Source organism: Corylus avellana, chromosome 9, assembly GCF_965113065.1.
Source record: "Corylus avellana chromosome 9, dhCorAvel1.hap1.2, whole genome shotgun sequence".
In the NCBI taxonomy this organism is placed as follows: Eukaryota; Viridiplantae; Streptophyta; class Magnoliopsida; order Fagales; family Betulaceae; genus Corylus; species Corylus avellana.
The window spans coordinates 10810389-10882477 of NC_142498.1; the positions used below are offsets into that span (position 1 = coordinate 10810389).

Below are 72089 nucleotides of genomic sequence, written 5' to 3' on the forward strand. Positions count from 1 at the left end.
ATCTTTCTAATTGACCAATGTAATAAGTGTTAGGCCAATGACTCCCAAGCCAGGTGGTTTTAGGGCACTAGTGTTAAGTGCTAAAATATTCATATTTTCAGCCCTTAACTTACATGTTTTAATCCTTTGGTTTTAGTTAATTAGGCAATTTTAATTCCTTTTTCAGTTTTCCATTCTTTTGTAGGCTTTTGGAAGAAAATGAAGTAAAATTGGAAGATTTGAGCTCAAAGAGAGAAATTGGGAAAAGTTGGAGCCCCTGACTCTGCGATCGATAGTAGGTTCCCTGCCATCCAGCGCAATACCAAAGAAGACAAAGCATGAAGTGGCCATTTGCGATCAAGCACTACACACACAGGATCAATCGCAGACATGCGATCGAGCGCACACGGGTTGCGATCAAGCGCACCCATGCGCAGGAGACACATCAAAAGCTGCGGCCAGAATGCTAGTATTTCTATATTAGGGTTTTCCAACTCTCAATTGTAATATGTTTAAAACCCTACGAAAATTCCTAGGTTTACTAGTTTGTCAAGGACTTCTAAAGCCTATAAATAGATCCTTAAGCCTTTAGAATAAAGGAGGCTTGAGGAGGAGAAGAATTGGAGCTCTCAAGTTCAACTTTCGGGTTTATTCTTTTTATTTCTTTTATTTTATTTTATGAAGATGTTTAACATCAACTTCATATGTTACTAATTTAATTAGTAGGGCTAGATTGAAGCCCTAGTTATATTTAGTTGATATTCAATATTGGTGCCCTTGTGATGATTGTGTTGTGATATCGAAATTGATTAATCCCTGATTTCATGAATTCCTCATATGTGTGTGCCTGATCAACTTGTGCGTGTGGTGTGGACTAGTTAGTTAAATCAATTTGGATGATGAGTCTAGGGTTTAACATAAGTAACAAAAGAAATTCACACCGGGTTCTTGGGATAATTAACATGAGGAACCGGGAGTAGACACCCATGCCCTAGGCCTCATGTGTTTGTCGATTTCCACAGTTTTATGCTTTCTTAAAGAACACTTAGGAGACACCCATGCTAAATCCTTTAAGAAAGAAAAGAATTAGAGTAGACACCCATGCCTAATTCGTTGCATAGGGAAATCAATAGCTTAAGGAGTATACACCAATGCCCTTAGGTTAACAAACGTTAGATATTCATAACGTGATCAAAACATTGGCATATTGATATATTAGCTAAATATAATTAGCGGTGGATATTAAAGCCCTACCTTTTATCATTATCAACTTAAATCCAATCTCTTGTTTTATTTTGCTTTGGGAATTGATTTTAGACAAGATTTAGCAATCCTTGTAGGAATGACCCCGTATTTGCATACTATACTACTATGTTGACCTCGTGCACTTGCAGGTAAAACATCCAATTTTTTGCCTATTAATTTAGGTGGGTAATTGTGAACAACAAGTTTTTGGCGCCGTTGTCAGGGATTGGGGCGAATTTTGTTTAAAATTATTTTCCTTTAGTTTTGTTATTTTAATTTTCAATTTTCAATTTTATTTTTTATTTTTTTATCAAAAATATTTTCAGTTGATTCTTATTTTTTTTTTTCTCTTTTCTGTTTCTAGTTGCGGATTAGAATTCTGTGATTGCAATCGAACGTCAGCAGAGTGCGATCGAGCGCACCAACTTACGATAGAGCGCAGTTCTAGGGAGCATCCGGACCAGCCGCACTCTCCATCTCTTTGTTAAAATGTGTGAATCTCCCTTCTAAGTTGCCTTGTCTTTTGAGGTGGGAAAAACTTCTTAAGGAATTGAGTGGCTAACTCTTTCCAAGTATGAATGGAATTTGCAGGCAAGGAATTTAACCATAACTTAGCATTATCTTTTAAAGAAAAAGGAAAGAGGATTAACCTGATTCCCTTTGGAGTTACGCCTTGAATGTTCTAAGTATTGCTGAGGTCAAAGAACTCCCTAAGGTGCAAGTGTGGATCATCATTAGGTATGCCTCTAAAGTGAATCAAAGTTTTGAGTATGTGAGGGGTCAAATTGAAGGTGCCCTGTACTTCTGGTTGGTAGGCAATGCACGATGGCTGGTCAAGGTTTTGTGGAATGAAGGCATGCTTCATAGGTCGCCTCACTGGTGGTGGTTGGTTCATAAGATATCCTACCATTGGTTCCTCAACTTAAAGTTCTTCTTCAACCTTGAACTGTTCTTCTGTGTCGGAGTTGTCTCTGGGCCTTTGTCCAATGGTTCGCTCAATTTCTAGATCGATTGGAACGAGGGATGGGTTTTTAGATCAAAGCCCTTGCATGAAAAAGATCAATTTCTGCACTTACAGCAGCTTCAGTGCTGCTGTCTTGATCACTCCTAGAATTGGGCTCAATCGCTACTGGTATGCGCTCGATTGCAAGCTGTCCGCAGAACTGAAACATAACTTAAAACAAAAAGCAAAAGATTTAGATTTTGATAAAAATAGAACGGATTTAAAACTAAAAATTTAAAAATAACAAAACTAAAGGGAAATAATTCTAAACAGAATTTAACGTAATCCCCCGCAACGGCGCCAAAAAATTGTTGTGATAAGTACTACCTAAATTAATAGATAGTATTTGCTACGTTTTAACTCGCAAGTACACCAGATCAAAACAGTAGTATAGGGTGCAAGTACGAAATCATTCTCATGAGGATTGGTAAATTTTGATTAAAATTAATTCCACTATTAAAATAAGAGAAAAGATTGATTTTTGATTCAATAAGGATAAAAGGTAGGGCTTTGATATTCACCACTAATCATACTCAAATAATATAACAATATGCCAATGTTCTAATCATATCGAGATTACTTAATATTTCCCAACCTAAGGGCATGGGTATGTACTCCTTAAGCTATTGATCTCCCTAAGCAACGAATTAGGCATGGGTGTATACTCTAATTCTTTTCTTTCTCAAAGGATTTGGCATGGGTGTATACTAAGTTGTTCTTTAAGAAAGCATAAATTCAATGGAAATCGACAAACACATGAGGCATAGGGCATGGGTGTATACTCCCGGTTGCCTATGTTGATTACCCCAAGAATCCACAAAGATATATTTTGTTACTCTATTAAGCCCAAGACTTGATTATCCAAATTGACTTAAATAACTAATCCCATACCACATGCATTTGTTGGCCACACACATTCATATGAGGAATTCAATAAAGTAGGAAATAATTAAGTTAAGCATCACAATATGATTATCACAAAGGCGCAAATATTGAAATATTAAAGAGACATGATTACGGCTTCAATCTAGCCCTACTAAAGAGTTTAGTTACACATGAGTTTGATGTTAAACATCTTTATAAATAAAATAGAAAGGAAAAGAATAAACCTGGAAAAATACTTCTTGAAGAGTCGCAAATTCTTCTCCTAGAGATTGTATGTCTATTCTAAAGGCTTAATGGTTTATTTATAGGCCTAGAGAAATCCTAGAACCCCTAGTAAACCTAGAAAATTCGTAGGGTTTAGTCCTATTAGAAGTGGGATTTGAAAAATCCTAATATGGAATGAAAGGGAATTCTGGTCGCAGCTGACTTGTGCGTGTGAGTGCCCGCCTTGCGCTCACTCCTTGGCTTTGGGCACTCGATTGCTGGTCTAGTGCGATCGATCGCACTGTCAGAACCTCTAGCTTTTCCCAATTTTGTCTTTTATGCTCAAACTTTCTAGAAGTGCTTCATTTTCTTTCAAAAACCTTTAAAACAAAGAAAATACAAAAAAGTAAATAAAATTGCACAAACTAACAAAACTAAGGAATTAACAAATATAAATTAAGGGGCTAAAATACATATATTTTAGCACTTACCACGAACCCATAGGGAATTGTGTTTTTGAAAGAACAACTTATATCTAAACTAATTTTATCCTAACCTAGTTCTAAAAGAGGATTTGAATTTTTTATTTTGAAAATTAAAAGATAAAATATAAACTAAATAAAATAAAACAAAAGATAAAGACTAAGATTTAGGAATTCACACTCACCGAATCATAACAATATACTCCATGTTCATCAATATTAATCCGAAGTTTTCACAATTAAAATCTTATATATGTTTTAATATGCTTCAACAGTTAATCAAAACCATCCCATGTATCAATTCATTGCACAAATCACAAAAGGAATCCAATATCAATTAAATCATCATATGTATCCGTAAATCACAAAAGATAACCAATTTTAATTGAAACACCTAATGTATTCGTAGAACAAATCACAAGAGATATCCAATTTTTAAACAAACAAAATCAAGCAATCAATTGTATTGAATTATCTCAAATCATCAAGTGTATCCTTGAATCACAAAAGATATCTAAGAATCATTCAATCGAATTGAAAAGAAATAAAACAATTGAAATATGAAACCCAATAAAATCGAATAAATAAAGACTTACATGAAAAGCAATGTTGTTCTTCATCGGTGAGGCTTCCTCCCCAACCTTAGTTGGAAATTTTGCTCCACATAAAAATAAAACCTAGACGTAAACCTAAACCTAAACCTAAAGAAAAACTAAACTAAAGAGAAAAGCAGTGGATTTTTGTTCTCTGGACTTGTCTCTTTTTTCTTGAATGCATAGAGGTCTATTTATAGGCTTAGGAGAGTTCTAGAAGCCATAGTAATCCTAGTCCCAAAATAAGACTGAAAATCCAATTTGGCTTGGGAAATGAGTCTTTACTACATTCTATCTGCTCGAGTGCCCTCGATCGCATGGCCAGTGCGATCGATTGCGCTCGTGCAAGTGTTGCTCTTGCGGTGCAGCGCTTGTGCGCTGGTATTGCTGATGGGCATGGGTGCGCTCAAGCGTAGCCCACCTGGGATCGAGCGCACATGCATTCGAGCGCTAGATGGTAGGCTCGATCCTACCTTCAGATGCTCTTTTTCCAGCTTCCGTCTAAACTTAGCAATTTCCCCTTTAAAGCTACATTTTCTCTTCAACAACCAATAAAACACTAAAAACACAAAACTAAACCAAAGCATTAGATAACGACACAGCTAAAGGATTAACTAACGTAAATTAAGGGGTCCAAATATGCAATATTTGGCACTCATGAGTTGGCATCATCTATCCCATCTTAGACAGCAAATGGGTAAGTCCGGTTTAGGTAGTGCCAAAGAAGAGTGGGATCATAGTGGTGAAGAACGAAGAAGATGAGCTGGTACCTACAAGAGTAACCACTGGTTGGAGGGTATGTATTGACTACCAAAGGATAAAAAAGGTGACTCGAAAAGATCACTTTCCCTTGCCATGCATTGATCAGATGCTAGAAAGGTTAGCCATCCATAGATTCTACTACTTTCTGGATGGGTATAGTCGCTACAATCAAATTGCAATTGCGCCAGAGCATTAAGAAAAGACCACCTTCACATGTCCTTTTGGCACATTTGCTTATAGAAAGATGCCTTTTGGGTTATGCAATGCACCGGCCACCTTTCAAAGATGCATGATGAGCTTTTTCTCGAACATGGTGGAGAAATTCATTGAGGTATTTATGGATGATTTTAGTGTTTTTGGCTCTAACTTTGATGAATGTCTCAATTATCTACAGATTGTCCTCAAGAGGTGTGAAGAATGCAACTTAGTGCTCAATTGGGAAATGTGCCACTTCATGGTACAACAAGACATTGTACTGGGTCTTGTTATTTCCAGCAAGGGTATTGGGGTGGATAAGGCCAAGAATGATATCATCTCCAAAATCCCTCTTCCTATGATGGCCAAGGGTGAAAGAAGTTTTCTTGGACATGCCGTGTTCTATAGAAGGTTTATCAAAGATTTCTCAAAAAGTTTTAGACCTCTCTATGAACTACTGGCCAAGGATGTCAAGTTTGAATGGACTAAAGAATGCATGGATGCTTTCAACATATTGAAAAAACAACTGACATCTACACCAATAATGATGGCACCTGATTAGAGTCTTCTATTAGAGCTCATGTGCGATGCCCGTGACTTTGCCTTTGGAGCTGTTTTAGGTCAAAGAATCAACAAGGTACCTCATGCTATAGACTATGCTTCTAGAACGTTGAATGATGCTCAGCTAAATTATTCTACTACAGAGAAAGAATTGTTAGCTGTCATATTTGCTTTGAAGAAATTTAGGTCGTACAAGGTTCTTTCTAAGGTTATTGTATTCACTAACCATGCAGCTTTGAGGTATTTGTTTGCTAAAAATGATGCAAAGCCTACATTAATAAGATGGGTACTTGATAAGTGCTATAATATATGTATTTTAGCCCCTTAACTTATATTTGTTAATTCCTTAGTTTTGTTAGTTTGTGCTATTATATTTATTTTATGTGTTTTCTGTGTTTTTGTAGGCTTTTGGAAGAAAAGAAAGCATTTCTGAAAGTATGGAGCTTCTAGAGCAAATTTGGGAAAAACTAGAGGTTCTGAGAGTGTGATCAATTGTAGGGGACCTGTGATCGAGCGCACTTCCAAAGAACGTCCAGATGAGCACAGTCTTGCGCTCGTGCACACAAGAGGAGACTCGATCACATTGGTGCATTCGAGTGCACACGGGCCGCGATCGAGCGCACCCATGCGCTGGAGAAAAGAATCAGCGGCGCAAGACTCATTTTCACTTCCATATTAGGGTTTTCCAAACCCACTTGTAATTGGATTAAACCCTACGGATTTTCTAGGTTTACTAGGGTTTCTAGGACTTCTCTATGCCTATAAATAGACCTCTAAGCCTCACAATTCCAGACAGAATTTCAAGGAGAAGAATTTCGAGGCCACTTCAAGGAGTTGCTTTCGGTTCTTTCTTTCCCTTTTCTTTTAGCTTTGTTATAATAATATGTAGCTAATTACTTTATTAGCGCTAGATTGAAGCCCTAATTATGTTTAGTTAATATTTCAATATTGGTGCCTTTGTGATAATTATATTGTGATGCTAAACTTGATTAATTCATGTTTTATTGAATTCCTCATATGTGTGTGATTGGCCATTATTTGCACGTGGCATGGATTAGTTAATTAAGTCAATTTGCATGATCGAGTCATGGGCTTAATAGAGTGACAAAAGAATTTTCTTACGGGTTCTTGGGTTAATCAACATGGAAAACCGGGAGTATACAGCAATGCCCTAGGCTCCATGTGTTTGTCGATTTTCATAGATTTATGCTATCTTAAAGAACAACTTAGTCTACAACCATGCTAAATCCTTTAAGAAAGAAAAGAGTTAGAGTATACACCCATGTCTAATTCGTTGCTTAGAGAAATCTATAGCTTAAGGAGTATACACCCATGCCTTTAGGTTGGCAAACTTTAAGTATTTATAATATGATTGGAAGATTGGCATATTTTTATATTATTGAGCATGATTAGTGGTGGATATCAAAGCCCTACCTTTTCATTTATCTTTATTTATTTTCATAATATCAATTTAGTGACAATCTTGATATTTTAAAAACTATTCTAAACAAAATCAACAATCCTCATGGGAATGATCTCGTACTTGCACCCTATACTATCGTTTTGATCTCGTGCACTTGCTAGTAAAACGTACCAATTATTATCTATTAATTTAGGTAGTATTTGGCACAACAAGTTTTTGGCATCGTTGCCAGAGATTGTTTAATTTTGTTTAAAATGTTTTTCCCTAGTTTGTTTTATTTTGTTTTAATTTTTTTTTTCTTCTGTTTTTCTAGTTTTTCCGCAGTTCCTGTTCTGCTTCCAGAGGTGTGCTCAAGCGCCCATTCCAGGGTGATCGAGCGCACTAGTATGATCAAGCGCACCTTACGGTTCGATTGATCGCACATCCAGACAGCAGCACAGAAACTGTTATAATTATAGATTTGATTTCTTTTTCTTTTTCATGTAGGGTCATTCGAGTTTGCATCTTCGTAAGTCCTTATTTTTAAGTCTGTTTTCTATTTTCCTTTTGATTTTAACTTATTTTTGTTATTTTATTTTTATTTTCACACATGTGGGGAAACATTCCAACACCCCATGGACCATGTTCATATTGTCATAAACCTTATCACCATGTTAGAGATTGTCCGTCAACAAGATAATTTTCTAACTATTCTTATGGGCATATGAGCACATCATTCTCTAGACCGGGGAACGATAGCTATTTTGATTCTGATAACCCAACATGGAGCCAATAGTCTAATTTCTCGCGGCAAGCTCAAGCTCTTAGAAATAATGCTCCACAATTTCATGAACTTCATCGTCAATCATATCCGCAATTCTATGATCATTCTTATTCCTCTCAATTAGCTCCACAACAGAAATATCAGGCTGAACTACCTCCGCCTGAGGTTTCTAAAGAGTTGTAGATATAATGAATGTGTTGACCAATAGTACACGGTAGTTATTTGAGATGACGAAAGCCCACCCCAAACAAGGAGCTGATATCCTCAAAGAAGAAGAAGAAGAGTACCAAAGTCAGGAGGTGACCATTCCTCATGGACACTATATGAAGGAAGAGAGTATTTGCTATCATGAAGAGGAGTCATCTCCCATCAATTGGTCTCAACACTATCATGAAGTGGAACCATGTCCCATCAATTGGTCTCCACAATATCATGAAGAACCACCTTTTCTTGAGATTTCAGAAAAGTTGTTAGAAGCAAGTTCTACCTTAGAAGAAGCAAGTTCTGCTTTAGAAGAAGTACAATTTGCCTATAAAGAGATGATGTCAGCTTTTCATAGCCACAGTAAGGCCCATATTCAACTACTGCAATCCACCATGGCCAAGACAGAGGTTCACTTCAAGCAAATATCAGAGATCCTCAAAGAAGAAGGGCTCCAAGATCAATTGGTGGCAAATTACAATGGACAATACATGAAGGAATAGTGCACCTACTATGATGAGCAAGCTATCACATTGAGGAGGGAAGAAGTGGTTGAATGTAAAGAGGAAGAATGGAAGGAGGAGCAAATTGAGGTTCCATTACAACCACATCGGGAAAAAGAAGAGAGCACTGAGAATTCTTCAACATTAGCTCTTATTCCCGAAGTCCCAAAAGTCCAGGAGAGAAGTCTGTTAGAGCTACCAAATGAGCAAATTGAGGACATCAAGATTGAAAAGCTCCTTGAGTATTCTTCTTATTTTATTCTAGTTCATGATTCCCTTCCGAATGAGAAACTGTTTGAGAAGACTCAGAGTGGTCCACCTCAATCTACAGACATTTGGAATCACCCTGCAATAGGAAAAATTCATTCTCTTTGGTGCAAGAGAAGAAAAGACTAGTGTTTCAAGTTTAAGAGATGGACAACAGTCTGGCTGAAGACATTAAACTTAGCACTCATGGGAGGCACTCCATAGCATATCCTTTTTATTTCTTTGTTTGTTTTTATTTTATTTTTATTTTTAATTTTTTCCATTGTTATTTTAGTGTTTTGTTTTTCAGGGACAAGTGTGCTTGCATTCAAGTTTGGGGGTGTGCTTCCAGCCATGCTATTCCAGCCAGTTTCAGCCATCTTCAAGGTAAGATCTTTCAGTGTTATACACACATTGGGGACAATGTGTAATTTAAGTTTGGGGGTATGGGAGACACATTTACACACACTTGGTCCTAATTTTTGAAAAAATAAAAAATAAAAAATTGAAAGTTCATGTTTGTCTTAAAATTTTGGTTGATCTGAAAGAATAGTGATTTGATTTCATTAGTGAGCTTAAAATTTTGAACACATGATCCGATGACAGAGTTTTTCAGTTTGGTTACTTGCTTTAGGCATTTAAGAATTCACATATTTGATCTGATTTGACACAAGCACATTAGCACATAATTTGTAGGGTATAACATGAAAGTCTGATGTGTGTGTTTCTATGTCTTGGGTAAAAACTTGATGACTTATTAGATGGATACTTTGGCATATATATAATAATAATAATAATAATAATAATAATAATAATAATAATAATAATAACAAATGATCATTGATAAGCTTTTCACTAAGTAACTAGACCTCTTGCCTCAATAAACAGTGAGTGTTCACGTCAAAAGGTGAAGAATTTTGATTTGGTTAATGTCATGTTTAGTTTTGTTTCGTAGCTTTTTTGACTCGAGTTAGTAAGTCCTTATGGGTGTCTTTACACCTAATGCCCTAAAACCACCTAGTTTGGGAGTCATTGACATTACACTCGTTACATGGGTCAACTAGAGAGCTTAAGGGAACCAAACATTGCACAACCTGACCAAGAAAAAAAAAAAAAAGCGGGAGAGAAAGAAAAAGAAAGTGATGCCATAGTTATTCATTCTGATGGAAATTTTAGTGAATTTTGAGATATTAAGGCATTGCACCTTGGAATTACTTGGAAGCTTCATAGTTTTGTGTTAGTTCACTTTACACTATTTCAAATTTGTGATGCCTTAGCCTGCCTTTTGTAAGTAATTAGACTTAAAAATTCCAATTCATTATGAAGATAGAGTTTACCTTTTCAAGCTTGCCAATGAATGAAAACCATGGTTTTGAGTGATACTTAGATTTTTGGATAACATGACTTGTGCATAGTGTTTGTGGGTCACATTCTTGGAAAACCCTCACGAGACTTCACTCGTCCTCTAGGGAATGCCTAGTGGTTTAAAAGGTTTGTTGCATACGTTAAATACAATCGTGCATCCGACAAAAGATGGATTTATCTTTTTGTTTTATGTTTTTCATTTTGTTTTTAGTTTCGTATTGCTAAGGGACTAGCAATATGTAAGTTTTGGGGTGTGATAAGTGCTAAAATATATGTATTTAGCCCCTTAAGTTATATTTGTTAATTCCTTAGTTTTGTTAGTTTGTGCCATTTTATTTCTTTTATGTGTTTTTTGTGTTTTTGTAGGCTTTCGGAAAAAGAGAAAGCATTTCTAAACTACGGGGCTTAAAGAGCAAATTTGGGAAAAGCTAGAGATTTTGACAGTGTGGTCGATCACAGGTGCGATCGAGCGTACTTTCAAAGAACGTCCAGACAAGCACAGTCTTGAGCTTGTGCGCCAAGCTCTACAAGGATAGAACCAAGGCATATCATGATAAGCAGCTGGTCAAGAAGGAGTTTCATGTGGGATAGAACGTGTTGATCTATAATTCGAGGTTAAGACTCTTCCTTGGTAAGCTTAAGTCTAGATGGTTTGGTCCTTGTGCTGTCACCAAAGTGTTCCCTCATGGAGCTTTGGAGGTTCATAGTCCAGAAAAGAATTAGACATTCAAGGTGAATGGACACAAAGTAAAGTCATACCTTGAATTGAAATTGGTGCCAAGAGATGAGGATTTGGCACTCCAGTCTGTTCAATATGCAACACCACCAAGAGCACTCGAGCCACATTCGGTGGAATTCAAGTGCATCTCCCAAAGATAGTAGCACTGAAGCTACTGTCAAAAGCGTTTGAGCAATCCAGGACTCAAGCGCATCTGTTCAGATCAGTGGTACTGAGGCCACTGAGTACGGTAAAAAAAAAAAATCTCTATCCTTTTTAACTTATATTTTCTTTTCAATTATGTCAATTTGAATTTTTAGTTTTTCTTTATTTTGCGTAGTAAGTTTAGTGTTTTATTTTATTTATATTTCGTTGTCTGTTTTTCTTTACTTAGATACAATGTTGTTCAATTTCGAAAAAAACTAAAAAAAAAAAAAAAAAAAAAAAATTTGTTGCATTCTGTTTCTGCGAATGAGCGCATTCTCACCACACACGTATAGTTCAGTTCTGCTAATGCGAACGTGTGCATTTCCACCACACACGCACACCTCTGGGTGACTGCAATCAAGCACACCTTACAGTGCAATCGATCGCACTCGAACAGAGGCACACGTGACCTATTTTTAGGTTATTTCCCCCTTTCCCCTGTTATTTCTCCATAGCGCAACCAACCTCCATCTCTGATCACCTCTGCACCGCACACCGCCGCACACTCCACCAACCTTTCCCTCCATCCCTTTTTCCTTCTATCTCCCCATTACCTCCCTACCCCGTACTTATGTTTTTCTCCCTTCACTCCATTTTTTTTTTCTCTATTTTGACAAGCACAATTTGTAGCTACAGATTGTGCTTCATCTTCTGTGTTGGTTTTATTTATTTTGCAGGGGGTTGAAGCCATTTTTATATTGGTTTTACACCACTTGCTTTTGGGAGTGCACGCTACCTGTTGCGGAGTATAAGCGCCATGGGTTACAGGTATGAACCAATCTGAACAATGCCTAGAGCTCAAGTTTCGTCTTCTCGATCTTCTGAAACTCAAGCCATAGACTCCCGACCCACATTTGAGTAAAGGGAGCTTCTTTTTTAGACAATATTAATAGAAGACGACTTCAAGCACTTTGAAGCTACTCATTGGGCGGTTGAAGAGTTTAAGCACCGTGGGTTGAAGAGATTGTTCAAGCCCGTTACTTCCACCGCCTACAAAAGCCTCATCACACAGTTCTATAAGCACCTCTCTTACAACTGCACCAAGTTGGGTGTCATGTCCACATCAGTACAAGGCAAGGATATGGAGGTCACATCCACCAACATAGCCATTGCTTTAAAGTGCAATGATGATCACCCTCCAGAAGATGCACAGTTTGAAGAGCAACTCCCAAGTTCTACATCGCGGAAATCATTGAGGACATGTGTGGGGGGCAGTTTGCGGACAAGCACAACAATGTTGGCAGCACGGCCAAGATGCCTCCAAGACTCTGGCTCACGGACTCTATTCTGCATCGCAATGCATTCCCCTTGGGACACAAAATTCAGATGCGAGACCTGTTCCTCCAAGCACTTTACGCCTTTCATAAAGGTTTTTAGTGTTCCATTTCTGCGCTCATCTGGAGCCAGATTTATAAATTTTGAGACGAGGTGCATGTATAAGGAGCCAACACTACAAATAAATGGGGGTTACCTTTCCCATTTTTACTCACTCATATTCTTATGCAAAAGGGCATTAAGGGCACCTCAACAGATGGACCTGTCAAAGAACATCCAAAATTTGGCAAAATCCAGTGGAGCCAAAGCCAATCACACATGCCAAGGGTACCTCAAGCACCAGCAACTGAGGTAGAGAGAGTAGTGGAGGCGGAGCGCACCATGGGCATATCACAGTACCAGTACATTTGTGATGAGTTTTCATTCCTCTGGTATGAGCTAGCTGACCATAGAAGGGAAGCTCGGGAGGACAAGTTCTTGGTTGAACAACGTTTAAAGGCACAAGAAGAACTACTGCGGAAGCAAGGAGAACTGTTATAATAGGCATAAGATGGATTGCTACGGTCCATTCTAGATCGACTACCACCACCTTCGAGGGCATCCTCTTTTGGGTAGAAATGAGGGGAGGACCACAGTCTGGCTAAAGACGTTAAACTAAGCATTCATGGGAGGCACCCTACAAATTATCCTTTTATTCTTCTATTTGTTTTTCAGTTTACTTTTGTGTTTATCTTTAGCATCTTTTTGTTTCCCTTTTATTTCTTTGAGTCTATTGGTTTTTAGGGACAAGTGTGTTCGCGTTCAATTTTGGGGGTGTGCTACGAGCCATACCATTCCAAGCAGTTTCACCCATCTCCCGGGTAAGATCTTTTCATGTTATACACACATTAGGAACAATGTGTAATTTAAGTTTGGTGGTCTGGGAGGCACTTACACACACTTTGTCCCATTTAACTTGATTTCAAAAAAAAAAAAAAAAAAAAAAATTTGTATGTTCATGTTTGTCTTAAAAGTTTGATTGATTTAAAAGAATTGTGATTTGATTTCAGTAGCGAGCTTAAAATTTTGAACACATGATCTGATAATCGAATTTTTAAGTGTGGTTACTTGCTTTAGGCATTTGAGAATTCACCTGTTTGATCTGATCTAAAACAAGCACATTAGCACATAATTTATGGGGTTACGTGAGAGTCTGATGTGTATGTTTCAATGTCTTGAGTAAGTTGGGATGCCTGTTGGTAGGACACTTTGGCATAATCTTAAAATAATAATAATAATAATAATAATAATAATAATAATAAAAATAAATAATTATAAATAATAATAATAATAATAATAATAATCATTGATAAGCTTTTCACTTACTAACTGGACATCTTGCCTCATTAAGCAATAAGTGTTCACGTCGAATGGTGAAGAATTTTGATTTCATTAATGTCATGGCTAGTTCGGTTTCGTAGCCTTTTTGACTCGAATTAGTAAATCCTTAGGAGTGTCTTTACACCTAATGCTCTAAAACCACCTGGTTTGAGAGTCATTGACTTAACACTCGTTACATGGGTCAATTAGAAAGCTTAAGGGAATCAAACATTGCATAGCCTGACCAAAAATAAATAAAAAAAAATTAAAAAAAAAGAAGAAAAAGAAAATTATGCCATTGTTGTTCATTCTGATGGGAATTTCAATGAACTCTGAGATATTGAGACATTGTACATTGGAATTAATTGGACGCTTCATTTTTATGTGCTAGTTTATTTTACACTGTTTCGAATTTGTGATGCCTAAGCCTGCCTTTTGTAAGTGATTAAACTGCAAAATTTCATTTCATTGAGAAGATAGAGTTTACCTTTTCAAACTTGCTAATAAATGAAAATCATGGTTTTGAGTGATACTTCAAATTTTTGGATAACATGAACATTGCGTAATGTTTATGGGTAACATTCCTAGAAAACCCTCACGTGACTTCACTCATCCTCTAGAGAATTCCTAGGAGTTTAAAAGGCTTGTTGCATACGCAAAATGCAATCGTACATTCCACGAAAGATGGATTTATCTTTTTGTTCTCTGTTTTTCATTTTCTTTTTAGTTTAATATTGCTAAGGGACTAGCAATATTTAAGTTTGGGGGTGTGATAAGTGCTAAAATATCTATATTTTAGCCCCTAAATTTATATTTGTTAATTCCTTTGTTGTGTTAGTTTGTGTAATTTTACTCATTTTTTGTGTTTTCAGTGTTTTTATAGGTCATGGAAGAAAATGAGGCATTCCTGGATATTTTGGACTTTAAGTGTAATTTGGGAAGTTGGAGCATGCAATCAAGCGAAGGAGACCTAAGCTCGAGCGCACCAACACTACGATCAAGCGCACCCGTGTGCCAGAGAACAGTGTGGCTGCTGGCCTTATTTTTGAAAGAGCCTTTAGGTTAATTTTACAATTTCTAGGGTTTCTAGGTGTTTCTAGGTTTCCCCTAACGACTATAAATAGGCCTATAAACATAGGAAAAGATACACAATTTTTGAGAGAAAGCTCTAAGAGAAGGATTGACAGCTCTTAAAGGAAGCATTTTTCGGATTTATTTTTTTCCTTTTATTTTATTATGAAGATGGTTAGCATCAAAGTCATGTGTAACTAAATACTTTAGTAGGGCTAGATTGAAGCCCTAATCATGTCTCTTTGATATTTCAATATTGGCGCCTTTGTGATAATCATATTGTGATGCTTAACATGATTATTTCCTGCTTAATTGAATTCCTCATATGAATGTGCTTGGCCAACATATGCATATGGTTTTGATTAGTTATTTAAGTCAATTTGGATGATCAAGTCCTGGCTTAATCGAGTGACAAAAGATATCTTTGCGGGTTCTTGGGGTAAGCCACATGGGGAACCGGGAGTATACACTCATGCCCTACGCTCCATGTGTTTGTCGATTTCCATAAATTTATGCTTTCTTAAAGAAAAACTTAGTATACACCCATGCTAAATCCTTTAAGAAATAAAAGAGTTAGAGTATACACCAATGCCTAATTCGTGTCTTAGGAAAATCCATAGCTTAAGGAGTATACACTCATGCCTTTAGGTTGGCAAACATTAAGTAATCTCGATATGATTGAAACATTGGCATATTGTTATATTATTTTAGTATGATTAGTGGTGGATATCAAGGCCCTACCTTTTATATTTATTGAATCAAAAATCAATCTTTCATCTTGTTTTATTAGCGGAATTAATTTTAAGCATAATTTACACAATCCTCGTGGTAATAATTTCGTGCTTGCACCCTATACTATTGTTTTGATCTTTTGCACTTGCGAGTTAAAACGTACCGAATATTTGCCTATTAATTTAGGTGGGTACTCGGCACAACAATACTCCTAGTTTTCCATTATGATTAATCCAAGAACCCGTGGGGAGATCCTTTTGTCACTCTATTAAGCTCCGGACTTGGTCATCCAAATTGACATAAATAACAAATCCATACCACATGCATATGTTGGCCAAGCACATTCATACGAGAAATTCAATAAAGGAGGGAATAATGAAATTAAGCATCAGAATATGATTGTAGCAAAGGAGTCAATATTGAAATATTAAAGAGACATGATTAGGGCATGAATCTAGCCCTACTAAAGTATTTAGTTACACATAATTTTGGATGCTAATCATCCTCTTAATAAGATAACAAGGAAAAGAATAAACCCGAAAAACACTTCCTTGAAGTGCCGCCAATTCTTCTCGCCAAAGCTTCTCCCCTTTTCTTCTATGTTTAGAGGCCTATTTATAGGGATTAGGGGAACCCTAGAAGCCTCTAAAAACCCAAGAAATCATACATTTTAACCTAAAGGTCTTTCCAAAATAAGGTCAGTCGCCACACTATTCTCCAGCGCACCAGTGTGCTTGATCGCAATGTTGGTGTGCTCGATCACAGTTGTGCGATCGATCTTCTTGTGTTGGGCACTCGAGTGTTGATGCGCTTGAGCCAGCTTCTTGTGCACGAAAGTGCAACTGTGCTCGCTCTAGGAAATTTTGGATCAAGCATAAGCATCCAGGCGCTCGAGCCAAGGTGTAGTGTGCACGATCACATTGCGCCTGGATGCTTATGCTTGATCTAAAATTTCCTGCTTTTTTCCGATTTTGTCTTTTATGCTTGAACTTGCCAGAGATGCTCTCTTTTCTACAAAAACCAATAAAAATACAGAAAACACACAAAGGACGTAAAACAGCACATAATAGCAAGACTAAAAAATTAACAAATATAAATTAAGGTGCTAAAATATGTATATTTTAGACTAAAATATGTATATTTTAGCACTTATCACACCCTAAAACATGGAAAAACAAAAAGATAAATCCTTCTTTCGTGGGATGTACGATTGCATTTAGCGTATGTCGCAAGCCTTTTAAACCCCTAGGCATCCTTAGTAAGACGAGTGAAGTCTCGTGAGGGTTTAACGGCAATGTTACCCACGAACATTATGCACAGTTCATGTCATCAAAAATGGAAGTATCCCTCTAAACCATGATTTTCATTCATTAGAAAGCTTAAAAAAATAAAATTCATCTTCACAATGAATTGGAATCTTAAAGTCTAATCACTTTCAAAAGATAGGCTAAGGAGTCACTAGTTAGAAATAGTGTAAAGTGAACTAGCACATAAATATGAAGCTTCCAATTATTTTCGATGTGCAATGTCTCAATATCTCAAAGTTCACAAGGATTCCGATCAGAATGAATAACTGTGGTTTACGAAACTAAACTAGCCATGAATTTAACCAAATCAAAATTCTCACATTTTGACGTGAACACTCATTGCTTAATGAGGCAAGAAGTCCAGTTAATTAGTGAAAATCTTACAATGATCATTTTTTTTTTTTAATATTATATGCCAAATTATCCATCCAACAAGTCTCCCAACTTCAACCAAGACATTGAAACATACACATGAGACTCTCATGTCATATCCCACAAATTATATGCTAATGTGCTTGTGTCAAATCAGACAAAATAGGTGAATTCTCAAATGCCTAAAGTAAGTAACCAAACTTAAGAACTCTATCATCAGATCATGTGTTCAAAATTTTAAGATCACCAATGAAAATCAAATCACAAATTTTTTTTTTTTTTTTAGATCACCCAAAATTTTAAGACAAACATGAACATGCATTTTTTTCAAAAAAAAAAGGGACAAATTGTGTGTAAATATCTCCCATACCACCAAACTTAAATTATACATTGTCCCCAGTGTGTGAATAACATGAAAAGATCTTACCCGAGAGATGGAAAAACTGGCTGGCATAGGTATGGCTCGTAGCATACCCCCAAAGTTGAATGCAACAACACTTGTCCGTAAAAAATAAAAGTGGCCTCAGTACCACCTATCTAAGCAGATGCACTTGAGCTCTTGGACTACTCGAGCACTTTTGGCAGTAGCTTCAGTGCTAATGTTATGGGGGGATGCACTTGAATTCACTAAATGTGGCTCAAACGCTCTTGGTAATGCTGCATATTGGACAGATTGGAGTACCAAATCTTCATCTCTTGGTACAAAGGTCATTTCAATGTATGGCTTCGCTCTATGTCCATTCACCTTGAATGTCTGATTCTTTTCTAGGCTATAAACCTCTGAAGCTGCATGTGGGAACACGTTGGTGACAACATAAGGACCAAACCGTCTAGACTTGAGCTTACCAGGGAAGAGTCTTAATTTCGAAGTATAGATCAACACCTTCTATCCCACATGGAACTCCTTCCTGACAAGCTGCTTATAATGATATGCCTTGGTTCTTTCCTTGTATAGCTTGGCATTCTCATATGCATCACACCTCAACTCCTCAAGTTCATTCAGCTGTGGCTTTCTCTTGTCACCTGCTTGTTTCATATCAAAGTTGAATTTCTTGGTGGCCCAGTAGGCTCTATGCTCCAACTCCACTGGTTGGTGACACCCTTTCCCAAAGACCAACCGATTTGGGGACATGCCAATAGGGGTTTTGTATGCAGTCCTATATGCTCACAATGCATCATTCAAGCGTAGAGACCAATCTTTCCTGCTAGTATTCACTATCCTTTCTAGGATGCTTTTGATCTCTCTGTTTCTTATCTCTACTTGACCACTGGTTTGAGGATGATATGGAGTGCCAATCTGATGAGTGATCCCATATTTTGTTATCAAAGAAGCAAAAGGCTGGTTATTGAATTGGCTACCTCCATCACTAATTATTGCCCTTGGAGTCCCAAACCTAGTAAAAATGTTATCTTGCAAGAACTTCACAACAACTTTGTGATCATTAGTTTTTTAGGGAACAACCTCAACCCATTTAGATACATAATCCACACCCACAAGAATATATAAATAATCAAATGAGTTAGGAAATGGACCCATGAAGTCAATACCACACACATCAAAGAGCTCTACCACTTGAATTTTTCCAATGGCATCTGATTTCTGGATGAGATGTTGCCTATCCTCTGGCATCTATCACAAGAACTACAAAACCAAAAAGCATCTTTAAACACATTAGGTCAATAGAAACTAGATTGTAATACCTAAAGTGCTGTTCTCTTGGCTCCAAAATGCCCTCCATAGGCAAGATGACGAGAATGTTTTAAGATGCTCGTGTGCTCCTCCTTTGGAACGCACCTTCGAATGATTTGGTCAGGGCAGAATTTGAAAAGATACGGTTCATCCCAATGGTAATGTCTAGACATAGACATCAACCGCTTCCTTTCCTAACTAGACATACTTGGAGGAAATACCTTAGCAGTTATATAATTAACAATATCTGCATACCATGGAAGTTGGACATCTATTGTAAATAACTGCTCATCTGTAAAGTTTTCACTCAAGGGAAGCTCGTTTCCTTCTTCATCCTGAAGTAACCTGGATAGATGATTCGCAGTCACATTCTCATAGCTTTCTTTGTCCCTAATCTCAAGATCAAATTCTTGTAATAGTAGTACCCATCTGATCAATCTTGGCTTTGTATCTTTTTTGGCAAACAAATATCTCGAAGCAGCATGGTCAATGAATACAATAACTTTAGAACCAATCAAGTATGACCTAAACTTCTCCGAAGCAAATATGACAGCTAACAATTCTTTCTCACTAGTAGAATAAGTTAGTTGAGCATCGTTTAAAGTTTTAGAAGCATAATATATAGCATAAGGTACCTTATTGATTCTTTGGCCAAAAACATCTCCCAAGGCAAAGTCACTGGCGTCACACTTGAGTTCGAATGGAAGGCTCCAATCAGGTGCCATCATTGTTGGTGTAGATGTGAGCAACTTTTTCAATACGTTAAAAGTATCCTTGCATTTGTTAGTCCATACAAACTTGACATCTTTGGCCCGTAGTCAATAGAGGGATCTAGAGATCTTGGAGAAATCCTTGATGAATCTTTTATAGAACCCGGCATGCCTCAAAAAACTTCTTGTACCATAAAGTGCCATTTTTCCCAATTAAGCACTAAGTTGCATTCTTCACACCGCTTGAGGACAATCTGCAGATGATTGAGGCATTCATCAAAGTTAGAGCCAAAAACACTAAAATCATCCATAAATACCTCAATAAATTTCTCCCCCATGTTCGAGAAAATGCTCATCATGCATCTTTGAAATGTGGCTGGTGCATTGCATAATCCAAACGACATCCTTCTGTAAGCAAATGTGCCAAAAGGACATGTGAAGGTGGTCTTTTCTTGATCCTCTGGTGCTATTGCAATTTGGTTGTAGCCACTGCAACAATTCGGGAAGTAGTAATATCTATGGCCAGCAAACCTTTCTAGCATATGATCAATGAAGGGTAGAGGAAAATGATCTTTTTGGGTCACCTAGTTTAGCCTTCGGTAGTCAATACATACCCTCCACCCGGTGGTTATTATTGTAGGTAACAGATCATCTTCTTCATTTTTCACTACTGTGATCTCATTCTTTTTCAGCACTACTTGAACCAGACTTACCCATTTGCTATTTGAGATGGGATAGATAATGACAACATGTAACAATTTTAAAACCTCAGCCTTGACTACATCATTTATGTGTGGGTTGAGTCTTCTTTGTGCATCCCCGGTTGGCTTTGCTTCATCCTCAAGGAAAATTTGATGCATGCATTTGGCCAGACATATGCCTTTGATGTCGGCAATAGTCCATCCTAATGCAGTTTTATGCTCTCTAAGAACTCTCAATAGCTTCTCCTCTTCCCCCAACCTTAAGTTTGTGGCAACTATCTGTTGTGCCAAATATCACCTCAATTAATAGATAATATTTAGTACGTTTTACTGGCAAGTACACAAGATCAAACGATAGTATAGTGCAACAAGTTTGAGATCGATCCCACGAGGATTGTTGATTTTATTTAGAATTGATTAAAAATATCAGTTGTCACTAAATTGATATTATGAAAAAGAAATAAAAATATATAAAGATAAAGTAAAGGTAGGGCTTTGATGTCCACGACTAATCATACTTAGATAATATAACAATATGCCAATGATCTAATCATATTATGAATACTCAATGTTTGCCAACCTAAGGGCATTGGTGTATACTGCTTAAGCTATAGATTTCCCTAAGCAATGAGTTAGGCATGGGTGTATACTCTAACTCTTTTCTATCTTAAAGGATTTAGCATGGGTGTATACTAAGTTGTTTTTTAAGAAAACATAAATCTATGAAAATCGACAAACACATGAGGCCAAGGACATGGGTGTCTGCTCCCGATTCCCCATGTTGATTAACCCAAGAATCCAGTGTGGATTTTTTTTGTTACTCTTATTAAAGCCAGGACTCGGTCATCTAAATTGATTTAACTAACTAGTCCATACCACATGCATATAATGGCCAATCACATACATATGAGGAATTCAAGAAAACAGGAATTAATCAAGTTAAGCAACACAATATGATTATCACAAAGGCGCTAATATTGAAATATTAAATAAACATAATTAGTTCTTCAATCTAGCCCTCCTTAAGAGTTAGTTATACATAATTAAAATAAAACTAAAAAGAAAAGGGAAAGAAAGAACTAAAAATGACTCCTTGAAGTAGCCTCCAATTCCTCTCCCCAAAGTTGTCTCCTTCAAATTGTGTATTGAATTATGAGGCTTAGAGGTCTACTAATAGGGCTTAGGAGAGTCCTAGAAGCCCTATTAATCCCAGAAAATTCGGAGATTTAAGTCCTAGTCCAATTAGGATAAAGAAAACCTAAGTCCAAATCGGAATAGGATTCGTTCAGAATTTCATTCCTATCTTGCAGGGTATTTTGGCATAGCATCATTCTGAATTAGGAAAATGCTATTTCACAATGATTTGTAGCATTTTGAGTTAGCTTTCCAATGCCGCTTGAATTACCTCAACCAAAAATTTTAGCTGAAGGTTATGATCAAAATACCCAGACGTGCGCAGAATCCAAATTTGAATCCAATCCGATTTTGACTCCAATTTGAGAAATTCTGATTTAATCATTTCATTTATTTGATTAAACTTAACCACATTATATAAGTCCTCTATTATAATTGGTTATGCTTAACCATATCTTTTAGGTCTTCCCAATTTGCCCTTTAAGCTTGGAACTTTTCTGAAAACGCTTTCTTTTCTTCCATTACCTACAAAAACACAGAAAACACAGAAAGGAAATAAAATAGCACGGCATAATATGACTAAGAAGTTAACAAATGCAAATTAAGGGCTAAAATGTGAATATTTTGGCACTTATCACACCCCCAAACTTACATATTGCTAGTCCCTTAGCAATACGAAACTAAAAACAAAATGGAAAAACATAAAACAAAAGGATAAATCCATCTTTTGTGAGATGTACGATTGCATTTAGCATATGCAACAAGCCTTTTAAACCCCTAGAAATTCCCTAGAGGACGATTGAAGTCTCGTGAGAGTTTTTTAGGAATGTTACCCACAAACATTATGCACAAATTCATGCTATCCAAAACTCAAGTGTCACTCAAAACTATGATTGTCATTCATATGCGAGCTTAAAAAGATAAACTCCATTAATGAATTGGAATTTTAGAGTCTAATTACTTACAAAAGACAGGCTAAGGCATCACAAATTCGAAACAGTGTAAAGTGAACTAGCACATAAATATGAAACTTCTAATTATTTCCAATGTGCAATGTTTCAATATCTCAAAGTTCACTGAAATTCCCATCAGAATGAACAACAATGGCATATTTTTTTTTTTCCTTTTCTTATTTGTCAGGTTGTGCAATGTTTGGTTCCTTTAAGCTTTCTAATTGACCCATGTAACGAGTGTTGAGTCAATGACTCTTAAACCAGGTGGTTTTAGGGAATTAGGTGTAAAACACCCCTAAGGACTTACTAACTCGAATAAAAAAGGCTACGAAACTAAACTAAGCATAATATTAACCAAATCAAAATTCTTCACCTTTTGACATGAACACTTAATGCTTAATGAGGCAAGAGGTCCAGTTACTTTGTGAAAAGCTTATCAATGATCATTTTTTTTTAATCACACACACACACACACACACACACACATATATATATATATATATGCCAAAGTATCCATCAAATAAATCATCCAGTTTCACCCAAGACATAGAAACAGACACATCAGACTTTCATGTGATACCCCACAAATTATGTGCTAATGTACTTATGTAAGATCAAATTAAACATGTGAATTCTCAACTGTGTCAAGCAAGTAACCAAACTAAAAAATTCCATCATCAGATCATGTGTTCAAAATTTTAAGCTCACAAATGAAATCAAATTACAATTTTTTCACACCAACCAAAATTTTCAGACAAACATGAACATGCATATATTTATATTTTTTTCTTTTTCAAAAATGGGACAAAGTGCGTGTAAAGTGTCTCCTATACCCCCAAACTTAAATTACAAATTGTCCCCAATGTGTATATAACATGGAAACATCTTACTCGGGGGATGGATGACATGTCTGGAATGTCGTGGCTCATAGCACACCCCCAAACTTGAATTGAAGCACACTTGTCCCTGCAAAGCAAAACACTATAGTAACAAAGGAATAAAAAAACAAAATAAAAAATAAAGATAAAGATAAAATAAAAATGAAATAAAAACAAACAAACAAAGAAATAAAAATGATATGCTATGGGGTGCCTCCCATGAGCGCGAAGTTTAACGTCCTTAGCCAGACTGTTGTCCCCTTTTAAACTTGAAGCACCAGTCTTTTCTTCTCTTACACCAAAGGGAATGAATTTTTCCTATTTCAGGGTGATTCCAACTGTCTATAGGTCGAGGTAGACCATTCTGAGTCTTCTCAAATAGTTTCTCATCCAGAAGGGAGTCATGAATTGGAATAAAATAAGAAAAAAACTCAGGGAGCTTTTCTATCTTGATGTCCTCAATTTGCTCATCACATAACCCCAGCAGACGTCTCTTTTGGACTCTTGGTAATTCGAGAATAAGAGCTAATGTTGAAGAAGTCTCAGTGCTCTCTTCCTTTTCCCGATGTGGTTCCTCTAAAACCTTAGTTTGCTTCTCATTCCTCTCTTCCACCTTGTTGTTCTCAGGAGTGGAGGCCAGTAAGGCCTCAGCTTGCTCACGTATCATGTCAAGGTCCAGATCAAATTCAAATTGAGCAAAGAATTCTACCAATGGATTCTCCAGACTTGACTCACTACACATCTTAGCTTGCTTGAGGAATTTGTCAAGGTCCATGTCACATCCAATTTGATCAAAATGCTCTCCCACCAGATCATCAAGGTTGACTCGTTAGAAGTTTCTGCATACTCAAGTAGCTTGTCCAGGTCTAGGTTACCTCCAAATTCATCAAAGTGCTCTCCTAAAAAGCCCTCAAGACTTGGCTCATTAGAAGTTTCAGCATACTCAAGTAGCTTGTCCAAGTCTAGGTCACCTCCAAATTCATCAAAGCGCTCTCCTAGAGGGTCCCAAAGACTTGGCTTACAAAAAATTTCCACAATAGTTTCTTTATTCCCAGGTGTGGTGGTTGTTTGCTCATGATAATAAGTGCACTCTTCCTTCATGTATTGTCCATGAGGAGTGGTCACCGATTGACTTTGGCACTCTTCTTCTTCTTGGTATTATTGAGGCCAATCAATTGGAGATGGCTCCTCTTCATGATAATGTTGAGACCAATTGATGAGAGATGTCTTCTAATTTGCAATTGAAAATATGGGACAAGTCTTAGTGGTGTGGTCAATATGGGAACATATGGCACATACCTCGACTTGTGTAACTTATTGAACAGGAGTACTGCTATGATTAGTCATAGCTTTCACGAGCATGTCCAGTTTTTTCTCCATGGCAGCCATTTGAGCCTGACTTCCATCATTGGTGCTCTCTTCGTGTATGCCTTTTCCTTTGAATCCTTGTCTCCCATTAGATGGGAATTGTTGGGAGTGCTCACTCAATGTCTCTAAGAGCTCATTGGCTTCTTCACTGCTTTTCTCCATCAACATGCTACCACAAGCTAAATTTACAAGACTCTTGTTAGGATCATTTAAACCCACATAGAATGTCCGTACTTGATTGTCTTGAGATATATGGTGATGTGGGCATTTGAGAAGTAGTTCTTTAAAGTGTTCCCATGCCTCGAAGAAAGGGTATCTGTCTTTTTGTTGGGAAGTCAGAATCTCCCTTCTCAATTGCCCTGTCTTGTGGGCTGGGAAAAAATTCTTTAAGAACTTTGTGGCCATCTCATCCCAAGTATGAAGAGAACCTACGGCCAAAGAATTGTACCATCTCTTAGCATTATCTTTTAAAGAAAAAGGGAAGAGGATTTACCTGATTTCTTCTGGCTTGAACATTCTGAATCCTGCAGAGATCACAGAATTCTCGAGTATGCCAATATGGGTTCTTTGTAGGTGTGCCCTTATACTGTGCACTCATATTAAGCAGCAGAGATAGATTGTAACTGCTCTGCACATTGGGCTGAAAATTAATGCATGATGGCTGGTTAAGGATCTGGGGACTGAATGAATTTTTCATAGGTCTTCACACCGGAGGTGTATTGTTTCTCAACATGATTAAAACAAAAATAAAATTAAATAACAAAAGAAAAATAAAAGAAACAAATCAGAACTGTAATTAAAATAGTTTATGTGCTACTGTCCGGACGTGCGATCGAGCGCACCACACTGGTGCGCTCGATCACCCTGGTATGGGCGCTCGAGCACACCTCCGAAGGTAGAACAACAACTGCAGAAAACTATAAAAACAGAAAAAAAAAATAAAAAAAAAATAAACTAAGGAAAAAAATTTCAAACAAAATCAAACAATCCCCGGCAACGGCGCCAAAAACCTGTTGTGCCAAATACTACCTAAATTAATAGATAATATTTAGTATGTTTTACTCACAAGTACACAAGGTCAAACGATAGTATAGTGCAACATGTACGAGATCGATCCCACGAGGATTTTTGACTTTATTTAGAATTGATTAAAAATATCAAGTTGTCACTAAATTGATACTATGAAAAACAAATAAAAATATATAAAGATAAAGTAAAGGTAGGGCTTTGATTTCCACCACTAATCATACTTGGATAATATAACAATATGCCAATGATCCAATCATATTATGAATACTCAATGTTTGCCAACCTAAGGGCATTGGTGTATACTCCTTAAGCTACAGATTTCCCTAAGCAACGAGTTAGGCATGGGTGTATACTCTAACTCTTTTCTTTCTTAAAGGATTTAGCATGGGTGTATACTAAGTCGTTCTTTAAGAAAGCATAAATCTATGAAAATCGACCAACACATGAGGCCTAGGGCATGGGTGTTGATAAGTGCCAAATATTGCATATTTAGACCCCCTTTATTTACATTAGTTAATCCTTTAGTTGTGTCGTTATTTAATATTTTGTGTTAGTTTTGTGTTTTTAGTATTTTGTAGGTCGTTGAAGAAAAACTACAGCTTTAAAGGGAAAAATGCAAAGTTTGGAAGAAAGCATACTTTGAGAAGACCTAGATGATGTGGTTAAGTCTAACCAAATCCAAGAAAAGGTTAAATCAGATTAAAGTTCAGATTGGATAAGATTTCGGATCGGATTCAAATTCAGATTCTGCACACGTCTTAGTATTTTGACCATAACTCTCCCGTCAAATATCGGATTGAAGTGATTCAAACGGCATTAGAAAGCTAGCTCAAAATACTACAATTTGTTGTGAAATATAATTTTCGTAATTCGGACGGTTTTTATGTCAAAATCGCCCCGCAATTAAGAGACACAAATTTGGACGAATCCTATTCCGATTTCAGACTTCTATTTTAACTGGGAGACAGACCTCCGAATTATTTAGGTTTACTTGGGCTTCTAGGACTTCCCTAAGCTTATAAATAGACTTCTTTGCATTCAAGAAAAGATACACAATCCCAGAGAGCAAAATTCTTTTGTTTAGTTTTTCTTTAGGTTTAGGTTTAGATTTTATTTTTATGTGGAGCTAAATTCTCAACTAAGGTTGGGGATGAAGCCTCACCGATGAAGAACAACATCACTTTCATGTAAGTTTTTATTATTCTGATTTTATTGGGTTTTTTATTTCAATTGTTTTACTTTTAATCAATTGTATGGATTGATTCTTGGATATCTCTTGTGATTCAAGGATACATGTGATGATTTGAGATAATTTCATATGATTGATTGCTTGGCTTTTAACTCATAAAAATTGGATATCCCTTGTGATTTGTTCTACGGATACATCTGGTGTTTCAATTGAATTAGGATTCCTTTTGTGATTTGGTCAATGAATGGATACATGGGATGGTTTTGATTAATTCTTTGAAGCATAGTAAAACATATCTATGATTTAATTTGTGAGAACTTCGGATTAATATTGATGAACATAAAGTATGTTGTTATGATTTGGTGAGTGTGAATTCCCAAACCTTAGTACCTTTATCCTTAGATTTACTTATTTTATTTAGTTTATGTTTATCCTTTAATTTTCAAAACTCAAAAATCAAAACCCTTTTGGAACTAGATTAGGATTTAATTAGTTTAGATATAAATTGCTCTTTCAAAAATACAATTCTCTGTGGGATCGACCTCGCACTTGCAATCCATTAAACTACAATTGATTCGTGCACTTGCGAGTTAAATAAATTTGCACAACAAGTTTTTGGCGCCGTTGCCGGGGAATTGTTCAATTTTTGAAACCAATTTATTTCTAAATTAGTTTTATTCTTCTACTAGTTATAATTAGGATTTTATTTTTCTGCAATTAGTTTTGTTTTATTCGTGTTACTAAAAATAAAAAATAAAAAAATAAAAAAAAAGATTTTTCTTGTTGTTTTTTGTTTTGTTTGGCTTGTTTTACAATTCTGCCGCAGCACCTTCCGCACATCAGCGGGATCGAGCGCACTCATAGCAAAAGCAGCAGTTCCGTAGATCTTTGCCAAAAATTTATTTTTGGTCCTTTTTGTGAGTTTTTAAATTTTAGTTTTCATTTTTTTTTGTTGTGTTAGTTGTTCTAGTAGTTTATTTTATTTAAAATTAAAATTAAAATTAAAAAAAAAATATATATATATATATATATTGGTTAATGTTTTATGTGGGATATCTGCATGCTAAAAAGTGAGGGGAAGCATGAATTTTCATTTTAATGATTTTAATGCCTCTCCTAGTTGTAGGACACCAGCTCCTACCAACTACCCTCAAAATATTTACCCACATAAACTATGTTCATTTTGTTTCAATCCTTATCATGAGGAGAACAATTGTCCAGATCTGCGAGCTGAGCTCAACGACTTATGGGACAAATTAGACCAAATCAGAGCAGCTAGATCTAACTTTTCATATGAACAAATGAACATTGGTTTCTCCAGCCTGGGATTTGATTCAATTTTCAATTGTTATAACCCGAACTGGAGCAACCAATTTGATTTCTCAGGATCAGCTCAGGCTACAGGAAATTATGCTCACCAATTTGATGAATTGCACCATTCAGAATATCCGCAGTTCGATTATCAAGCTCAACCTCCTGTTTATCAGTCTGCCACTCAAGTGTCACAGCCTGCACCACAGTCATCACTAGAAGACATAATGAAAGCATTCATGCAATCAATGGATAAGAACATACAAGATATGAAGAATGCTACCATGAGCAATTCCCAAGCTGTACAGGAGCTGAGGAATTCCAACATGGTTAATGGCAGAGACATACAAGAACTTAAGCAGGCCATGTCCAAGATAGAAGGACAGATTGGTCATCTAGTTGCCGACTTCAATAGAATAGAGGAAGAAGAGCTTCAAAGTCAGCTAATGGCTGAAAGGTATTACATGATTGATGAGGATGATTCCGAAAATTCTTATCATAAGCATGCCCAAGTCACCATCACACTAGAGAGTGGGAAAATTGTGGATAACAAAGAGGAGGAAAAGAAAGAGGAGCAAGTTGAGCACCCTGAGCAAGTTGAGCACCATGAGAACAGTGAGCCACCAACAAATCCTAATCTGCCCAGTGACATGGAAGTGAGTACTGAAGCTCCTGCCTACATCACTGTCCCTCTTGAGGCACATCAGGAGCCATCTTATGTCAAGATATTCAAGGACTTGTGCACACAAGCACACAAATATAGGAACCACTTTTCTAAGAAGATCTGTCGAAGCAAGCAAGTCTACATAAGATGGCGAAACATCCTTCCAGAGGGCTATGAAGTTTTGAAGAAGAAAGGGTGGAAAGGATTGGTTGGACATCCGCATGATCGGGGAAAGCGCTGTAAAGTTTTCTCCTCCAGTTTATTTTCTGCACTTCACTCCACAAATTCTTTCTTTCCTTTTTCATTATATTGCATTTCTATTTATTTGTTTTGTTTCTAACAACAATTGATCTTTTGATGTTTTGTTTCTGTGAAAAAAATATTGCTGTTAGTTTTTGTTGACAAGTGTCTTGGTATTTAAGTTTAGGGGACGCCCTAGCCTTGTTCACACTCCAATTTTCTTACTTCCGGTAATGTATTTCTATACTACACATTGAGGGCAATGTGTAATTCAAGTTTGGGGGTATGGAAAAACACTTTGTCTATTTATTTTTGTTTTTATTTGTTTAATTTTTTGTCTTTCTGTGTTAAAAAAATTTTGAAAAAATAAAATAAAATTTTGTGCTATGTTTTTGTCAAGATTGAGTTAAGCTATGACTATGGTTTACATTTCATTAGCTTGCTTAAAGCATTGAACACATCATTATGTCATTTGAAGTCTGAGTCATTTGACTTATTTTTGGGTAAAAGAGATTTCACTTGTTTTAAGATAAATTTTTATGAGCACATTAGCATGTTTTCTGTGAGGTATGATGTTTGAGCTTAAGCTTGTTCTCTTTGAGATTTGTTGGATGACCTATTGATGAATAACCATTGGCTTGCAAGATATAAAAAGAAAAAAATAAATAAAAAAGAGAAGGAAAAAGAAAAGAAAGATCATGTTGAGTTTTCCGCTGAGTAACCGGACCTCTTGCCTCATTAAGCATCGAGTGTTCGCGTCAAAAGGTGTGAAGTTCAGTGTTGATTTATGATATGGCTAATCTGACTTCGTAGCCTTTTTGACTTAAGTTAATAAGCCCTTAGGGATGTTTTACATCTAGTGCCCTAAAGCCACCTGGTTTGGGAGTCATTGGCCTAACACTTGTTACATGAGTCAATTAGAAAGCTTAAGGGAGTTAGACATTGCAAAGCCTATTAAAAAAAAAAAAAATGCATATCTTGCCTCGGTTGTTTCATTTGTTAGGGATTCTTTCAAATTTTATGGAACTTGTCTTGAGTTTAAGCAGAAAGCTTCATGATTGTATGCTAATTACACTTTACACTTTTTAGAACATATGAGGTCTCAATTGTCCATTTATGAGTGATTTGATTATGGATTTCCTTTTGACGGTGATGATGGTGTTTGTCTTTTTAAGTTTGCTCATGAATAAGAACCAGGGTTTATGTGAAACTTCTTTCTTCTTAACAACATAATGCACAATGTTTGTGGGTATCATTCCTGTTAAGCCCTCGCGAGACTTCACTCGTCCACTAGGGATGCCTAGGGGTTTAAAAGGCTTGTTGCATATGCTAAATGCAATCGTCTTTCCCACGAAAGAGGATTTATGTTTCTTGCTTTCATTTTATTTTTCGTTTTGTTTTGCTAAGGGACTAGCAAAATGTAAGTTTGGGGGTGTTTGATAAGTGCCAAATATTGCATATTTAGACCCCCTTTATTTACATGAGTTAATCCTTTAGTTGTGTCGTTATTTAATATTTTGTGTTAGTTTTGTGTTTTTAGTATTTTGTAGGTCGTTGAAGAAAAACTACAGCTTTAAAGGGAAAAATGCAAAGTTTGGAAGAAAGCATACTTTGAGAAGACCTAGATGATGTGGTTAAGTCTAACCAAATCCAAGAAAAGGTTAAATCAGATTAAAGTTCAGATTGGATAAGATTTCGGATCGGATTCAAATTCAGATTCTGTACACGTCTTAGTATTTTGACCATAACTCTCCTGTCAAATATCGGATTGAAGTGATTCAAACGGCATTAGAAAGCTAGCTCAAAATACTACAATTTGTTGTGAAATAGAATTTTCGTAATTCGGACGGTTTCTATGTCAAAATCGCCCCGTAATTAAGAGACACAAATTTGGACGAATCCTATTCCGATTTCAGACTTCTATTTTAACTGAGAGACAGACCTCCGAATTATTTAGGTTTACTTGGGCTTCTAGGACTTCCCTAAGCTTATAAATAGACTTCTTTGCATTCAAGAAAAGAAACACAATCCCAGAGAGCAAAATTCTTTTGTTTAGTTTTTCTTTAGGTTTAGGTTTAGATTTTATTTTTATGTGGAGCTAAATTCCCAACTAAGGTTGGGGATGAAGCCTCACCGATGAAGAACAACATCACTTTCATATAAGTTTTTATTATTCTGATTTTATTGGGTTTTTTATTTCAATTGTTTTACTTTTAATCAATTGTATGGATTGATTCTTGGATATCTCTTGTGATTCAAGGATACATGTGATGATTTGAGATAATTTCATATGATTGATTGCTTGGCTTTTAACTCATAAAAATTGGATATCCCTTGTGATTTATTCTACAGATACATCTGGTGTTTCAATTGAATTAGGATTCCTTTTGTGATTTGGTCAATGAATGGATACATGGGATGGTTTTGATTAATTCTTTGAAGCATAGTAAAACATATCTATGATTTAATTTGTGAGAACTTCGGATTAATATTGATGAACATAAAGTATGTTGTTATGATTTGGTGAGTGTGAATTCCCAAACCTTAGTACATTTATCCTTAGATTTACTTATTTTATTTAGTTTATGTTTATCCTTTAATTTTCAAAACTCAAAAATCAAAACCCTTTTGGAACTAGATTAGGATTTAATTAGTTTAGATATAAATTGCTCTTTCAAAAATACAATTCTCTGTGGGATCGACCTCGCACTTGCAATCCATTAAACTACAATTGATTCGTGCACTTGCGAGTTAAATAAATTTGCACAACAGGTGTCTACTCCTGGTTCCCTATGTTGATTAACCCAAGAACCCAATGTGGATTTCTTTTGTTACTCTTATTAAAACCAGGATTCGGTCATCCAAATTGATTTAATTAACTAGTCCATACCACATGCATATAATGGTCAATCACATACATATGAGGAATTCAAGAAAACAGGAATTAATCAAGTTAAGCAACATAATATGATTTTCACAAAGGCGCCAATATTGAAATATTAAATAAACATAATTATTTCTTAAATCTAGCCCTCCTTAAGAGTTAGTTATACATAATTAAAACAAAACTAAAAAGAAAAGGGAAAGAAAAAGCCAAAAATGACTCCTTGAAGTAGCCTCCAATTCCTCTCCCCAAAGTTGTCTCCTTCAAATTGTGTATTGAATTGTGAGGCTTAGAGGTCTATTTATAGGACTTAGGAGAGTCCTAGACGCCCTAGTAATTCTAGAAAATTCTGAGATTTAAGTCCTAGTCCAATTAGGATAAAGAAAACCTAAGTCTAAATCCGAATAGGATTCGTCCATAATTGTGTTCCTATCTTGCAGGGTGATTTTGGCATAGCGGCAGTCAGAATTAGGAAAATACTATTTCACAATGATTTGTAGGATTTTGAGTTAGCTTTCCAATGCCGCTTGAATCTCCTCAATAAAATATTTCACCTGAAATTTATGATAAAAATACTGAGACATGTACAGAATCCAAATTTGAATTCAATCTGATTTTGACTCCAATTTGATAAATTCCAATTTAATCATTTCCTTTATTTGATTAAACTTAAACACATCATATAGCTGCTCTATTATGATTGGTTAAGCTTAACCATATCTTCTAGGTCTTCCCAATTTGACCTTTAAGATTAGAACTTTTCCAGAAACGCTTTCTTTTCTTCCATTACCTATAAAAACACAGAAAACACAGAAAGGAAATAAAATAGCACAATATAACAAGACTAAGAATTAACAAGTGTAAATTAAGGGTCACTATCACAGGTAGTGTCTGGTTCTCTCCAAAGTAAGCATATGTCAGATGTTTTGGTAACTGCTTTAATTCCAATTCTTGTGCTTGGAACTTTTCCGGAAACGCTTTCTTTTCTTCCATTACCTATAAAAGCACAGAAAACACCGAAAGGAAATAAAATAGCACAATATAACAAGACTAAGAATTAACAAGTGTAAATTAAGGGCTAAAATATAAATATTTTAGCACTTATCACTATCATAGGTAGTGTCTGGTTCTCTTCGAAGTAAGCATATGTAAGATGTTTTGGTAACTGCTTTAATTCCAATTCTTGTGCCTTGACAGTCGACGGGACAAGAGTAGTATTAGCAGGCACAAGAGTTTCAAAGGGAGGGATGTACTTACTCGGATGTTGTGGACAGGTCTCAAGGAGGTGCATGGCTTCAATGATGTCATCAGTAATGATGTGCAAATTATCTACCTAAATTAATAGATAAATAATTGTATGTTTTAACTCGCAAGTGCACAAGATCAAAGCAATAGTATAGTAGGCAAATACGAGATCATTCCCACGAGGATTGGTAAATTATGTTTAGAAGTAAATTTCTGTTTAATTAAAAGATAAAATTCAATTGTCATGATTGAATTCAATAAAATAAAAGATAAACAAAAACAAAAAAGGATTAGGGTTTTCGATATCCACCACTAATTTTATCAAGCTAATATATCAATATGCCAACGTTTTGATCAAGTTATGTCTATCTAATGTTTGCCAACCTAAGGGCATGGTGTATACTCCTTAAGCTATTGATTTCTATAAACAACAAGCTAGGCATGGTGTATACTCTAACTCTTTTCTTCCCTAAAGGATTTAGCATGGTATATACTAAGTTGTTCTTTAGAAAAGCATATGTTCTATGGAAATCGACAAACACACGAGGCCTAGGGCATGGTGTATACACCCGGTTCCCCATGTTGATTAACCCAAGAATCTGGTGTGGATATCTCTTGTTACTTATGTTAAACCCAGGACTCGGTCATCCAAATTGATTTAACTAACTAGTCCATACCACATGCATATGTTGATCAGGCATACACATATGAAGAATTCATGCAAGCAGGTATTAATCAAGTTAAATAGCACAACAAGATCATCACAAATGCGCCAATATTGAAATATTAACAAAACATAACCAGGACTTCAATCTAGCCCTAAATAAAATATAAACTACATAATAAAGATAAAAGGTGGAAGAGAAGAAAAACCCAAACTCCTCTTGATGCAGCCTTCAGTTCCTTTCTAGAGCTTGTGTCTCTTTCTCCACACCTATGCCTAGAACCTAAGAGGTTTACTTATAGGCTTTAGAAGTACTTGTTACACAAGTAAACCTAGAAAATTCGGACTTTTAAGTCCAAGTTCAATTAGGATAAAGAAAACCTAAGTCCAAATCAGGATAGGATTCACCCAGAATCGCGGTCCTGACTTGCGGCATGATTTTGGCCTTGCGGCGCTCCGAATTGGGAAAATACTATTTCACAATAAATTATATAATTTTGAGTTAGCTTTCTAATGCCACTTGAATCACTTCAATCGAATATCTGAGCTGAATGTTATGGTCAAAATACCGGGACATGTGAGAAATTCCGAATTGATCCTTTCCTCTATTTGATTAAACTTAACCATGATTGACTAAGCTCAACCATATCTTCTAGGTCTTCCCAATTTGCCCTTTAAGCTTGTAATTCTTCCAAAAATGCTTTCTTTTCTTCCAAAAGCCTAAAAAACAAAGAAAATACAAAAAAGGAAGTAAAATGGCCTAATTAACCAAAACCAAAGGATTAAAACATGTAAGTTAAGGGTAGAAAATATGAATATTTTAGCACTTATCAAGTAACATCTTCAAAATAAAGCTCAATGTCTTGCCTTGTGAAACATTGAATGAGGGTGGCCTCCCATGGATCAATATGATAGACCTGAAAAACTTTCTCGATAGCACCTTGAATAATACAGACATTAAAGCATTCCAGATTATCTTTGGGTAATTTCAATGCGTCAAATATTTTGAATTATATCTTCTCCCTATTTACTTTCATACTTACAGTACCACTTTTTCACACAAATTTTAGTATTGGCAGTTCTCATTAAGGGTATTCCTAAGATAATAGGCAAAGGCAATGGCATAGGGGATTCTTCGATATCTAATACAATAAAATCAGCAGGTAAAATAAATTGCTCTACCTTAACCAAGACATCCTCCAGTATACCTCTTGGTCTTTTAATGCTTCTATCTGCCAATTGTAAGGTGATCAAGGTTGGTTGAAGCTCCCCCAAACCCAGTATCTCATACATAGTGTATGGCAGCAGATTGATACCCGCTCCTAGATCCAATAATGCACGTTCAAAAAGCTGGTCATCTATCCTACAAGGAATAGTAAAACTACCTGGATCTTTAAGCTTTTGTGGTAACTTTATTAACGACACCACACTTACCTCTTCGGTTAAAGCCACTATTTCATGATCCTGAAACTTTCTTTTATAAGTGCAACAATCCTTTAAAAATTTAGCATAAGATGGAATTTGCTGAATTGCATCTAATAAAGGAATGTCGATTTCAACTTTTCTCAAAGTCTCAAAAATATCAAGAAGTTGCTTTTCTTTCTTTGGCTTTACTAACCTCTGAGGGAAGGGTGGTGCATTCACCATCTCCATTTCACTTACCTCGAATGTTGTGGCGTCAGCTGGAGATGCTTGTACTGTATCATCAGTTCCTATGATCTTACCATTTTTAAGAGTTGTTATAGCTTTTAGTTGCTCGTAACCTCTTGGATTGGGTATTGTTTGGGATGGAAATTTGCCTTTCTTTCTTTCGCTCGGCTCCTTGTCCATTTGCCCCATTTGTGCTTCCAGTTTTTGAATAGCATCACTGGTCTGTGTATTGGTTTGTAGTTGCGCAGTCAAAAATTGGAGTAGAGTACTTTCAAGGTCATTCTTCTTCGACTCTAGAATTGGTTGGACTACTAGTAGTGTAGCCTGATAGTTACTTCCTTGTTGGGAATTCCTCTGCTGCCCTTGAGGGTTCAGAACATTCTAATTGTTACTCCATGAGAAATTGGAGTGGTTGCACCACCCTGCATTGTAGGTGTTCGAGTATGGATTGTTCTTGGGAGGATAGTTGTTTTGTCCCACATAGTTCGCTTGCTCCTTATCTGTAAATGAAGACATAGGACAAGTCTCAGTGGTGTAGTCAAAATGCAAACATATGGTACATACTTGGACTTGTGCAACTTGCTGAACGGGAGAGATGTTCTGAGTAGTCATGGCCTTTACGAGCATATCTAGCTTTCTCTCCATGGTAGCCGTCTGATTCTGAACTCTGCCATTCGTGTTTACTTCATATATGCCCTTACTTTTTACTCCTTGTCTCCCTCTAGATAAGAATTGTTGGGAGTTCCCGCTTAATGTCTCGAAGAGCTCTATGGCTTCCTCATTGTTCTTTTCCATAAGCACACCTCCACAAGATAAATCAAAAATATTTTTGTTAGTGTCATTTAAACTTTCGTAAAAAGCTTGTACTTGATCATCTTGAGATAGGTTCTGATGTGGACACTTGAGAAGCAGCTCATTGAAGTGTTCCCATGCTTTGAAGAAAAGATCTCCATCTTTCTGTTGAAATGTTTGAATATCCCTTCTAAGTTGCCTTGTCTTTTGAGCTGGGAAAAACTTCTTTAGGAATTTAGTGGCCAACTCTTCCCAAATATTAATGGAACCTGCAGGCATAGAATTTAACCACAATTTAGTATTATCTTTTAAAGAAAAAGGGAAGAGGATTAACCTGATTCCCTATGACGTTAATCCCTAGATGTTCTGAGTCTTGTAGAGATCAAAGAACTCCCTAAGGTGCAACTGAGGATCCTCAGTAGGTGTGCCTTTGTAGTGAGTCAAGTATTAAGTATTTGAGGGAACATATTGAAGTTGCTTTGTGCTGCTGGTTGGTAGATGATGCCTCATCGCTAGTTGAGATTTTGCGGAATGAAAGAATGTTTCATAGGTCTCCACACTGGCGGCAGATTCTAGACAGGTTCTTGCATCGTTTCCTCAACTTTGACTTCTTCCTCTTTGTCGGGGTTGTCTCTAGGCCTTTGTCGAACGGGCTTTGAAGTTGTTTTATGGAATGATGGTTGAGTCCTGAGATCGACAACCTTGCTTAAGAAGAAGGTCAGTTTCTGCAGTTACAGCAGCTTCAGTGTTGCTATCTGGACAAGTGCGCTCGATCTCAATGTGCTTGCGCTCGAGCGTAGAAGTACACTTGATCGCTCTAGAGTATTCGCTCGATTGCAATGCTACAGAACAGAATGCAGAACTGAAACAGAATCAAAAAGAAAGAAAAATCAGATTGAGGTAAAAACAAAAAATAACAGATTTAAAAATAAAAATTAAATTTACAAAACTAAAGGAAAAAACAAAAATTTAAACGAAATTTAACGCAATCCCCAGCAACGGGGGCAAAAACTTGTTGTGCAAATATCCTCCTAAATTAACAGGCAAATAATAATACGTTTTACTCGCAAGTGCACAAGATCAAAATGATAGTATAGGATGCAAGTACAAGATCAATCCCACGAGGATTGCTATAAACTATGCATAAAATTAATTCTGTAAATAAAGCAAGATAAAGGATTGATTTTTAGTTAATAGGGATAAAGCGGTAGAGCTTCGATATCCACCACTAATCATACTCAAATAAGATAACAATATACCAATGTTCCAATCATACCAAGATTGCTTAAAGTTTGCCAACCTAAGGGCATGGGTGTATATTCCTTAAGCTATTGATCTTCCTAAGCAATGAATTAGGCATGGTGTATACTATAACTCTTTTCTTCCTCAAAGGATTTAGCATGGTATCTACTAAGTTGTTTTGTAAGAAAGTATAAATCTATGGAAATAGACTAACACATGAAGTCAAAGGTACAGCTGTATACTCCTGGTTTTCCATGTTGATTAATCCAAGAACCATTGAGAAGATTCGTTTGTCACTCTATTAAGCCCAGGATTCAGACATCCAAATTGACTTAAATAACAAATCTATACCACATGCATATGTTAGCCAAGCACATTCATATGTGGAATTCAATAAAGCAGGAAATAATCAAATTAAGCATCACAATATGATTGTAGCAAAGGCGCCAATATTGAAATATTAAAGAAACATTATTAGGGCTTCAATCTAGCCATACTAAAGTATTTAGTTACACATAATTTGGATGCTAATCATCCTCATAATAAAATAACAAGGAAAAGAATAGACCCGAAAAATACTTCCTTGAAGCCAATTCTTCTCCCCAAAGCTTCTCCCCTTTTCTTCTATGTTTAGAGGCCTATTTATAGGGATTAGGGGAAACCTAGATGCCTCTAGAAAACCTAGAAATCGTAAATTTTAACCTAAAGGTCTTTCCAAAATAGGGTAAGCCGCCACACTATTCTCCAACACACGAGTGCACTCGAAAGCAATGTTGGTGTGCTCGATTGCAGCTGTGGGATCGATCTTTTGGTGTTGGGCACTCGAGCACTGATGTGCTCGAGCCAACTTCTTGTGCGCTCGATCGCAGCTGTGTTCGCTCCTTGCTCTAGCACTCGAGCGCTGATGCGCTCGAGCCTATGTGTAATGTGCTTGATTGCACTGCGCCTGGATGCTTGTGCTTGGTCCAAAACTTCCAGCTTTTTCCCAATTTTGTCTTTTATGCTCGAACTTTCTAGAGATGCTTTCTTTTCTTCAAAAACCTATGAAAACACAGAGAACACAAAAAGGAAGTAAAACATCATATAATAGCAAGACTAAGAAATTAACAAATGTAAATTAAGGGGCTAAAATATGTATATTTTAGCACTTATCGGTTGTTCGGAGTATATTCTCTTAGTTCTTTGTAGGAATGTCGTCTTTTCCTTCCTCCCAAAGAGCAAGAGTGGTTGTTGGTCCTACACACCCTATGGCTCCCTCTGAAGCTGAAGTTGCATTTGCCAAGAGATTTATGACTAGTAGTGACTAAAATATGTTCCTATCCAAGAAGTTTGATAAGTGCCAAAATATTCATATTTTATCCCTTAACTTATATTTGTTAATTCCTTAGTTTTGTTAGTTTGTGTTATTTTATTTCCTTTATGTATTTTCTTCTGTTTTATAGGTTTTTGGAAGAAAATGAAGCATTTCTAGAAGTATTGGGCTTAAACAGCAAATTTGGGAAAAGCTAAAGGTTCTAATAGTTCGCTCGATCATAGGGGACTTGCGCTCGAGAGCACTACCAGAGAATGTGAAGAAACGAGCACAGCCTTGTGCTCGTGTGCACAAGAAGCAGCATCAATTGCATGTGTGATCGAGTGCCCATGGGCCACGATCGAGCGCACCCGTGCTTGAAGAGCAAGGCAGCAGCTGCCCTATTCCGAAAAGTGTTCTTTTTCACCCCTTCTAAACCCTAGGCTAACTAGAATGCAAAAGCTACAATTTTTAGAGTTTCTAGAATGTTCCTAAGGCCTATAAATAGACCCTTAAGCCTATAGAATAGACACACAATTCCAAGGAGAAGAATTGGAGGCTCTTCAAGCTCAAGTTTTGGGTTTATTCTTTTCCTTTCTACTTTATTTTATGAAGATGTTTAACATCATAATCATGTGTAACTAAACTCTTTAGTAGGGCTAGATTGAAGAACTAATTATGTTTATTTAATATTTTAATATTGGCCCCTTTGTGATAATCATATTGTGATGCATAACTTGATTAATTGCTTCTTTATTGAATTCCTCATATTTGTGTGCCTGATCAACATATGCATGTGGTATGGATTAGTTAATTAAGTCAATTTGGATGATCGAGTCCTGGGCTTAATAGAGTAACAAAAAAATTCTTCACGGGTTATTGGGTTAATCAACATAGAAAATCGGGAGTATACACCCATGCCCTAGGTACCGTGTGTTTATCGATTTCCATAAATTTATGCTCTCTTAAAGAACAACTTAGTACACACCCATGCTAAATCCTTTAAGAAAGAAAAGAGTTAGAGTATACACCCATGCCTAATTCGTTGCTTAGGGAAATCTATAGCTTCAGGAATATACACCCATGCCCTAAGCTTGGCAAACATTAGGTATTCATAATATGATTAAAGCATTGGCATATTGTTTATATTATTTGAGCATGATTAGTGGTGGATATCAAAGCCCTACCTTTATCTTTACTAACTCAAAAATTAATCTTTGTTTTGTTTTAATTACGGAATTTATTTTAAGCAAAATTTATGGAAATCCTCGTGGAAATGATCTCGTACTTGCACCCTATACTACTATTTTGATCTTGTGCACTTGCGAGTTAAACGTACATTTATTTGCCCATTAATTTAGATGGATATTTACACAACAAAGCTCAATCGAGAGAAAAGTGGTAAAGGTTGTCTTGACCTTAATCTTTTGGTCCACACACTAGCAATCTTATGTGATGTGCATCATAGTGTTGTGTCCTTGCATGCTTCTAGTGTTTTGGTTAACCTTCTTGGCCTTTGCATGCTTGATTTCGCATTGATGATGTTGTTGAAATTTTGTTAATCCTATGGATATTCTATTTCAAAATTTGGGATCTTTATGTAGTAATAATGCATATGTTTTGTTCCTTGTCTTTATTTTTGTTTTGTAAATGTGTCTTTTGTTTTTAAATGTTTTGGACTCCTTGACTCACATGCTCATGTATTTTGGATGTACGATTGGCATGTCATTTTCTTGACTCGCACATTTGATACTCTTCTTTAAATTTGTTTTTGAGGAGAATGTAGGGTTCAGGTTTATGATTGTGGATCGTCTACTTCTTAACAAGTTGGGTTGGCTTGAAACTGCTTTTTCACATGCAGTGTAACTTGTTAACATGTTAATATTGTTCTTGCTTCTCCCATTACATATTCCCATAATATGTGAAATTGGAGACAAATGCCCTTTTATTGTGTGTTGAGATATTGCAATTGTTCATTCACATGTTGTGATTATGAGTTTATGGCCTATTGATAGAATGTGCTTGAGATTTGGAAATGCCAAATTGGTTGTGCTTTTTTTTTTCTTTTTTTTTTTTCGCTTTCATGCATCTCTACCTTGTTTGGATGACAAGAATTGGGCCTTTGAAAAGGAGTTTCTTTGGACTCGCTTGCACCTTCATGTGTTTAGGTTGAGCATTCCATGCTCTCATGTTGTGTTGTGTGCTCCTAGTGTATGTCCTGCCTTCTTTGTTCATACTATGGTCTTTTGTCCCCCCCCCCCCCCCCCCCCCCGCCGCCCCCCTAGTTTATACCTTTCGAGGATACAAGTGATACCACTTGTGTTCCTTCATTTGTCTGTTTTGACAGAAATGGAGAAATGGAGAGAAAGTGATTTGTGGAGACACTTGTTAGGGAGAGGTCGCTCATGTTAAGGGGGAGTTAAACATTAGAGCCGTTTTTCTTGTTTGTGTGATATCTTTCATATATTGTGTTTTCTTGACATATTATATGAATATATTTTGGCTTGATATGGTTTATGACACATGCTTTTCATTTATGGTTTTCTGTTTTAGATCCTTTCACATGTGTCTTTCTCATTGTTGTATATTCTCTTTCCTCTTGAGTTGTTAATTTGGAGAGAATGTGTTTCAGTCATGTCCCTTTGATCATTTAGACAAAAAGGGGGATTGTATCTTGTGTGAAGGGGGAACTTGCTTTTAACTTGCTTTGTGCCTTGTAAAAGTTTTATAACCCTTTGTTTTAGGGTTTTGTCATTGAATGGCGAAAGGGGGAGATTGTTAGGTTCTAGATTGGCCTAATTCAATGATTGTTCATGTAATGTTTTTTTCTTTAAAACTTTGTGGGTTGTATGAGGCATGTGAAGGGGGAACTTCCTTTTTGTTGAACTTGTTTGGTGTATTGATCTTTGTATCTAACAAATGAGGTTCCTATATTGTTCATGAACTGTTGTGTGATGTGCATATAATATGGTTTATATGTGCTTCTCTTCGATTATGACTTGCATATAGCATGGATTTTTTGCCTTTTATAATGTTCATGTACTGTTGTTCTTCTCTTGTTGGCATGTTGCCTTGTTCGTTCTTCTTGTGTTGGCGTGTTGCCTTGTTCGTTCTTTTCTTGTTTTTGTGACTTAAATATAACATGGGTTATATGTCTTTCTTGATACAAACTTATGTGCATAGGTTATTAGATAAGAGTGTTGGAGGTGTCTCCCACTTTTTGTTTTAATAGTGTGCTTGTAATGAGTTTGTTATTGTTTCTTTTTTTAGAGAACATGTACATTAACATATTCCATCAACCAAACTCTAGTAGTGGTTTGTTAGGCTAGGGTTGGGGTTCTAAATTGTTATTTACTTATAATTGTTGTTGTCTCTGATATTTTGGGTTTTGTCATTAAATGGCAACTAGCACAGTACTTTTAGGATGGCTTAACCAATCCATATAGACAAGTGATTGATGCCTCCTGTGGCAGGACCTTTATGACGAAGAACGACGATGAAGCATGGACCCTTTTTGAGAACCTTAGTGATAATTCTGCACATCATGCTTGAGATAGTCGTAGGCGACCCGCAGCCAAGGCCCCAAAGACTGATGGTCTTTTTGACATAGGAAAGCCAAGTAATAGCATGAACCCTGAGATGGTCATACAATCTTGAAAGATGGACCAACTTATGGCAGCTATGGCTGCTTCCCCTATCATGTCCACAAAGCATGACACATGTTCATTTTTGTTAGGTTTAGTTTGGCCTTATTTAATGATCAAAACATTTGTTTGTATTTTCCCATTCTTCCCGAAGTGTCGAGGTGAAGATTGGATGTTTTTTGCCTTCCCCGTGGGGTGGGGCGTCAGAACGAGCTCATGACGAGACTGAAGGAGTGCTCTTTGGTTTCCTGTCAAGAACCCCGTCAGGGCGGGACATGTAACCAGAAGTCTCTGTTTCCTCGTCAGAAGTCGCGTCAAAATGGGACATGTAACAGAAGGCTACTGGTTCCTCGCCAGGAACATCGTCAAAACGGGACATGTAACGAGACGCTACTGGTTCTTCGTCAGGATCCTCATCAGGATGGGACATGTAACGGGAGGTTACTATTTCCTTGTCAGGAACCTCGTCAAAACGGAACATGTGACGGGACCAAAATCTAAAGTTATTGTTTTATCGTTAGAAGATGCGTCATGACAGGCTCATGAGAGGTATTTAGATCTACATTTTACTTTTTGCCTCTCAACGAGGATTAACTCCCGTTATGACGAGGATGGTTCAAAATACAGATTTTGGCCTTCCCGTCAGAATGGAAGGAAATCCATGTTAAGACGGAAATAAGCAAAATTTCAAATCTATAAATACCTGTCTCATTTTCTGCAGAACTCTTGAATATTTTGAGTTTTTCACCAGGTAATATTGTGCAGTTATCCACCTAAATTAGTGGCGAATAATTGTATGTTTTACTCACAAGTGCACAAGATCAAAACGATAGTATAGAAGGCAAGTACGAGATCATTCCCACGATGATTGCAATAAATTATGCTTAAAAAGATTTTCCTAAATAACTATTTTAATAAAACGAAATAAAAGATTGATTTGAAATAATAAGAATGAAGGGTAAGGTTTTGATATTCACCGCTAATCATACTCAATTAAGGTAAATAATATGCCAATCTTCCAATCATATCAAGATACCTGATGGTTGTCAATCTATGGGCATGTTATCTACTCCTTAAGCTATTGATCTCCCTAAGCAACGAATTAGGCAATGTATCTACTCTAATTCTTTTCTTTCTCAGAGGATTTAGCATGGTATCTACTAAGTTGTTCTTCAAGAAAGCATAAATCTTTGGAAATCGACAAACAGATGAAGCGTAGAGCATGGTATCTACTTCTAGTTATCCATGTTGATTAATCCAAGAACCTGTGATGGGGTTCTTTTGTCACTCTTATTAAGCCCAGAACTCGGCCATTCAAATTAACTTAGTTAACAAATCCATACCGTATACAAATGTTGATCAGGCACATTCATGTGAGGAATTCAATAAAATAGGAAATAATCAAGTTAATTATCCAAAATATGATTATAGCAAAGGCGCCAATATTGAAATCCTAAAAAAAACATGATTAGGGCTTAAATCGAGCTCCAACTAAAGTATTAGTTACACATAATTTGGATGAGAATCATCCTCATAAAAATAAAAATAAAAAATAAAAAATAAAAAATAAAAAAAGAAGAAGAAACCGAAACACTTCTTGATTGAGTCTCCTATTCCTTTCCAAAAGCTTGTATATACTTCTCTACCTTCTATTTGGAAGAATAGAGGGAGTATTTATAGAGTTTGAAACAACCCAAGACGTTCTTGTGTAGCCTAACAACTCAAAAATTGAGTTGGAATTGGATTCTCAACTTTGAAACCGTGCAAAACCATGGCAAACTGTGTTCGCTACTGCCCAGCACACGACTACGATCGATCTCTTTGGCTTGGCCGCTTGACCGCATGGCTGCACTCGAGCTTAGTTGCTTGTGCTTGATCCTAGGCCAGATTTTCCTGAAAATGTCTTTTAATCTTGAAACTTGCCAAAAACGCTTGCTTTTCTTCAAAATCCTAAAAAAATGCAAGAAAACATAAAAACAATACAAAACATCAAATTATAACAAAACCAAGAGATTAACATATGTGAATTAAGGGGCTTGAATGTGTAACATTTAGCACTTATGGACCTCTTGCCTCATTAAGCAGTGAGTGTTCGAGTCAAAAAGTGAGAAGTTTTGTTTTGCTTGATAACATGACTAGCTTAACTTCGTAGCCTTTTTTACTTGAGTTAGTAAGTCCCTAGGGGTGTCTTTACACCGAATGCCCTAAAACCATTGGTTTGGGAGTCCTTGTCTTAACACTCAATACATGGGTCAATTAGAAAGTGTAAGGGAGCTAAGGATTGCATAGCCTGCAAAAAAAAAAAAAAAAAAGGAGAGAACATGTATGCCTATGTTTTTTCATCTGATAGGAAGAACAATAAATTCTGAGATGTTAATTCATTTATATTGAAACGATTTTGAAGCCTCATGATTATGTGTTAGTTCACGTTGCACTAATTGGAGCTTGTTGTATCTCAAAAATGCCATTTGTAATTGACTTGACTTGTGATTTCCTGAAATTTTCAAGATGGAGTTTATCTTTTTAAGCTTGCCAATGAATGAGAACCATTATTTTTGTGATGCATCATTCTTTTGAATAACATAATGCTAAGAATGTTTGTGGGTATCATTCATGTTAAACTCTCACGAGACTTCACTCGTCCTCTAGGGATGCGTAGGGGTTTGAAAGGCTTGTTGCATACACTAAATGCAATCGTACATCCCACGAAAAAATTATTAATATTATTATTTCCTTTTCAGTTTATTTTCAATTTTGTATTGCTAAGGGACTAGCAATATGTAAGTTTGGGGGTGTGATAATTACTGAATGTTGCACATTCAAACCCCTTAACTTGCATATGCTAATTCCTTAGCATTGTTATTTGTTTGGTTTTGTGTTGTTTTATTATTTTTAGGTTTAAAATGAGGATGCAAGAACTTCCATTGATTTTGGGCATAAAGTAGACTTTCAGAAAGACATAGAAGATGTGGTTAAACCTAACTAATCATAATACATGACCTATATGATGTGGTTAAGTTTAATCCAATCAAGGAAAAGACTAAATCGGAAATTGTTGTGCCAAATATCTACCTAAATTAGTAGGTAAATAATGGTACGCTTTACCTGCAAGTGTACAAGGTCAACATAGTAGTATATGGTGCAAGTACAGGATCATTCCAACGAGGATTGCTGAATTTTCCTTAAAAAAAAATTCCTTAAGTAAAACAAAGATTGATTTTTTTTAAGTGATGATAATAAAAGGTAGGGCTTTGATATCCACCACTAATTATATTCAGTTAATATAATAATATGCCAATGCTTTGATCATGTTATGCATATCTAATGTTTGTCAACCTAAGGGCATGGCATATACTCCTTAAGCTATAGATTTCCCTAAGCAACAAGTTAGGCATAGCGTAAACTCTAACTCTTTTCTTTTTTAAGGGATATAGCATGGTGTGTACTAAGTTGTTCCTTAGGAAAGCATATACTCTATGGAAATCGACAAACACATGAGGCCTAGGGCATGGGCATATACTCCCGGTTCCCCATGTTCATTAACCAAAGAACCGCGGTGTGGATTCTTTTGTTACTTTTATTAAACTCAAGACTCGGCCATCCAAATTGATTTAAGTAACTAGTCCATACCGCATGCATATGTTGATCAGGCACACACATATGAGGAATTCATACAAGCAGGTGTTAATCTAGTTAAATAGCACAACAAGATCATTACAAAGGTGCCAATATTGAAATATTAACTAAACATAATTATGGCTTCAATCTAACCTTACTAAATAAATTAGCTACACATAAAGTTGAATAAACATCTTCATAAAATAAAAGAAAAGAAATGAAAAGAATAAACACGAGACTTGAACTTGAAGAGCTCTTATTCTCCTCCTTACAAAAGCATCCTATTCTAGAGGCCTAAGGGTCTATTTATAGGCTTTAGAAGTCCTTAACAAACTAGTAAACCTAGGAATTTCGTAGGGTTTCAAAACCTATTACAATTGGGAGTTGGAAAACCCTAATATGGAAATATTAGCATCATGGCCACAGCTTTGAGGTGTCTCCTGTGCACGGGTGCGATCGATCCACTTTGTTATGCGCTCGACCGCTCCTAGCGTGCTTCATGCTGTCTCTTCTCTGGTATTGCGCTCGATCGCAGGGAACCTGCGATCAATCGCAGTGTCAGGGGCTCCCATTTTTCCCTTCTTCTCACTTTGAGCCCAAATCTTCCAGATTTACTTTATTTTCTTCCAAGAGCCTACAAAAGTGTGGAAAACACAAAAATGAATTAAAATGACCTAATTAACTAAAACCAAAGGATTAAAACATGCAAGTTAACGGCTAAAAATATGAATATTTTCGCACTTAACACACCCCCAAACTTACATATTGCTAGTCTTTTAGCAATACAAAGCTGAAAACAAGATGGAAAAACTGAAAACAAAAGATAAATCCATCTTTCGTGGGATGTACGATTGCATTTAGCATATCCAATAAGCCTTTTAAACATCTAAGAATTCCCTAGAGGATGAGTGAAGTCTCGTGAGGGTTTTCCTGAAATGTTACCCACAAACATCATGCACAGTTCATGTTATTTGAAAAAGCAATGCATCACTTCAAGATCATGATTTTCGTTCATTAGCAAGCTTAAAAAGATGAACTTCATCTTCACAGTGAATTGGAATCTCAAAATTCAATTACTTACAAAGCACATGCTAAATCATCACAAGTTTAAAAATTGTGTATAGTGAATTAGTACAAAATTATGAGGCTTCCAAATCTTTCCAATATGCAATGTCTTCATATCTCAAAATTCACTAGAATCCCTATTAGGATGACACAATGGCATTTTTTTTTTTTTTTTTTGGGTCAGGTTGTGCAATGTTGGTTCCTTAAACTTTCTAATTGACCCTTGTAGCAAGTGTTAAGTCAATGACTCCCAAACCAAGTGGTTTTAGGGCATTAGGTGTCGAGACACCCCTAAGGACCTACTAACTCGAGTCAAAAAGGCTACAAAACCAACTAACCATGACATTGATCAAATCGACATTTTTCACCTTTCGACGTGAACACTAAATGCTTTGAGGCAAGAGGTCCAGTTACTCAGTGAAAAGCCATCAATGATCATTTATTTCATATCTTTTTCTTTTTTTTTAATCACTATATATGCCATAGTGTCATCTAATAAGTCATCCAATTTCATCCAAGATGCAGAAACACACATATCAGACCTCATGTCATACCTCACAGATTATGTACTAATGTGCTTTATCTGATCGGATCAAACATGTGATTTTTCAATTATCCTCAACAAGTAATCAAACTTACAGATCCACTCATCAGATCATGTGTTCAAAATTTTAAGCTCACTGATGAATTCAAGCCACAATTCTTTTAGATCAACTTAAAATTTTAGAACAAACATGAACATGCATAAACCTTTTTTTTTTTTTTCATTAACAAACAAACACACAAAACAAACAATTAACATGAAATTGGGACAAAGTGTGTGTAAACAATCATGTGTGCCCATACCCCCATACTTGAATGACACATTGTCCCCAATGTGTCTAAGTAAAGGAAAGAATGTACCTAGGAGATGGACGGCATAGTCTTGGAAAGCATGGCTCATAGCACACCCCCAAACTTGAATCGAAGCACACTTGTCCCTGCAAAATAAGAAAACACACAAACAAGTAAAAAGAAACAAAACTAAAGATAAATAGAAAGATTAACTTAAAACACATCTAGATCCCTATCTTTATCTCTATCCACGGAGATAGCTATCTATATAGAGATAAATCTATATATGAATCGATCTAGACTATTCTCTATCCGGATAGATATGTCCCTATGAGCGACTACGCCGATCTTTATATGTTTTGGCCACGTCCGTTTCCGCTCCGAAGAGGAAGGTTTAGATCTTTCAATCTTATGTCGTGAGGGATATGACCTATGTTAGGTCCATAAGATACCACAGCTTTTGGTGTTCTATGATTCACCTCCGAATAATGAGTAGGTAGTTCGATCCTTTTGATTCTTCTCTTCATAGTAAACTGATGGGGGGACGCGGAGCAAAAACAAAATAAAAGATAACTATGGAATGCTGCCCAAGTGCGCTCAATCGCACGCATGGTGCCCTCGATCGCACGTGCGCAAGGCTGTGCATGTGTGGCTGATGTGCACTCGAGTGCACACAAGGTGCATTCGATTGCACTAAGAGAATGTACAACAGCCAAAAGTCGGTTACTGCACTCGATCGTAGTAACAGAATGCAATGAAACCACAAGTGGAGACCTGCGCTCGATCGCACACAAGTTGCGATCGATCACCATAACAGAGTGTAAAAATATGACAAAAAGACTTGAAACACTAAAACACTAAAGTAAAACAAAACACAAAGGAAAACAAACAACAAAATATAAATAAAACAGACAACAAAATAAAAAGGATATGCTATGGGGTGCCTCCCATGAGCGCTAAGTTTAATGTCTTCAGCCAGATTGTGGCACTTTAAACTTGAAGCACCAGTCTTTTCTTCTCTTGCACCAAAGGGAATGAATCTTTTCTGTTGCAAGGTGCTTCCAAGTGTTTCTAGATTGCGGAAGACCACTCTGAATTTTCTCAAACAGTTGCTCATCTGGTGGGGAATCATGAACTGGAATATAGTAAGAAGAAAACTCATGGAGCTTTTCTATCTTGATGTCCTCAAATTGCTCATGTAGTAGCTCTGACAGACTTCTCTCTTGGCCTCTTAGTGTTTTAGGAATAAGAGCTAATGTTGAAGAAATCTCAGTGCTCTCTTCTTTTTCCTGATGTAGCCCTTGTGGATCTTCGGTTTGCTCCTCTTTCCCCTCTTCCACTTGATTTTCAGCCACCTCTTCACTCCTCAATGAGACAACTTGCTCATCATAGTAGGTGCACTCTTCCTCCATGTAATGCTCATTAGGATTGGCCATCAACTGACTTTGACACTTTTCTTCTTCTTCCTCTTTAAATGTATCTAATTTTTGCTTAAGGTGGGCCTCCATCCATTCAAATGATTGCTCTCTTTCCTCCTTGCGGCTAAGAAGAGTTGATGTATGTTTTGTAAAGTCAGTACACTATTTTTCTACGACAGCAACAGCTTCTTGTAAGGCAGGCCTTTTTGGAGAAGGTGGTTCTTCTTGTTATTGTTGATGTGGAGAAGAGTCCAAATGATCATATATGGGAGATGGCTCCTCTTCTTGGTATTGTGGAGGCCAATAGGTGGAAGATAGCTCCTCTTGATATGCTTCTTCTTCTTTGAGACTATTGCCTCTTGGTTTGAAGTAGGTCTTCATCACCTCAGATGCTTCCTATGTAGTCTCAATCAATGTATTTACCATATCTATAAGAGAAGATGGTTCAGCCTAACATTGCTATTGTGGAGCTGATTGAGAGGAATATGCATGATCATAGAATTGCTTATATGAGTGATGTTGCAGTCCATGAGATTGTTGAGCATAAATTCCGAGAGCTTGAGCTTGCCATGAGAGATTTGACTGTTGACTCCATATTGGGTTACAGGAATGAAGGACATTCTCTACCATAGTGATAAGGGTCGTGGCATAAAGAACATGGTCCATGGGGCATCGGAATGCCTCCCCACATATGTGAAATTAAAAATAAAGAAGTTAAAATTAAAAGGAAAATAAAAACTTACTAATCTGCAAACTCGACTGACCCTGCATGAAACAAAAGAAAAAAAAAAATCAGATCTATAGTTAGTGCAGTAACTGTGCTGCTCTCTGGATGTGCGATCGATCGCACTGTGAGGTGCGCTCGATCATACTGGTGCGCTCGATCGCCCTGGTTGGGCGATTGATCGCACCTCTACAGGCAAAACAGGAACTGCGGAAAAAACTATAAAAATAGAAAAATTTAAAACAAAAACAAACTAAGGAAAATAATTCCAAACAAAATCAAACAATCCCCAGCAACGGCGCCAAAAACTTGTTGTTCCAAATATTTACCTAAATTAGTAGCTAAATAATGGTACGTTTTACCTGCAAGTGCACAAAGTCAACATAGTAGTCTATGGTGCAAGTACAGGATCATTCCCACGAGGATTGCTAAATTTTGCTTAAAAATAAATTCCTTAAGTTAAACAAAGATTGATTTTTTTTGAAGTGATTATAATAAAAGGTAGGGCTTTGATATCCACCACTGATTATATTCAGCTACTATAACAATATGCCAATGCTTTGATCATGTTATACATATCTAATGTTTGTCAACCTAAGTGCATGGCGTATACTCCTTAAGCTATAAATTTCCCTAAGCAACGCGTTAGGCATGGTGTATACTCTAGCTCTTTTCTTTTCTAAGGGATTTAGCATGGTGTATACTAAGTTGTTCCTTAGGAAAGCATATACTCTATGGAAATAGACAAACACATGAGGCCTAGGGCAAAGACGTATACTCCCGGTTCCCCATGTTGATTAACCCAAGAACCGAGGTGTGGATTCTTTTGTTACTTTTATTAAACCCAGGACTCAACCATCCAAATTGATTTAACTAACTACTCCGTACCACATGCATATGTTGATCAGGCACACACATATGAGGAATTCATGCAAGCAGGTGTTCATCAAGTTAAATAGCACAACAAGATCATTACAAAGGCGCCAATATTGAAATATTAACTAAACATAATTAGGGCTTCAATCTAGCCCTACTAAATAAATTAGCTACACATAAAGTTGATGTTAAACATCTTTATAAAATAAAAGAAAAGAGAGGAAAAGAATAAACCTGAGACTTGAGCTTGGAGAGCTCCTATTCTCCTCCTTACAAAAGCATCCTATTCTAGAGGCTTAAGGGTCTATTTATAGGCTTTAGAAGTCCTTGACAAACTAGTAAACATAGGAATTTCGTAGGGTTTCAAAACCTATTAGAATTGGGAGTTGAAAACCCTAATATGGAAATATTAGCATCATAGTCGTAGCTTTGAGGTGTCTCCTGCGCACGGGTGCGATTGATCGCAACCCGTGTGCGCTCAATCGTAAGTCTACGATCGATCCTCTTTTGTTATGCGCTCGATCGCTCGTAGCCTGCTTCATGCTGTGTCTTCTCTGGTATTGCGCTCGATCGCAGTGTCAAGGGCTCCCATTTTTCCCTTCTTCTCACTTTGAGCCCAAATCTTCCAGATTTACTTCATTTTCTTCCAAGAGCCTACAAAAGTGTGGAAAACACAAAAATGAATTAAAATGACCAAATGAACTTAAGCCAAAGGATTAAAGCATGCAAGTTAATTGCTAAAAATATGAATATTTTCGCACTTAACAAAATTTCTCTAATTGGAGTTAAATTCGGATTGGATTCAAATTTGGATTCTGCACATGTCTCAGTATTTGCACCATAAGTTTATTCTCAAGTATCGGATTGAGGTGAAACTAGTGGCATTGGAAAACTAACTCAAAATAATAGAAATCATTATGAAATATGATTTTCCTAATTCGGACATTTGCTATTCCAATTTGTACTAGGATTGCATCCTAATTTGACTAGAAGATTAAAGTAAAATTTGTATGTGATTCCACAGGCTTCTAGGATTTGTTTTACATCCTATAAATAGGCCTCTAAGCCTTGAAGATGGGTGTGCATAGTTTTAGACAAAAAATGTCTTGTTGGAGGCTTCAAGAGTTGAAGAGAAGATGTACATGGAAGAAGGCCATTCTAGCACCACCATGAGCAGCTAAACTTGTAATAATGTGTTGAAGTAGCCCTTTCCAAGTAACAATAGTTTGAATGTATTTTAATTTGGGATTTTCTATATGCATGATAATTGTATAATTGTGAGAATTGATCTTAATGTTTATATTTAATGATTATGAATCTCTTCTCCTGTCTTAGAAAGTCTTTTATATAAATTGAACTAAACCTTTCATATTTTCTGCGATTATATAAATGATTGTTATACAATGGTTTTAACTGACACATGGTCAATAGGATTTGATAGGCCATGCCAAGGGAAGAAAGATTTTACTACACCCTAATTTGGTGTAATTTAGGTAGATAGTTTGTGCCAACCGAAGATGGGTTATGCTTATTCATTGATTGTGTGTAGCCTATTAAAGAATTAGATAATCCATACCCAGTGTAACATCCATAGCATGTTAGGGTTAGGTTTGTTAACCCTTTTTCTTACTCGTAAAGATCCATAAGGTTTGTCAATTAAATAGGACTAGTATATAAAACAAATGAATGCATGAAAGTCTAGAATATCACGTCGTTTAAAAATCAATTGAAATATTCCTGTTTAACAAAAATATGTCTCACAAACGATAAAAGTGATCCTTATTAAAATAAAATCATCAATCTCTGAAAGAAAAAAGTGCCAACACACTTATTAACTTGACCAATATGAAATCACAAGAAATCCTAAATACGCCCGCCCCCATTCCAGCCTCCTAATGCAACCTGATAACCACTTGAAACAATAAATAAAACTACTGAGCCCAAAGGGGGCCCAGTAAGTGAAATCCACAACCATAAGCAATTGTACTCCTTGTCCCGTTTTGAAAATTGGAACTTGCAACTACATATGTTCCCAGTATATTTTTAAGAAATCAAAAAGCACATAAAATATATTATCATCAATAAAATTACTGCTAGTCTTTATCTCATACTAGGGCCCAAGTATACTGTTACCCCCGTATACTAGGATTGTGCAGTCCTTGCGACCTAGGATGAGATACTATGGCCGCAGCCCAGTCCCCTTAGCTAGCCGATTAACTCTGGGTGCACTCAGCATGGCAAAAAAACTATGATGGTACCTCCTTCTGGCAGAGCCTCTTTCAGCAGTTACGCCCCCATCCTTAGCATCGATATCGAGCTTCTCTCATGTTCTTCTTGGACCAAAAATACACTCCTCCCTACATGTACCCTTGTTTTATAGCATTCTTTCCTCATTTCTTGTACTCTCTTTGTACTTTTCTAAATACATCGTAAGGCATCATGTAGGAGGGTTTATCATCATTTTCTCAAAATTTCTTATAAACATCATTATTTTCATAATGTTTCTTTTTCTCAAACTTGCCATGCATGCAGCATAATTTCATAATATAACAAAATGATCATTTGTAATTTGAAACAAAATTTCATAAATAGCATGGCATGATAATTTTTCTAGAAGGGATAGTAAATTCACTTACCTCTTCACGATAGCTAAGAAATTCCTTTGACTGCTAACTAATCTCCTAAAGGAAATACATACACATTACTACCCTCACACATGTCACAGAAGAGCATTCTATTACTATTATGAGTTGGCTTGCTAATCAATTGAGAATGAACATATTTAGGTATTTAGGTTTGCTTTCCAATAAAATTCCAGAAATGATTCTATTTCCTAGTACTCCCTTATACATATATACTTTAAGTTCTTCCGTACACATATATGTATACTGCCAACTATCTCATTTATATATATATAGCAGGTCAATGGGTTGAGTGTAGGCAGAAACCATATTAAGATTTTACTAGGACAATCCTGCTTAAATGTTAACAGAGAGGGCTTGGGCTTGGTTCAAAATATAAGCATGGCATAGAATCTTAACTTGTTCCCACAAGAGACTAGGTAGGTGTGAGATATGGCAGCACGTGAAGGGGATAACAAAATTCTTTCTTTCTAGTACAAGACAACACGGCAACCAAGGCAACAAAAAAAAACAAAAATTTTGATTCACGCTTGTGCTTTGAAATGAATATATATATATATATATATATATAAGAAGAAGAAGAAGAAAAGCAAATTGTGAGGCAAAAGAAACCATACCTGACACATTGAGAATTGTATGAATGAAAGGCAGTGAGTGACGTGTGGAGGTAGATGAGAGGCAGGAATTTTTTTTTTTTTTTTTCTTGGTGTGCCGCAAGAGCTTGTTTTATTCCGTTAAATAGGTTCTACAAACAAGACACAGAAAGGGTTTTAAGGAGCTTGAGGTTTCCTTTGGTAGTCGGCGCTTAGGGCTTTCATCATTTTTTAATTTTTTTATTTATTTTACTTTATTATTATTATTATTATTATTATTATTTTTCGTCCATTTTCATTGTTAACCTAAGCCAATCCTTTTTAAAAACCTATGAGTCAACTAAAAAATAACCCCAAAGGGACTTAGGATTGTCACAATCCTCCCCCCTTATAAAAATTTCGTCCCTGAAATTTGGTGAACAAACTAACCCACCAACCATGAAAAGTACTTGATGTGCCAGAGTTGCTTTGAGGCCCGTGCACCTCGCTATCCTCGTCAGCTTTCACTCAAATAGATATGGGTACTTCTCCCGCATGCTCTCCTTCAATTCCCATGAAGCTTCTTCCACAGAGTGGTTACTCCATAAGACTTTCACTAATGAGATAGTTTTGTTCCTGAGGACTTGTTCCTTTCTATCCAATATTCATGTTGGTGTCTCCTCATAAGTCATGTTGGATTGAATCTGCAGGGGCTTGCTTTCCAATACATGTGTGGGGTTTGGGATGTACTTCCTTATCATTGATATATGAAATACGTTGTGAATTCCAATTAAGTTTGGTGGTAGTGCCAAATGATACGCCACCGTGCCGATCTTCTAAAGGATCTCAAAGGGACCCACAAATCTGGGGCTCAGCTTCCCTCTTCTTTTGAACCTCATTACTCCCTTCATAGCGGCGACCTTGAGAAAGACTTTTGTGCTGACCTCGAACTCCAGTTCTCGTCGTCTGACATCGGCGTAGCTCTTCTGCTGACTCTGAGTTGCTACTAATCTCTGCTTAATCATTGTTATCTTCTCACACATGTCTAGAATAATCTCTGGTGCGAGTAGTTTTCACTCTCCTACTTCATCTCAGTATAATGGTGACCTACACCGCCTCCCGTATAATGCTTCATTGGGTGACATCTCGATGTTAGCGTGATAGATGTTGCTGTAAGCGAACTCTATCAACGGAATGTACTGAATCCAGCTTCCTTTGAAGTCCAAAACACATAGTCGCAAAATGTCTTCCAAGGTTTGAATCGTCCGTTTAGTCTACCCATCTGTTTGAGGGTGAAATGTTGTGCTGAAGGTTAGCTAGGTTCCCAATGCCCCTTGTAATCTCGGCCAAAATCTAGAGGTGAATCTCGGATCACGATCTGACACAATCGACACAGGAATCCCACGTAATCGTATGATCTCCTTGATGTAAAGCTTGGCAAGTTGGTCCATACTGTAGGTCATCTTGATGGGTAGGAAGTGTGTAGCCTTAATCAATCGATCAATAATAACTCATACTGCATCTTGGCCACTAGGAGCTCGAGGAAAGCCTAACACGAAATCCATCAAAATACGTTCCCATTTCCACTCAGGAATAGGTCAAGGTTGCAAAGGTCCTATAGGTCTCTGGTGCTCCGCCTTGACCTACTGACACGTGAGGCTCTGTTCTACGTACCACATGATATCCTTCTGCATTCCTTTCCATCAATAGTTTTTACGTAAGTCCCGATACATCTTAGTGTTTCTTGGATGGACTGTATATATGGACCAATGGGCTTCTGACAAGATGATCCTCTTCAGCTCTGTGTCCTTAGGAATGCACACCTGGTCGCGAAACTTTAATATCCCATCTCCAGCTATATGAAAATACAGTCGTAACCCTTTTTCCACTTCTTCACGGCTTCTAGCAATTTCGTTGTCTGATAGTTGGGTGGCTCTAATGCGCTCCATTAAGGTCGGCTCCATGGTTAGGCTACTCATGTAAGTCTTCAACTGTCTCGAGGCATAGGAGATTACCTACCCTTGCTGCTTTAGTATGCAACCAAACCATTTGTGTGAGGCGTCACTATAAATCACAAATCCATCCAATCCTGATGGAAGAGTGAGGACCGGTGTGATGACTAAACATTGCTTCAATTCTTGGAAACTTTGTTCACACTCCTCCGACCACTGGAATTTTTCGTTCTTCCTTGTGAGTCTTGTCAATGGTGCTGCCAATTGAGAAATTCCTTCAACAAATCTTCTATAGTAGCCATAAAGACCCAAAAAACTTCGCACCTCGTGGGCATTCGATGGCCTCACCCAATTGACTATGCCTCCACTTTACCTGGGTCCACTGCAATTCCATCCTTGGTAACAACGTGCCCCAAGAACACCATATTGTCCAACTAGAATTCGTATTTCATAAATTTTGCGTAAAGTTGGTGTTTCCTTAAGACGCTCAACACCATCCGCAAATGCTCCTCGTGCTCCTCCCGGCTCTTTGAGTAGATTAAAATGTCATCGATAAATACCATCACACACCGATCAACAAGCTCTCGAAAAATCCGGTTCTTCATGTCCATGAAAGCTGTCGGAGCATTAGTTAACCCAAAAGGCATTACTAAGAATTCATAATGCCCATACCTTGTTCGGATCGCCATCTTCTGTGCTACAGATTTCCCTAAACAACGAGTTAGGCATGGGTGTATACTCTAACTCTTTTCTTTCTTAAAGGATTTAGCATAGGTGTAGACTAAGTTGTTCTTTAAGAAAGCATGAATATGTGAAAATCGACAAACACCTGGAACCTAAGCCATGGGTGTATACTCCCGGTTTTCCATGTTGATTAACCCAAGAACCCGGTGTGGATTTCTTTTGTTACTCTTATTAAACCCAGGACTCGGTCATCCAAATTGATTTAATTAACTAATCCATACCACATGCATATGTGGATCAGACAAACACATATGAGGAATTCAAGAAAACAGGAATTAATCAAGTTAAATATCACAACATGATCACCACAAAGGTGCCAATATTGAAATATTAAATAAACATAATTAGGGCTTCAATCTAGCCCTACTAAGTAATTTAGTTACACATGAGTTTGATGTTAAACATTTTCATAAAATAATATAGGAAGGAAAAGAATAAACCTGAAACTTGAACTTGAAGAGCTCCAATTCTTCTCCTTCGAAATTGTCTGTTTATTCTAAAGGTTTAAGGGTCTATTTATAGGCCTTAGTAATACTCTATAAACCTTAAAAATCATTGGATTTGAGCCATAGTTCACACAAGGCTTCAAAACCCTAACTTGCTCCTCACACACGGGTGCACTCGATCGCATCCCACGTGCACTCGATCGCAGGACTGCGATCGATCTCCAGTGTTGGGTGCTCGATCACAAATCCGATAGAGGCTGCTTCTTGTACCCACGAGCACAAGCCTTGCGCTCATCTGGTCCTCTTGCTTGTAATGCGCTTGCCACAAGACATCAAAATGGTTGCTCCAGTTTGGGGTGTAGAAATTGAAATTTAATTCAGACCCTGGACTGGAGAAATTGGTGTTCATCTACTCATACGAAAATTGGAAAATTGTCCCTATGATGGACAATTACCAGAACTATAATAAGGGTTTGAGCAGTATGAACATGGTCCATGTGGGTGGAAATTCTGAGGGTAGTTGGTAGGAGCGAGTGTCCTACAACTAGGAGTAGCATTAAAATTACCAAATGAAAAATTCATACTTACCATCACTCTTTAAAACAAAACACACCTCCACATGAAACAGTAACCAAAAATGTTGTTGTTGTTGTTTTTTTTTTTTTTCTATTTTTAAAGAAACTAAAATAAACAAAACTGAAAACTAACACAAAAACACAACACTAAACAGAAATACGAAAAGAAACAAAAGACTCAAAAACTCACAAAATGGACCAAACATAAGTTTGGCAAAATTTTAGGTGTTGGCCCGTTTTGATGCAGCTGCGGCGGTGTGCTCGAGCGCAGGGGATGTGCGATCGAGCGTAGATGTACGGGGGGTGTGCGCTCGCACGCAACTGCAGAAACGTCGAGTGCAGGCATGCGGGATGCTTGCTGCGTTAGGCTCGAATGCGCTCTAGCGCAGGTGATGTGCGATCAAACGCTTTGGCAAGGACTAGTTCCTTCGGCAGAACTGCAACAAAAACAAACAACTTTTTTCTCTCTTTTTTTTTTTTTTTTTTGTAGTAACTGTAAACAGAAACAAATAAAAATAAAAAGAAACAAATTATAAAAATGAAAATAACTAGTAGAAAAATAAAATCAATTTAAACAAAAATCAATTTTCACAAACAAACAACTCGCCAGCAATGGCGCCAACATTTGATGTACAAATTTAATTGTACTCGCAGGCACACAATTCGTTTGCAATAAAGTGTGTGCAACTGTGAGGTCCAACCACAAGGAGCTGTGTTGCAAAAACCAATTTTCTAATTTAAATTAACCCTATTTCAACCTAGTTCCGAATTTTCAAATTGTGTCATGCAAAATAAAATAAACAAGGTAATTTAAAAACAATTAATGAAAAAGTATTAAGGTTTTCCGAATCAGCCTCACCAAATCAAACAAACATATTCTTGCATTTTAAGCATACATCCGACAAACAATTGGTTTTATACACTGTTCAAATTTCGTAAACATTCATATTAAATCATTCGATGAATCCAACCGTTAAATGAATCACAACGAATATATAATTGAGATCACAATGGATATAAGTCTCAATCAAATCATTCGATGTATCCAAGAATGAAACACAACGAATATAAAACTTTGCATAAATAAAAGACAAATCATCCACTTGTATCCGTAGATCACAATGGATATAAGTCTCAATGAAATGAAATTAATCGAGCAATTGAATTAAATTTGAACAACAATTTTATTAAACATCAAATTGTATACATAAAATGATAAGAACATCAATATTTATCAATGACGAGGCTTCATCTTCAACCTTCGTTGAAGGTTTTAGCCTTTCATGATAATAAAAATCAAAACAAAATGAATTGACATCATGAATAAAACGTAAAACTTTCAATAGAATTGGAGTTCAAAGCTACAAAAACCCAGAAAAGTCAAAAATTGACAAAGAACAGGGCCCCTGACACATCTCCATATGTTTAAAATAGAAAAGAATAATATTTATAAGCTAATTTTAGGGTTTTAGCAATGCTAGGTCGGCCGAGTGCTCTTGATCGCACTCTAGGTGTGCTCGATCGCACTCGAGCATGCACTTTCCACTTTCATTGGGCACAAGTGCAATCAATCTCATTATATGTGCGCTCGAGCGCACTACCTATGGTATTAGCAAACTCTTGTCAAACATGACTTTGTAGATCCTTGAGTTAGCTTTCCAATGACACCAAGATTGCTTCAATCCAAGCTCTACAACTCTAGATATGGCCTTTTTAGTGGGACTCGTCTGGTGCGAATCATTGCTGGTCCAAATTTGCTACCAATGTTCCCTGAACTATTTTAAGCCCCAGAATTAATGGATTTTCCCTTTAAAGGCGCATTTTTCCCTTAGCAACCTACAAAACACTAAAACACCAAAACTAACCAAAACATCATAAAATAATAAAACTAAAGGCTTAGCAAATGCAGATTACGGGATCCAAATATGCAATATTTGGTATTCATCATGTGATCCCATACTTCTTTATCAAAGAAGCAAAGGCATTATTGTTGAAATGCCTACCTCCATCACTGATTATTGCCCTTGGTGTCCCAAACCTAGCAAAGATGTTTTCCTACAAAAACTTCACAACCACTTTGTGATCATTAGTCTTTGAGGGGACAGCCTCGACCTATTTGAACACATAATCCACACCCACAAGAATATATGAGTTAGGAAATGGACCCATGAAGTCAATACCCCATACATCAAAGAGCTCTACCACTTGAATGTTTTGCAATGGCATCTGATTTCTGGATGAGATGTTACCTGTCCTCTGGCATCTATCACAAGAGTTGCAAAACAAAAAAGGCATCTTTAAACACATTAGGCCAATAAAACCCAAATTGTAATACCTTAAAGCTATTCTCTTTGCCCCAAAGTGTCCTCCACAAGCAAACTGGTGGCAATGCTGCAATATGCTCATGTGCTCCTCCTCTGAGACACACCTTCTGATGATTTGATCAGGGCAAAATTTGAACAGATAGGGGTCATCCCAATGGTAATGTCTAGATATAGACATCAACCTCTTCCTTTCTTGACTAGACATACCTGGAGAAAAAACCTTGGCAGTTATACAATTAACAATATTTGCATACCATCGAAGTTTGGTATCTACTATAAATAACTGCTCATCTGGAAAACTTCCATTCAAAGGAAGCTCATCTCCTACTTCTTCATGCAGTAGCCTGGATATGTAATCTGCCACCACATTCTTAGTGCCCCTCTTACCTCTGGTCTAAAGGTGAAATTCTTGCAATAATAGTACCCATCTGATTAATCTAGGCTTTGCATCTTTCTTAGCAAACAAATATCTCAAAGTAGCATGGTTAGTGAATACTATAGCCTTAGAACCAATTAGGTATGATCTAAACTTCACCAAAGTAAATATGATAGCTAATAATTCTTTCTCAGTTGTAGAATAATTTAGCTGAGCATCATTCATTGTTCTAGAATCATAATAAATTGCATGAGGTACCTTATTGATTCTTTGACCTAAGACAGCTCCCAAGGCAAAGTCACTGGCATCACACATGAGCTCAAATGGAAGGCTCCAATCAGGTGCCATCATTATTGCTGCAGATGTAAGCAACTTTTTCAATGTGTTGAAAGAATTCATACATTCTTCAGACTATTCAAATTTGGCATCCTTGGCTAGTAATGCACAGAGGGGTCTAGAGATCTTGGAAAAATCCTTGATGAACCATCTATAGAACCCGACATATCCAAGAAAACTTCTTACACCCTTCACTGTCATAGGAGGAGGGAGTTTGGAGATGATGTCAATCTTGGCCTTATCCACCTCAATGCCCTTGCTAGAAATGGAATGACCTAACACAATGCCTTGTTAAACCTTGAAGTGGCATTTTTCCCAACTGAGCACTAAATTGCATTCTTCACACCTCTTAAGAACACTCTTCAGATGATTAAGGCATTCGTCAAAATTAGAACCAAAAACACTAAAATCATCCATAAATACCTCGATAAATTTCTCCACCATGTCTGAGAAAATGCTCAACATGCATCTTTGAAAGGTGGCTAGTGCATTCCATAATCCGAATGGCATCTTTATGTAAGCAAGTGTGCGAAAAGGACATGTGAAGGTGGTCTTCTCTTGGTCCTCTGGTGCTATTGCAATCTGGTTGTAGCCACTATACCCATCCGAGATGGGTAGAGGGAAGTGATATTTTCTAGTCACCTTGTTCAGCCTTTTGTAGTCGATACATACACTCCAACCAGTGGTTATTCTTGTAGGTATCTGCTCATCATCTTCATTCTTCACCACTATGATCCCACTTTTCTTTGGAACGACTTGAACTGGACTAACCCACTTACTGTCTAAGATGGGGTAGATAATGCCAACATCCAATAGTTTCAATACCTCCACCTTAACTACCTCCTTCATGTGTGGGTTTAGTCTTTTTTGTGCATCCACGGTTGGCTTTCCTTCGTCTTCAAGGAAGATTTGATGCATGCATCTGGTTGGACTTATCCCCTTGATGTCAGCAATGATCCATCCCAAAGCAGTTTTTTGCTCTCTAAAAACTCTCAAGAGCTTCTTTTCTTCCCCAAAACTTAGATTTGCAACAACAATGACCGGTAGTGTCTTGTTCTCTACCAAGTGGGCATATGTTAGATGCTCTGGCAACTACTTCAATTCCAATTTTGGTGCCTGGACAATAGAAGGGACAAGAGTAGTATTAGCAAGCACAAGAGTTTCAAAGGGAGGAATGTACTTACTTGAACATGGTGGAGAGGCCTCAAGGAGGAGCACAGCTTCAATGATGTCATCAATAACATCTTCAAACTCTAGCTTAGTGTCCTACTTTGTGAAACTGTGGGTGAGGGTGGCCTCCAATGGATCACTATGTTGGACCTGGAAAACATTCTCAACAGCACCTTGGATTATACAAACATTAAAGCATTCTAAATCATCTTGAGGTAATTTCAATGCATCAAATATTTTGAATTCTATCTTCTCACCATTCACCTTCATACTCACAATACCCTTTTTCACAGAAATTTTTGTATCAGTAGTTCTCATAAAAGGTCTTCCTAAGATGATAGGCAACGGGAATGGCATAGGTGATTCTTCCATACCTAATACAATGAAATCAGCAAGTAAAATAAATTCACCTACCTTTACCAAGACATCCCCAAGTATACATGTTGGTCTTTTGATGCTTATGTCTGCCAATTGCAAGCTGATAGAAGTTGGTTGAAGCTGCCCCAAACCTAGTGTCTCATATATAGTGTATGGCAGCAAATTAACCCCTGCTCCTAGATCCTGTAATGCCCTTTCAAAAATATGGTCTCCGATCCTACACGGAATGGTAAAACTACCTAGATCTTTTAGCTTTGGTGGTAATTTTCTTAACAACACCACACTTACCTCCTCTGTTAAAGCCAATGTCTCATGCTCCTGAAACTTCCTTTTTTGAGTGCAACAGTCCTTTATAAATTTAGCATATGAGGGAATTTGTTTAATTGCATCTAATAAAGGAATGTAAATCTCCACTTTTCTCAAAGTCTCAAAAATGTCAAGAAGCTATTTTTCTTTCTTTGGCTTTACTAACCTTTGAGGAGGGAAGGGTGGTGCATTCACCTTCTCCATTTTACTTACCTTGGATGTTGAGGCTTCATCTGGAGATGCTCATGTTGTCTCTTCAGTTCCTATGACCTTGCCATTTTTTAGAATTGTGACAGCTTTCAATTGATGGTGACCTCCTGGATTTGGTATTGTTTGGGCAGGAAATTCACCCTGCACTATAGCCATTTTGCCCCATTTGTACTTCTAGTCTTTGAATGGCTTGATCGGTTCTATGAATAGCTTGATCAGTCTTTGCATTAGTTTGTTGTTGCGTAATCGCAAATTGTTGTACAAGACTTTTCAGGTCATTCTTCTTTGGCTCCTGAACTGGTTGGATTACTTGTTAGGGACACCTCTATTGCCCTTGAGGATTCAGAACACTCCGATTATTACTCCATGAGAAATTGGCATGGTTGCACCACCCTGTATTGTTCTTGGGAGGATAATTGTTCTATCCCACATAGTTCGCTTCCTCTTAATCTGCAATTGGATACAAAGGACAAGTCTCAGTGGAGTGATCAGAATGGGAACATATGGCACATACCTCGAGTTGTGCAGCTTGTTTACTAGTCGATATGTTCTGAGCAGTTATGGCTTTGACAATCATATCTAGCTTTCTTTCCATGGCAACCATCTGATTTTGAGATCCTCCATTCAGGTTCACTTCATACATGCCCTTACTCTTTACTCCTCGCCTTCCTCTGAAACAGAATTGTTGGGAGTGTTCACTCAGTGTTTCGAAGAGCTCCTTTACTTCCTCACTACTCTTTTCCATAAGCGCACCTGCACAAGTTGAATCAATAATTCCTTTATTAGCGTCATCTAACCCTTCATAAAAAATTTGTACCTGATCATCTTGACGTATGTTGTTGATGCGAACCTCAATCGACTCGCTTTGAGACCCAACAACAATATTGGAATACGGACCCAAGAAAGCTAAAATTCAGATTTTTGGATAGAAAACCCCAACCCAACGTTTACAAATGAAACGCGAACCAAAGGTATAAAGTAACAACCATCGACCCAATGATTATAATTGAATCACGAACCGAAGGTATAAGGAAACAACCATTGACCCAACGTTTATAAATGGAACGCGAACCGAAGGTATATAAATTTGAACGCCACAAGGAAGAATCCTTGATAAGTTCACAAGTTCCTTGAAGAACCAATAGAAGACGCAAGCGTCACATTTTTTTCTAATTTTCATTCATGATGTTTTTATTACAATGAGTGCATGCAATTTATAGAGCATGGCTGAAAATAGGAGTACCTGCCTAGTATGGAAAGGAAATTAAATTGGTTTCCAACATTGGAAACTAAATAAAGTAAAAAAGGGCAAACTAATAAAAGCCTAAAATTAAGGTTGATTTAAGTCAATCAACCAATTAATTGGCATGTAATTTGGCAAGTCAATCATCCAATTAATTGGTATATAATTTGAATGTCAATCAGCCATAATCAACCATTAATCCATGCCATTGCTACGGAAATTATGCGCAATCAGCTCCATCAATAGCTTGGATCAAATTTATTATGCCTTCATCTCCCTTTGGGCCAAGCTTGGAATGCCCCATTTTCGAATCAGCCCATTAAGTGCTTCTTTGATTTTCTTGCATCTTGCTCTATTAATAGGCCCAACTGGAATATGCAATGGATCCTTTAATGGTGCTTGTTGATTCTCATCAGTTATGGTGTGGACACTTAAGAAGCAACGCATTGAAATGGTCCCATGCTTTGAAGAAAAGGTCTCCATCTCGCTGTTGGAATGTTGGAAGCTCCCTTTTAAGCTGCCTTGTCTTTTGAGCTGGGAAAAAGTTCTTTAGGAACTTACTAGACAACTCTTCCCAAGTTTTAGTTTTAATTGTTGGCTAAATGTTTGGTGATCAAAATGGATTCAAAGTGTGCCAAATCTCTATGACGTCTGGACGGGACTCATAGCCGTCCGGACGAGATTTCTCCCGAGAGCCTCGTCTGCAACCTCGTCTGCAAGTCCGTCAGAACACGCCGTGCCAAAAGAATGGAGAAAGCGATGTTGCCCTAGAGCCCGTTCGGACGAGCCCATTTACCGTCTGAACAGCCCGTAGTCTGCTAGGTTTAACTTAAATGTAATTGAGTCCTAATTAGACTAGGCTAGGTTTAATTTAAATGTAATTGAGTCCTAATTAGACTAGGGGTCTTGGTATTATATATATAGATCTCTACAGATCTGTGAGATACGAATTTTTCACCCCCAGAGAGTTTGTGTGAGGCTGTGCTTGAGTGATTATTTTGTTGTAAGCCAAACTGATTCCTCTTAGAGGATTTTTGTTAGTTTTGATTGTGAGCGTAATTGAAGTCCATAGCAAGGGTCCGATAAAGGAGAATCACGTTGAAGAAGATTGTGAGCGAGGAGACAAGTTGGAGGGTTGTCAATCTTACAGAGTCAAGGTCTTGCAAAGGGTTGTAAGTGTTCCTAGTGTCTGTAATCTCTAAATAATCTTTTGATAGTGATTTCCTGGGTTTGGCTGCCCCGCAGAGGTTTTACTTTTAGAACGTTTTCTAAAAGGTTTCCTCTTTGTCACCAAAATCTTTGTGTTTGATTTTACTTGTTTTTGGTGATTGTTTGCTTAGATTTAAATATCCATTAATTCTGCATAAAATTGTGATATTTATCTGTTTAGAATTTTTCAATTGGTATCAGAGCTGGTTCACTCCGTGAAGGATTAAATTCCTGAGTGTGATCTTTGTTTCTTGTTTAAGATGTCTCAAACCCTTAACACTGTGCCTAATTTTGATGGATCAAATTATGGCTATTGGAAGTCCCGTATGAGATTTTTCTTAAAATCTATAGACGTTTGGCATGTCATTGAATCTGGATTTAAAGCTCCAGATAAGCCGACAGCTGAATGGTCTAATGTTGAAAAACAAACTCGTATGGCGAATGACAAAGCTATGAATGCTCTATGCTTGGCAATTTCACAAACTGAGTTCTCTAGAATTTCAAATTGTGATAGTGCCAAAGATGCATGGGAGATCCTAGAAACTACTTATGAAGGAACAAATCTTGTTAAAGCTTCAAAACTTCAAATGTTAGTTTCTAAGTTTGAGGAAATTAAAATGTTAGAGGATGAGACATTTAATGATTTCTTTGGTAAACTTAGTGAAATTAGAACTTCCATGATAAATCTAGGAAAGAAAGTTTCTAACACTAAGATTATTAGAAAGGTCATGAGATCACTCCCTGAAAGATTTAGAATGAAGGGAACAGCCATTGAGTCATGCACTAATCTGGAAACCATGAGGATAGAAGAGTTAGTTGGTGCCCTTCAGACTTATGAGTTTTCTTTGCCTCAACCTAGGAAAAATAAAGATCTTGCCCTTAGAACTCTTAGGAAGAACTCTAATGAGTTATTTGATGAGGAATCACCAGATGTTGAGGAACTTGCCTTGATAGCTATAAAGTCTTATAAGAATGAACATAGAATTTCCAAGAGATTTGGAAAACAAAAAGGAAGTACTCAGGAAAGAAATGAAAGAGACCCACGTGGTCCAAAATGTTATGAGTGTTCTGGCTATGGTCATGTTCACAATGATTGTGCTAATCTCAAGAGTAATAAGCTAAAAGACCAAAAAGTCTTCAATATTACCTTGAGTGACACCTGATAAGCGCCGAATGTTGCACATTCAAGCCCCTTAATTTGCATATGTTAATTCCTTAGCGTTGTTATTTGTTTGATTTTGTTTTGTTTTTGTGTTTTCAGGTTATAAATCAAGATGCAATTAATTCCATTGATTTTGGGCTTAAAAGCACACTTTGAGAAGACCTATAAGATATGGTTAAACTTAACCAATCATGGTTAAGTTTAAATCAAATAAAGAAAATGATTAATTCGGAATTTCTCAAATTGGAGTCAAAATCGGATTGGATTCAATTTTGGATTCTGCATACTTCTCGGTATTTTGGCCATAACTTTCAGCTCAAATATCTGATTGAGGTGATTCAAGCAGTACTGGAAATCTAACTCAAATTTCTACAAATCATTGTGAAATACCATTTTCCTAATTCGGAGCACCGCATTGCCAAAATCGCCCCACAAGATAGGAACGCAATTCTGGGTGAATCCTATTCCGATTTGGACTTAGGTTTTCTTTATCCTAATTGGACTTGGACTTAAATCTCCGAAATTTCTAGGTTTCCTAGGGCTTCTAGGACTGGCTTGCTCCCTATAAATAGACCCTTAACCTTCAAGAGAAGGTGTGCTTAGTTTTAGATACAAAAATCTTCTTGGAGGCTTGACAAGTTGAAGAGGAGATAATCCATGGCAGGAGGCCATCCTAGCACCCCGATGAGCGGCTAATTCTGTAATAGGGTGTTGATGTAGCCCTATCCAAGCACAATGGTTTGATTGTATTTACTTTCTAGATTTTCAATTTATGCATGTTGATTGTATAACTCTGAGGATTGCTACAATTGATTTATGTTCTTAATTATTAAATGCAATTGTTCTTAAATTCAAATATCAATATTTGTGAAATTCTTCTCTTGTCTTAGAAAGTATTTTACTTTTATTGAAATCAAATCATTCTTGTTTTCTGTGATTATGAGGATGATGGTTATACAATGGGTTTAATTGACATATGATCAATAGGATTTGATAGGCCATGCCTAGGGAAGACGGATTGTACTACACCCTAGTTTAGTGTAATTTAGGTAGACAGTCCGTGCCAACCGAAGATGGGTTACACTTATTCATTGATTGTATGTATCCTGTTATAGAATTTGATAATTTATACCTAGGGAAGACGGGTCGTACCGCGTCTTAGTAGTTAGGTGGACGATCCGTGCCAACCGAAGATAGATTATGCTTATTCTTTAATAAGGTAGTTTCTTGTTTATTTATAACATGCATAAAATGAATTTCTGGGATTAATTATGATTAGCCATTGTTGTGCGGATAGAGGTGAAGTCAATACCCTACACTATTTTTAATCTCTTTTATTTTCATGCACTTTAGTTTTTAAAGAAAATCAAATCAATTCTCCTTTTTAATTAAGTTAATTTTGATCTTTTGAATTTTGATAATAAAACCCCTGCAGTCCTTGAGGTTCGACACCCTCTCTATAGCCGTATCCTACAAAGATTCGTCCTATTGCGAGTGGTTATTTTTATAATTGATATTTTTTGTCACAAAAATACCACATCAACACCGATGAGGAAGAAACTCCTAATTATATGGCTTTTGTTGCATCGTATGATTCTGATTATTCTAATCAATCAGATGTTCAGTCTGCCTCTGATAATGAATCAAATAGGGTTAATGATCTTCAAAACTCCTTTAACAATTTAATGGAAAAGTTTTGTATGCTTAGAAATACTAACTTGAAAATTGTTAAGGATTTTAAGAATCTTGAGCTTGAAAGGGATATTTGTTGAAATCTTTGAGTAATTCACATGTTGTTTGCAATACTCTCAAATATGAAAATCATGTGTTAATTGCTAAAAATAAATCCCTTCAAAATGATCTGAGTGCATCTAGAAATCACTTGAGTAAATTCTCTAGTGAAAAGCTTGATAAAATGTTGCATATTCAAAAGCATTCTAACGACAGATCTGGCTTAGGATTTGATAAAACTGCTTCTTTGTCTTCTAACCATGCTTCTACTTCAAAGACTGTTTTTGTTAAACCAGTGAAAGTAGAAGAATCTTCAAGTGAAGAAAAGCAAGTAGTTGCTCCGACTCCTCAAGGTAAGAAAGGTAAGACAATCTACATTGAGCCTCATGCATCTTACCCTACACCTAGAGTCGTGCATCCTCCTAGGAAATTTCCTTCTCAAAGGTTTGTCCTTACATGTCATCACTGTGGAAAAGTGGGTCACATTCGACCTCACTGTTTTAATTTGAAACCCCATGTGCATATAAATGAAAATTCCTATTCTAGGAAAGAAAGTGAGGGGTTGGTCATAATGATGAGAGAAGTTTGTTTGAGCACAGTCATAAGTCTAAACCTAAGATTTCTCAAGTTTGGGTTAGGAAGGATGATACCATTCACCCATTGAGGGGGAGTGGTGATGATCTCACCTTATGTTAGGTGAGTCACCCACATGCCTAGGATTAATTTTCTTGCATATTTTTGCATATGCCAGAGCATGTTGTGTTTCGTTCTGCATTGCATTTTTGTTTTATTTTGTTTTGAAATTGCAGTTTGTTTGTGTGCATTTCTTTTATGAAAAAAAAAACAAAAATATTTTACTTTGGCTGTTTTTTTTTTTCTTTTCTTTATTTTGTTTTATGCACCTAGATAGTCCATTAATTTCTCATGTTGCTTTTTATGGATTTAATTCCTTGTATTTTAGAATGTTCTTAATATGCATGAGATGAAAATTTGTGTCAATGGACTTGTTTTTGTGGTTACCTAAAGCCTGAGCTTATGTGATACATTTTGCCTATGCTTTATCTCTTGTGCACATTTAAGCTTAAATTGAAGTTTTGTTTCACTTTATTTGTGATTTCTGTTAGGTAACCATATGAGTTTTTTTTTTTACTAGTCATATTTTTCAAATTGACCGTATGCTAGTTGAACCTAGGGCTTAAAAATACTGACTTTCTCTTTTGTGATAAGCACTAAAAGTTTAAGGACACTTTCTCAGAGAGAAAAGTAAACAAAATAGTGAAACAAATAAAATCAAAAGATTATGTTCCAAAATGAATTTATTTCACTGTGTCAAACTTGTGCAAAATGTTTTACAAAGAGAAATGTATAGGATGAGAGTAGCTAGGCCCTAGTATGATAAGGTTTTACTTTTGATTTGATATACTTGTCAAAACCTCATGATGGTGAAACTTTCTCCTCATTTTGTAAGTTGAAAATTTTTCTATTTGGATGGCTTACACACAACACACAAGCATGGGTTGAATGGAACATTTCTCCTGGCTTGGGTTAAACAATATGAGGTCCTTGCCATTTCTAATCTCATTTATATTTTGCATATTTGAAGTATGTTTGGGATATTCATTGCTAAAATACATGAGTTGTTAATGTATGTATCATGTGTGATCATTTGACATTTGAGGCGGAGAAATTTTTTTAAAGTTTCTTGTTGATTATTAAGTCTTATATTGAGGGGGAGTTTCTGTCACTCATGGTCTTGTTGTTTTCTTCATGTCTTTTCATATATGTGATCATGAGTGTTTGATTATTGTTTTTCCTATTCCACATATGTCTTGATATTTTTGTGTTGAGTGTTTCAGGAAACATGATACCTTTTGTCAATTTGTGACAAAAAGGGGGAGTATAAAATTGGGGAGAGGATGGTGACTCGTCTGATTGATTTTGTCCCCGAAATTGCCAAAGGGGGAGTTTGTTAGTTTTAATTATTGGCTAAATGTTCGGTGATCAAAATGGATTCAAAGTGTGCCAAATCTCTATGACATCTGGACCGGACTCATAGCCGTCCAGACGGGATTTCTCCCAAGAAACTCGTCTGCAACCCCGTCTGTAAGTCCGTCCGAACATGCCGCACCAAAAGAACGGAGGAAGCGATGTTGCCCTAGAACCCGTCCGGACGAGCCCATTTACCGTCCGAACGGCCCATAGTCTACTAGGTTTAACTTAAATGTAATTGAGTCCTAATTAGACTAGGCTAGGTTTAATTTAAATGTAATTGAGTCCTAATTAGACTAAGGGTCTTGGTATTATATATATAGATCTCTACAAATCTGTGAGATACGAATTTTTCACCCCCAGAGAGTTCGTGTGAGGCTGTGCTTGAGTGATTATTTTGTTGTGAGCCAAATTGATTCCTCTTAGAGGATTTTTGTTAGTTTTGATTGTGTGCCTAGTTGAAGTCTATCAGAAGGGTCTGATAAAGGAGAATCACGTTGAAGAAGATTGTGAGCGAGGAGACAAGTTAGAGGCTTGTCGATCTTACAGAGTCAAGGTCTTGCAAAGGGTTGTAAGTGTTCCTAGTGTCTGTAATCTCTAAATAATCTTTTGATAGTGATTTCTTGGATTTGGCTACCCCAGAGAGGTTTTACTTTTAGAACGTTTTCTAAAAGGTTTTCTCTTCGTCACCAAAATCTTTGTGTTTGATTTTACTTGTTTTTGGTGATTGTTTGCTTAGATTTAAATGTCCATTAATTCTGCATAAAATTGTGACATTTATCTGTTTAGAGTTTTTCACCAAGTATGAATGGAATATGCAGGCAAGGAATTATACCATAACTTAGCATTATCTTTCAAGGAAAAAGGAAATAAGACTAACCTGATTCCCTCAGAATTTAGGCCCTGGATGTGCTAAAGCTTGCAGAGATCAAAGAATTCCCTAAGGTGCAAGTGTGGATCGTCAGTAGTTGTGCCCTTGAAGTGAGTCAAAGCATTGAGTATTTGCGGGGATATATAGTAATTGCCTTCCGCCTCCGTTTGATAGGCAATGCATGATGGATGGTTGAGGTGTTGCGGGATGAATGAATGTTTCATGGGTCTTTGCACTGGTGCGGGTTCTCTAACAGATCATCCATTGTTTCCTCAACTTCTTGTTCTTCTTCCATGTCGGAGTTGTCTCTAGGCTTTTGTTGAAAAGTCCGCTTAATTTCTAGATTGAGTGGAAGGATGGTTGAGGCTTGAGATCAACGACCTTCCATAAGAAGATTTGCCTCTGCAGTCACAGCAGCTTCAGTACTGCTATTCGGATGTCCTCTGGATATGCGCTCGATCGCACTTGGTCTACGCTCGATCGCAGTAACAGAATGCAGGATGTCGTAGAGCTGAAACAGAACAGAAAACAAAAACAAACAAAAAAAAAAAACAACCAAAACAAAACAAAAAAAAAAGATTTTAGATT

At 36.8% G+C, this 72089-nt stretch overlaps 1 protein-coding gene and 3 non-coding genes across 4 annotated transcripts; 3 read left to right on the top strand and 1 right to left on the bottom strand.

Moving 5' to 3' along the window:
• Window positions 1-17974: 17974 nt before the first annotated feature.
• LOC148583684 (uncharacterized) lies at window positions 17975-19866 on the bottom strand. Its single transcript, XM_088510758.1, has 4 exons — window positions 19363-19866; window positions 19005-19081; window positions 18386-18608; window positions 17975-18292 (listed from the first exon to the last, which is right to left on the bottom strand). The coding sequence occupies exons 1-4, from the start codon at window positions 19864-19866 to the stop codon at window positions 17975-17977; spliced, it is 1122 nt and encodes a 373-aa protein (XP_088366884.1).
• A 5269-nt stretch (window positions 19867-25135) lies between these two features.
• Window positions 25136-25242, top strand: LOC132191215 (small nucleolar RNA R71). Its single transcript, XR_009441242.2, has one exon. It is a non-coding gene; the product is annotated as a small nucleolar RNA R71 (small nucleolar RNA).
• An 11402-nt stretch (window positions 25243-36644) lies between these two features.
• On the top strand, window positions 36645-36751 carry LOC132191214 (small nucleolar RNA R71). The gene has a single exon (XR_009441241.1). It is a non-coding gene; the product is annotated as a small nucleolar RNA R71 (small nucleolar RNA).
• A 28201-nt stretch (window positions 36752-64952) lies between these two features.
• On the top strand, window positions 64953-65059 carry LOC148583685 (small nucleolar RNA R71). The gene has a single exon (XR_015909179.1). It is a non-coding gene; the product is annotated as a small nucleolar RNA R71 (small nucleolar RNA).
• The last annotated feature ends 7030 nt before the right edge of the window (window positions 65060-72089 follow it).

What these genes read in the sequence shown, in the direction of transcription:
- LOC148583684 (XM_088510758.1), bottom strand. Translation starts at nt 19,866, where the DNA reads ATGGCACCTGATTGGAGCCTTCCATTCGAACTCAAGTGTGACGCCAGT. An exon ending in GTGGTAGAGCTCTTTGATGT is followed by an intron (nt 18,609 to 19,004) that starts GTGTGGTATTGA and finishes GTGAGCATATAG; the next exon opens with GACTGCATACAAAACCCCTA. An exon ending in TATACAAGGAAAGAACCAAG is followed by an intron (nt 18,293 to 18,385) that starts GCATATCATTAT and finishes TTCCCTGGTAAG; the next exon opens with CTCAAGTCTAGACGGTTTGG.